This window comes from Homo sapiens, chromosome 18, assembly GCF_000001405.40.
Source record: "Homo sapiens chromosome 18, GRCh38.p14 Primary Assembly".
NCBI classification, from domain to species: Eukaryota; Metazoa; Chordata; class Mammalia; order Primates; family Hominidae; genus Homo; species Homo sapiens.
In genome coordinates this window covers 32,551,621-32,623,709 of record NC_000018.10, presented here as the reverse complement: position 1 = coordinate 32,623,709, position 72,089 = coordinate 32,551,621, and the positions used below count along the sequence as shown (strand labels likewise).

Here is a 72,089-nt window from a genome sequence, read left to right as displayed (position 1 = left end):
ATATGACCTCCAGTTGCAAGTTGAAATAGTTTATTTCACTGTACAGTGGCTCTGAAACTCCATAGTCTTCTGATCCTCCATGGGGTCTTTCTCAACTCTTTTGAGAATTACCCACAGTTAACAGATAGAGAAGGTGAGGCCCAGAGATCTTTAGCCACTTGGCCACAGTTTCACCAATACTTCATGACAATTGGCATCACAATCCAGGTTTTCTGACTCCGAGTAAGGTGTTTATTCACCATACAGTCGCTCACAAACTTGTGCAAGCATCACAGTTCACAGCTTATTAAAACACAGACTGCTGGGCCCCATCCCTCGAGCATCTGATTCAGTGTGGGGTTGGGGTTAGTCTTTTGCATTTTAATAACTTCCCAGGTAAGACTAATGCTGCTGATTCAAGGACCACACTTTGAGAACTCCTGCACTATATCATACTTCTTTCTTGCTTCTTAACCACCCTGCCCCTCCAACCAAACACACTCCTTCCTGTATAATCTGGATCAGCTCCACTTATTTGACCTCTAAGGGCAAGTTGAACCAAATACACTCAAAATACCACTCCATCTTCTTGTGACACTAGGCTCTAGGCCCTGCATTCTCATCATAGGTTTAACAAATGGTCTATCTTCACAGAACTTCAAGGGAACTTTTTCTTTTTTGGAACCTTGGATGTCCGAGAGGATATAATGTAAGTTGAGCCTGGAAAAACTTCTTGGGGCCAGATCATAGAGGGTCTAGATCACATTAAGGAGTAGAGACACCAACTTTTCTCAGTTGTAGCACTAAAAGTTCTTCATCCTGAAAAACTTCTCAGGATTTGGCAAACCGGGATAGTTGTTGATTCTATATAGCATGGAGCTTGATTTATGATTTTAGACAATGAAATCCAGCCATTTTTTCAGCATTCATGAGTTACCATGCTTTGTTCTAGCATTATGTCAGGTCCAGGAAGATGATATACTACCCCAGACCTTCGTGATCAATTGAAAGAGAAAGGTAGGTAGGCAACAAATTATCTTATTAGAGGGTACATAGTTTAATAGAAACTGTCTGCACCATAGTTATGGGAGCAGTATTGTGCTTTAGAAGTAGGAACCCAAAGAATAAAAAGCATGTAATTTTCAAGGACATGTCTTTTATAATAGAGAAGGCTGAGTGTGTTCATGGGCAAGAGGGTGGGAGATAATACAGGCGAATAGTTCTTAGTTGAGGGGAGAGAATGAAACAGAGATAGTAGAATGACATGGAGAGGTTTTGGGTTTGTTTTCCTTATACACCACATACCATTAACTTACCTTTCCTGTTGAAAGTGAGCTTTTTTGAGAATCACCCATGCAGTGGGAGAAACTAAAGGTATAAAAAACAGGAAAAATTAATAGAGATTGTCCCAGAAGAGGCAGGAGGAGGAGTCTGAGGAAATCATCTAATTTTGCTGAATCACAATTCGCCTATTTAGAAAATAGAGATAGCATCACCCCTGTAAACTCCTATTTGTAGCTCCTCTTTCAGTTACCTGTGATTCTTAACCTTTAGAAAAAGCACTTCAAGAAAGCTCTAGGTACACCTTGTCTCCAGAAAAGTGCTTATCAATTCTAAATACTATTTCAGGGGGTAGACCAACACTTTGGAGCCCATCATGGATTTTCCCAGATTAAGACCTTGCATTTTAGAGCAGGAACCAATGAAGCAGAATGTGCCACACGATCTATTAGGGATTGGGAGAAATGCATAATTGATATACACTTATATTTTCATTGTTATATGTGCATTAGTATAAGGTATATGATATTGGTGCTATAGTACATATATATGTGTGTGTGTGTGTGTATATATATATATATATATTTTTTTTTTTTTTTTTTTTTGAGATGGAGTCTCGCTCTGTCACCCAGGCTGGAGTGTGGTGGCATGATCTCAGCTCACTGCAACCTCCGCCTCACAGGTTCATGCCATTCTCCTGCCTCAGCCTCCCGAGTAGCTGGGACTACAGGTGCCCGTCACCACGCCTGGCTAATTTTTTGTATTTTTAGTAGAGACGGGGTTTCACTGTGTTAGCCAGGATGGTCTTGATCTCCTGATCTTGTGATCCACTTGCCTCAGCCTCCTAAAGTGCTGGGATTACAGGCGTGAGCCACCTCACCTGTCCAGTACATGTATATTTTAAGGTAACGATAAACCTATTTGGGGTCCTCCTCAAATTCACTAAAGGGTAATATTAAATTACTATCCACTTAGAAGAAATTTATATTTTAAGTGACTAAGGCTTAAATAATAAAAGAAAGTAATAGAATTTCAGAGTGTCCAGTACATGAGGGGACACTGGCAGTCAGGAAGGATTTGAGGCCTTCCTGGAGGTCTTTGCGGTATCCTGAAACCTCCCCCTCGGCTTCTGCCTGCTTCTTTTCTGCCTAGGCATAGCCCTGAAAGGAAGGAAGAGAATGATTAGTATTATCCTAGCCCACAAAGACAAAGAGAGAAGATTTATTGCTGTTCAACACTTAAGACCTCTATATTCTGCCATCATCCATTCCCCCTTAAACAAATGCTGGTTGTCACCAGACGATTATTATTACTATGCAGCCCAGATCCTCTGATGAATCGAAGCTGATGAAACAGTCCTCTCAAGTAAAGAGACTAAACTATTCCCAGGTGGCCTGATTTATCCCCTGGAAGTTGTGGTTTTCCAAGTGGAACCCTGGTTGCTGAAAAGCATTCCCTCATTGCAGTAGGATGGAAAGTTAACCCTGAAGAGCACTGTATTAGTCCATTCTCATTCTGCTAATAAAGACACACCTGAGACTGGGTAATTTATAAAGAAAAGAGGTTTAATTGACTCACAGTTCTGCATGGCTGGGGAGGCCTCAGGAAACTTACAATCATGGTGGAAGGGGAAGCAAATACGTCCTTCTTCATATGGTAGCAGGAGAGATAAGTGCAGTGTGAAGCAGGGGACAGGGAGGAAGCCCCTAATAAAACCATCAGATATCGTGAGAACTCACTCCCTATCAGGAGAACAGCATGGAGGTAACCACCCCATGATTCAGTTACCTCCCACCAGATTCCTCCCATGACACGTGGGGATTATGGGAACTACAGTTCAAGATGAGATTTGGGTGGGGACATAGCCAAACCATATCAAGCAAGTTTCTCCAGAACGGGAGATGGATATGAGTGTACACGCAGGTGACCAAAGAAGAATGAGATTGTTCCCATGGATATCCCTTACAGCAACATCCTCAACCTTGAATGTTTGTAAGAATTCCCCAGAGAGCATGTGAAAACAGTCTCCCGGACACCATCCCCACAGATTCAGATTCATAAGTCAGGGCAGGGCCTATGAATTTGCATTTCAAGTGAGCCCACAGGGTTGTCTGTGCTGCCAGGGTGGTGACCACCCTTCGAGTGACAGAGCTGTCTGGCAAGCACCCTGGTTAGAGACCCCAGAGAGTGTCACATCAATAGCCTCCCCGGTGGTCTGCCTCCCTCAGTACTCCCTGCTTCTGCCTCTCTAATTTGTTGGCTGCTAGAATGACCTTTCTAACACCATAATGTATCCTTATCTTGTTTAAAATAATGTTGACTGTGGCCCCCAGCTAATTCTACAATAGCTCAACATGACACCATCAATGATGTAGTATCGTAGGCCAAATTTGTTTTGTTTTGATTACACTTTTCAACTGTGCCAGCACAGGCACATACACATCTCCTCTCCAGGAATTCCTTTTTCTCCTGTTAGAGAAAATCTGAAGATGATCAGGGACATGCCAAGTCATATCGGAAGGTCAGTGAGGTGACATTCACCAACCACATGCTTTCTCTTAGATTCACCTTCATTAAGACACCTTTCCACAGCACACATCACAATCTTATTCTCGCCAAAACTAGAATGTCCCAGCTCCATTTGGAAAAATTCCAAAAAGAATTTTTCTTTTCTTACTTGCTTTTAATAAAATCGGAGTGTTTCCTCTTCCAAGGGGTTTTAAAGATATGGAGAAACAGAGTGGCTAGACTCAAACTCCTGGGCTCAAAGTATCCTCCTGCTTCAGCCTCCTGAGTAGCGGGGACTACAGGCATGCACCACCATGCCTGGCTCAAAAGTGTTTCTTAATCACACCCTTAGTCTAGGTCATTCTAAGAAAAAGCCATTTGTTTCTCAGCATTGCTTGGCAGTATACTGTGAGAATTGAGAACACGTGACGATCTTAGTCTTCTTATCATAGCTGACATCTACAAGTTCTCCTGTGTGTTTTTGTTTTAAGTCAGCCGGCACCAATGACCCTGCATTGGTCATCTTGTTAACAGTCCTACTGTACTGAGAGTGGGAGAAACTGAAACAGTCACAATTGAGGAAGACAGAAAACACTTTGGAACTGTCCACCAAGGCCTTTAGAAGAAATTCTGTCTAAAGACCTCTTATTTAGGTAACCACTGAAACAACTGAGAGAAGAAAAAAATAACCAAACATATCACTGGGAAATTAGTTTCTCTTGAAGAAAGCCTAAGATATTTTTGCTAAGATATCCCAAAACAGTGTGGCTGAATCTGCAGCGCCCATATCCCAGAACAAGCCCCACCTCAGAACCTGCCTCCACCATTCTGGCCCTTCTACTTGCAATTTCCAAAACCAAAATGTTCAGGAACTTAATTCTTAAGTTTTCAAGTTTTTATTTCAAACAAAAATTGTGAATAGATTTTCCTTAAAGAATAAATTGATCTGATCAAATAATTTAGAAATGTATGTTTATTGTAGGATTTATCTAAGTCCTTAGCTTATTAGAGTAGAATCTAGATGTGAAACCTGGCATGTATCTACACACACACACTCACACAATCACATATATGAAACTCAATTCACTTGCTACATTAACAGTCTCGCCGGTACTCTCTCATCTTTTAAGAATGGTATGGTTGGCTGCCTTTATGTTTTCATTTAGCATCTCAAAATGGGCACCTCTTATTTGAGAAGGGTTACGGCATGACTCAGCCATTTAGTTAATCTGACTAATTAGCATTCTGTTGCCCATTAACAGAACTAAAAACAACAACTGGAGTTCCAGATATTTCTCAGATTTCTGAACAGACCTTTTCAGTGTCAAGGACGTTTGTTGCTTCCTGACCTTGGTAAATTTTGGCCTAGTTAATACCCCAGAAGAAGCCCTCTTACTACCCTGAACAGAGAAGGCATCATTTTAAATGACCTCCTAAATTGGCAGCCTCCTAAACCATACCGCTTTTCAAAAATACAATTCCAAATTAAAATTCTGTGTCAGGAAGAAAACATTAACCGAATTGCAAGCGTTCTTATGAGCCTCATTTAACTCAGGTGCATGAAGTTGAGAAGGCAAATTTACATAAAGCTTGTTTTGAGTTTCTGGCGGGGGCGGGGGGAGTGGGATCTATATATTTATAACTGTGAAAAGGCTGTAGCTAAAATTTAGATATAAAATTACAAAATTAAAATTCAGCATTTGCTCTAGGGCAGTGGGGAGGAAGAACGAGAAAGCTAGCTAAAATTGAGACAGCATAACAGTATGTGGATTGCGTGCCATGCAAACTTATTAGGTTTCCTTGATTCAAAGAGGGAAACCTAAGTGGCAACTTCACTGAAAGATTCAAAATACTCATGAATCAAACCAATGTTTTTAGTATTCTTAATTTCTCATTTATTTTATGTACACCTCTGCTGTAAAAATGTGAGAAAAATGCACAAATGTTTGTGCAATTTGTCCTGATTGTATGCTGATGATATCGAGAATAAAGACATGATTCTTAATATTAAAGAATCCACCCTCAAGGGGAAAGACCATCAGGAGAACAGTAATGTACCTGAAATGGGCAGACATGACCCGAGCAAAGAGGAGACCCCTCCTATAGGCAAGGGAGTGGGTCAGGGAATGTATTCTGGAAGAAATGACCCAGGAAGTGAACCTTTTTACTTCCTTTTCTAGCTAGGCAAGCACTTCCTTTCTAGGTCTGCAGGTTTCTTCTCATCTAGGTTATTTATTTAGTAGTTACTATAAGTAAATGTGTTAATTGTATTATACATATTTTCTCAATTATTCTTCCCCAACTCATATGAAATAGGTTTTACTATTATCACCTTTGTTATGGGATAAATGGTGTTCCCTGCAAAATTAATATGTTGAAGTCCTAATCCCCTGGACCTTAGAATATGACTATATTTGGAGCTAGGACCTTAAAAGATGTAACTAAGTTAAAATGGAGTCATTAAGATGGGCTTTAATCCAATATGACTGGTGTCCTTATAAGAAGCAGTGATCAGGATATAGAGAACACAGAGGGACAACCAAGTGAGGATGCAGCAAGACAGTGGCCATCAGCAAGCCAAGGACAGGGCCTCTGAAGAAATCAAACCTGACCTTGGACTTTTAGCCTCCAGAACTCTGAGAAAACTTCTATTGTTAAAGCCACTTAGTCTGTGAGATTTTGCTATGAGAGCTCTAGCAAACTAATATACCCTTTTTACAAATAAGGAAACAGAAACTTAGAATAGTTGCTCAAAGTTATATAAAAAGTATCAGAACCAGGATTTGAGACTGGGTATCTCTAATCCAGAGTTTCTGTTAACTTCCAAACACAACTGCATCCTATGAGCCCTCGCCTGTCCAGGTGTGCTCTGAACCCCATCAGGAATAATCCCCTTTGTAGGGCTTCCCACTCCCTTTATGAGCCCTCTTCAGCATACCTAATTGTCATTAAATAAGAACTTGCACCAGCGGTGTATTCATTAGCATGGCAAATTCTCTCTGGGACTTAGGATCAGAGACAGGCTGGGACCTGAAGGAGATCACAATCCCATGGGAGATGAAAAGTAGCAGTTAAATAGCATCCCAAGGAATCAAGTGAATGCTGGATGACTAGTGCAGGTGACAGAGAAAGAGCTATCTACCTCCCCATTGCCATACTCTCCCTTACTACTATATCCGGTCCCCATCCCTAATCTGAAACTGCACTTGCCATGGTCTCCTAGTTTCCAAATCCAATGGACACTAGTTATCTTACGTGACATATTTGTAAGTTAGACACCATTGGCCCTGCCTTTTAAAAAAACAAAACAAACAAACAAAAAAACCCTTGTCCCTTAATATTCTTGGCATGATTCTCTGGTTTTCATTTTTTCTTTCTGATTACCCTTGTTCTGTATCCTTTTATGGTTCCTTCTCTTTATCCCATCTTTCTATATTGGTGAGTCTTGGATTCTGTTCTCAGTCCATCTCTTTTCTCTCTGCATACTCAACCTTGATGATGGCATCCATTCCCATATTGTCAACCCCACCCACCTATGACTCCTATATCTATAGCTCTGGCCCAGACCTTGTTTCTGAGCTCTAAACCCACACATCCAGCTGCCACAAAAAGAAACCAAGCATCTTCTCCCAAAACTTATTCCTTCTCAATTCCGCTTCTTGGTGAATTGCATCCAGTCACTCATGCCAGAAGCATAGGAAGCACAGGTTTAGAAAGTTTAGGATAGGCAGGTATGGGAACCATGCAGGTCTTCATTTACGCCAAAGTTTCATTATTCTTTACTTAATTTCTTTGATCTTCAGTGTCCTCATCTATAAAAATGAAAATGATAATATCCACCTGAAGAAGCTCTTGTAAGGATGCAGTTCAGAAGTCCCCAAACCACTCTGACATTAGACAGTTGGCGAGAACTCACAGAACTCAGAAATGCCGTTATGCTCTCGATTACAGTTTCTTACAGCCAAAGAGTAAAGACTCAAATCACAAAAGGAAGAGGCGCATAGGGCAGAGTCAGTAGAGACCAGGCACAGAGCTTCCAGCTGTCTTCTCCCAGTGGATCACATGGACAGCAGTAACTTCTCCTAGCAATAGTGTGGCACAAATGCATGGAGTATTGGCAACCAGGGAAGCTCATCTGAGCCTTAGTATTCAGAGTTTTTAATAAGGGTCAGTCACATACACATGGCTGACCACCCAGGTGGCTAACTTTTGCCTTTCCAGATGTCAAGCCCAAAGCCCCCACTATAAATCACCTTGTTAGCATAAACTATCTGGCATGGCCCAAGGCTCCAGGTAAACATCAATATTCTCATCAGGCCTCCAGATTGATAAGAACCTCTAGGTTCCTAGGCACTGCTCAAGGGCCAATACCTTTATTGCAAAGAGGATTAATGAGTTCACGCATGTAATGTGTTTAGCACAGTGCCTGACACATAAGCGCTCAATAAATGTTAATTGTCACTAATATTTTCACCTTGTGTTCTTCTTTATTTTCCATGTTCAGTCAGCTACCAAGTCCTAACAACACCATCCTCTTTCTTTTCTATTTTCCTTTATGCCCTTCCTTTATATAGTGGAGGAAATATCATAATGAAATAAGAAAATATGTAAAATGAACAGGAGAATTTGAAAAAAAAAATCCAAATAAAACTTCTCAAAAAAGTGATCTTTGAAATTAAAAACTCAATGAATGTCATAAACATCAGATTAGCCACAGATAAAAGAGCAATAAAAATTCCAACTTTAATTTTATCCTAATTTGTCCACTTTTTTCATAAGAAAACATGCAAAAAGCATTCACTGTTCCATTCTTTGAAACAGTAGGAAATTAGAATCAATAAGGAAGTACATAAAAAATAATGGTGTATTTTCCATGGGATACTATGTGGCCATAAAAAGGAATGAGATCATGTCCTTTGCAGGGACATGGATGAAACTGGAAGCCATTATCCTCAGCAAACTAACACAGGAACAGAAAACCAAACACCACATGTTCTCACTCATAAGAGGGAGTTGATCAATGAGAGCACATGGACACAGAGAGGGGAACAACACACACCAGGGCCTGTTGGGGGGTTGGGGGCAAAGGGAGGGAACTTAGAGGTCAGGTCAATAGGTACAACAAACAACCATGGCACACGTATACCTATGTAACAAATCTGCACATTCTGCACATGTGTCTTGGAACCTAAAGTAAAATAAAAAAATTAAAAATTAAAATAAATTTAAAAATAATGTATTTTTACAACGGAATGAGATTCAGAAGTTAAATGAACTAGATTTAAATGTATAAATTTGTATAAATGCATAATAAATTATAGTAGTAAAAAAGCAAGGTAAAAATGGATAAAGTATTATGCCATTTATGTGAATTTCTAAAATTCAAACTATAACACTCAGTACTTTATACACATTTACATATTTTGAAAATGTATAAACATAGATTAGAAGGATACACACCAGATGTAGAATATTTCTTATCCCAGGAGAGGAGGGGTAGTGAGTGGGGAACTCAAGAAGAGATTATAAGATTTTCTACTGCATTCTATTGTTATATTTTTTTTTAAAAATTTCAGCCTGGGCAACATAACATGACCCCATCTCTACAAAACTTAAAAATTTAGCCAGGTGTTGCGGTGCATATCTGTAGTCCTAGCTACTCAGGAGGCTAAGACAGGAAGATCACTTGAGCCCACCCAGGAGTTCAAGGTTGCAGTTAGCTATGACTGCATCACTGCACTCAGCCTGGGTGACAGAGTAAGACCCTGTCTCTAAAAAACCTAAATAAATAATTTTTAAAAATGTAACGAGCAAATATAGCAAACATGCACCATGGATTACTTTCAGTTCTATAAATGTGTCATGCTCTCTCTTTCTCTTCCTTCCCCCATATCATACCTTTGTATTAGCCAGGGTTCAACCACGAAGAAAACCCAGTAAGAGATACATATAGTAAAGAACTCTTACATAGAACTATCATATGACCCAGCAATTTTATTCTTAGGTATACACCCACAGGAATTGAAAGCAAGGACTTACACAAATATTTATAATTCAGTGTTCGTTGCAGCATTATTCACAATAGCCAAAATGTTCAACCCAAGTGTCCAGCAACTGATGAATGGATAAATGAAATGTGGTATATACATACACTAGAATATTATTCAGCCATAGATACATGCTACAACATTGGCGAACTTTGAAAACTTATGCTAAATGAAATAAGCCAGACACAAAAGAACAAATATTGTATGATTCTACTCATGTGAAATATTTAGAATAGTCAAATTCATAGAGACAGAGAATATATTGGAGGTTACCATGACCTGAAAAGAAAGGAAAAGGGAGAATTATTGCTCAATGGCTACAGAGTTTCTGTTTGGAATGATGAAAAAAATTTGGAAATACATAGTGGTGATGGTTTCACAACATTGTTGATATAATATAAAGCCACTGAATTGTACATTTAAAAATCTCTAAAACAGCAAATTTTGTTGTCTATATATTTACCACAATTTTTAAAAAATTAATAATGTAATATACCAAAAACCGTTGATTTATAGACTTTAAATAGGTAAATTCTATTGTATGTGAATTATATATCCAAAAAAGAGAGAGAGATTTGTTGCAAAGAATTGGCTTATGCGGTTGTGGAAGCTGTCTAGGCAAGTGGAAATCCACGGGACAGGCTGTGAGGAAGGGCAGTCTGGAAGGCTGACATGCAGACTGAAGCTGCAGTCCATAGGAGGAATTTCTTCTTCCACAGGGAAGCTTTTTCTGCTCTTAAGGCCTTGCGACTAATTAGATCAGGGCACTATGGAATCATTTTGAAAAATATAAATTACTTAATGTATGATATGCAAATTATGAGTATCATAATAACCCAGTAGTTTTTATTATCTCCTGACAAAGATGACGATTAATGTATTCTTCAAGTGTCCAGCAGAAATTCTACACTTATCCTTTAACAAAAATAAAGTCTGTGCCAGGCATTGAGCTTAGGTTGAGGATATTAAAATTAATAAGGCACAAAAACTGGCTGAAGGGAGTTCCCAGTCTACTCCTATTTACACAATAATAAAACATGATCCTTCCCCAGTCACAGGATGATGGACTCCACTGATTACCTGGGTCTGCCCTGCCGTCCACTTTGGCTCAGATGTCTGTGTAAACATCCTCTGCTGACTGGCTTCCAAACCTCAGGCAAAAGGCTATACCAGTTGGAAAATTCAACAGTAAAAAATTAAAACACCTCACATTCTTTCCGAAACATTACAGCCATTTCTCTCTGCTATACTTCTTTTCATGAAGAAATTTCTGAAGGCAAAATTTCAAACTTTTAAAGAAGCAAAAGCAAGACATTGTTTGCAATTGAGATGTAAGAAAACAATGGTCCCCATAGCTTAGGGTGTCTCCCTGTTCTCCAGTTTATCTGCTTTTCATCTTCTCCCCTACATTCTTGCTCCTGCTCTTCTTATCTACTCTTCTTCTATATCTTTATTTTCCTTGGCGCCTTCAGCATTTCCTTGATCATCATTTCATCCTGTGGTAGCACTCAGGATTAAAGAGAATGCCATTCAGAGAAATGCAAACCAAAACCACAATGAGGTACCATCTCACACCAGTCAGAATGGCCATTATTACAAACTCAAAAAATGACAGATGGCAGATGTTGTGGAGAAAAGGAAATGCTTACACACTGCTAGTGGGAATATAAATTAGGTCAAGCCACTGTGGAAAGCAGTCTGGAGATTTCTCAAAACACTCAGAAGTACCATTTGACCCAGCAATACAATTACTGGGTATATATCCAAAAGAAAATGAATCACTCTACCACAAAGACATATGCACTTGTATGTTCATCGCAGCACCATCCACAATAGCATACACATGGAATCCACCAATGGTGGGTTGGATAAAGAAAATGTGATATATATATAACATAGAATACTACACAGCCATAAAAAAAAAAGAATGAAAACACGTCCTTTGCAGCAACGTAGTTGCAGCTATCACGAGGTTAGGAGATTGAGACCATCCTGGCCAACATGGTGAAACCCAGTCTCTACTAAAAATACAAAAATTAGCCAGGCGTGGTGGCATGTGCCTATAGTACCAGCTACTCAGGAGGCTGAGATAGGAGAATCACTGGAACCCAGGAGGCAGAGTCTTAGGTGAGCCGAGATCACGCCACTGCACTCCGGCCTTGGCGACAAAGTGAGACTCCGTCTCAAAAAAAAAAAAGGAAGCCATTATCCTAAGCAAATTAATGTAGGAACAGAAGCCAAATATTGCACTTCTCACTTTTAAATGGGAGCTAAACTTTAGGTGCATATGGAATAAAGATGGGAACAACAGACACTGAAGACTACTAGAGCAAGGAGAGAGGGAGCGGGGCAAGGGTTGAAAAACTACCAATTGGGTATTATGCTCACAGCCTGGGGAATGGGATCATTCATACTGCAAACCTCAATGTCAGGCAATAAACCCTTGTAACAAGCTGTACATGTATCCCCTAAATGTAAATAAAAGTTGAAAAAAATGAAAATAAATAATTTTTTTAAATGAACAGAATTCCACGAATCACTTTCTAACCTGTTGGGTAGAAAGACGCAAAAAAGAGCAAAGCAAAGAAAAACTCTGTTCAAGGTGAAATGGTAAGTAATTGGAACTTCTAAAATTGTTTTCTTTAAGTTTGTCTAACGGTATAATTTATTAAAAGATGCCCAATAATTATTTCATGTTGATGATAATAATGAACTACAAATGACCTTGTACTTTTAGGAAACTTTACTTCATGAAAAGAAACCACTGCTATAATGTTGCAATATATTCCTTTCTTAAGGCTTAGCAGTTTCGCCTCCCTGCATTTTCACTGCCTTTAATTATTGAATGTCTTTGGAAAAATAAAATCAATATTTTGCAAACTGAAACAACAATCTCCACCCTTATTGAACATCAGACAGCTGCAATCATGCATGTAAACTTAATTGTGAAAAAATGAATCAGAATTCTATGAAAATTAATTTAATTATGCTCTCAGTGTTTTCCTATTGATAGAATGTGCATATAACTCCTTTAGGACAATAACATGGGTTATGAAATCGAACTCATATGAGCAAAGGGGTTTTTGTTGTTGTCATTGTTGTTATTGAAATTATTTAATTTCTCGTTTCTCTCAGGAACCATTTCATTCAAGTGAGCAGTTCCATTGCCATTTTAAAGGAGAAACTGAGGCAAATATAATGATTAAACCAGGAGATTCCTGAGCAACATTACAACATATTCCTGTTTCATTTGCCTTCTATGCATCAAAATATCAGTGCAATGTTGTATGCTATTAGGCAATACAGAATCCCAGCACTGTATTATTTCCTGACATTTTAGTTGAGCAAATACCCAAAGGACCTTCCCAGGTGGATGTAACTTGGCTCTGGGCAATTAGTGTCCAAAGCCACATTAATGTTGTCTTCCTGAATCTGCAACTTGACAGTCTGATAAACAATAGCACTGAGAGAGGTGTGAACTTCCACTATTTATCTCAATGGGTTGTTAACTTTGAAACCTAATTATGATCACTTAAATGCCAACACTCTTAATCATTTCACTGCTGATCACTGTACCAGAAACGTCCAGCCACAGTAATGTGCTTCTTCCTGGGGCTGCTGGACTCAATGGCCATGTCCTGATGTGTTTTTCAGAATATCCTCTTGTTAGTAATGTCAACCTCAGACTGGCTAAATGGGTATATTCAGCACTTGAGTTCTTGGTTAAGCAAAGCACCTATGATTGTGCTTTAAACAAAGAAAAGGAATGAATATCTGTTGCTTCATTTTGTTTATTTCTTTTTAAATACTGGGCTTGATGACTTTTCTTCATGAGAATCTCTTAAGTCCTTACAGAAATCGAAATCTTTCAGAATACCAGAGTCATCACTGGGAATAATGTAAAATAAGAGCAGAGAGGATGATTTTCCAAAAGTCACTGGCATGAATTTACAGTATAATTGAACTTGAGAAATTTCCAATATCATACACTTCAACTATCTAAAGCGGGAAATATTTTATACAGTCTGACCAAAACCATGCAGCCTCTCTCTTAATATTTTCTGGTTTAGCACATGGACACAGGAAGGGGAACATCACACACTGGGGACTGCTGTGGGGTTGGGGGAGGGGGGAGGGATAGCATTAGGAGATATACCTAATGCTAAATGACGAGTTAATGGGTGCAGCACACCAACATGGCACATGTATACATATGTAACAAACCTGCACGTTGTGCACGTGTACCCTAAAACTTAAAGTATAATAATAATAAAATTTAAAAAAAGAAAAAATATATATATTTTTTCTGATTTAGGTAACTCACTGCCCCACACAGAAACCCATCCCATTGTTTGCTTCTTGCTTCTTAGAAGGTTCTTTCTTGTATTCAATGTAATTCTCTGTTGTATACTGTTTATCCTTTGGCCCGAATTCTCGTATCACACAGAAAATATTTATCCTTTCATCATCTTCAAATATTTTTAGCAGTTCTTCCAGATCTTCCATCCTAAATACTAGCACGTCATTGATAACAGCCTCTTATTGAACACTTATGTGCCAGGCTCTTTGCATGTAACTCATTTAATTATCAAAACTTCAAGAAATAGATAAATTACCATTTTGCAGATTAAGAGATTAAGACTCAGCAAGATTAAGCAAAAGGGGTTGGTAAGTGAAAAGGTGGGGCTTGAACTCCCAGCTGGCTCTCTTGCGTCCTCGCCACGCTGCCTTCCAGCCACGGTTTCTCCAACACACCTTCTCATTGCAATAGGGCCCCCTCTTTTGAATCTCTTTCCTAGATTAACAGCATCCTCTAATGAATACATATCATTATCCTTATTTTACAGTTAAAGAACTGAGGATCTTCTAATTCCTGTATCACTGTTTCAGTACTTATTGACATTTCAGGATCAAATTGCTTGATCTTTCCTATTTGCATATGATATTAAAACAAGCCAGAGTCCACCAACATGGGATTCACATGCAGCCATGTTCCCCACAAGACTCAACATTGACATGACTGATGATGGCATTCTTCCCCACTGAGCTCAGATACAGTCAAAATTTTTCTCAATCAGGGCTCCAAGCAGCCATTGTATGCCTATCAGTCAACTGAAAGCATAAACCCTGTTAGGCTCTTCAACAATGGCCACTAATTGGTTTCTAGAAATAATATACTAAATTGAATATGACAAATTTCAAATGTGACAAATATGGGTACATTGGGATGAAGAACCTGACAAAGATATTATAATGAGAAAAATGTACAACAGCAGCCAGGTTAAAGGCCATCATTAAATAAACAGCAACCATTTACCAAAAACACAAGTCCAAATGGGGTCTTGGCCTTAAAGGGTATACAGTTAGTTTGTTGATGTACAACACTCAGAAATTCAATAAACAAAGACTAAGAGCAAAATAAAACTGGTTCCTTCCCACTCCACAAAGAATTTACATTGTCACTTATTTGCAGTGCAGAGGAGGCATGCATAATATAAATTTATTTTGTCCAGAAAAATCACCCAAAAGGTAATAGGTATTGCTTCACACATGGAGAAAGAAAAGATGATGGAAGGAAGAAAAATGAAATGAAGGGCTCAAACTGTCTTTGAGTTCAGTATATGTTATAGCAGGATTTCACTTTGACTTAAGTAAAATAGGCATACAATAAAAAACAAAAATCAAAAGAAAGTGGAAGGAAGGTCCCCTGGAAAACAAAAGTTCATGCCTTCCCTGAGGCAAATATGGAAAAAAAGACTGAATATTTTCTTTCTAATGAGCTTCCCACTCTGAGGCAAGAGGCAACATACTGTCACACAGGAAAGGACCAGGGCAGTTGTTCTCTAACTGTGCTCCTAAAAATGCAAATTCTCAGGCTTACCCCGGACCAAATGACTCAGACACTCTGGGAGAGTGCGGTGTGAGACTAAAACAGCAAGCTTCCAGGGATTCTGATGTTCTCTGAAGTCTGAGAACTATTGGTCTATGGGAAGCCTACAGTGAAGAAGCCAGGATCGGCCCAGCCGCAGCCAATGTTGTCTTCATTTAAAACCAGCCACCAACTAGTTCTCTGCCCTTATTACCATTAATTTAATTGCAAAATTAAAAAGAAGGAAAATCCATATACTCATATTTAAAATCTGTGCTCCAATGCGCCACTGACCAAACCCTGCCTGGGAGCTCACATATCTGGGCTATTTTTTCACACAGGGTCCTGAGTAAAAGGACTGAGTTTTTTCACACAAACCCTGCGCCTGAGCTGCTAAGCAGAAAATTTTGGAAGAGATTAGATATGTGCATGAAATTTTAAGTAGTTTGAATAAAACCTTTGGGTTCAACCTTTCAAGTGTATGTCTTTTGCATACAACTTAGGAAAACATTCCTAAAATCTACTGAAAATTTTGAAAACTCACAATCTTTTGCCTCATATTCTGAAAATGCACAGTATTCAGAATCATTTTATTAAAATAAAATTATTATTCTTTGTACACTCTAATGTTCACTTTTTCTGAGCCAACTCTACAACTATAGTTCCTCCTGTAAACGTGTAAGATTTTCTCAAACAAGTGTTATTTATTAAAGAACAGCCCTTTTCCTGAATTCCTGTTTCTCTTGGCACTAGATAGGTTCTGTTGTTGATAGATGCGTGCCAAGCTCTAAAATAAAAATCCAAGTTGAGTGATTTTTCTCTATGTTTATTTTATCCATCCAAATGGGTCCACATCCCTTAAGGGAACCAAGCAAGTCAACTCAGCAAGGTCCTCGTCTATTTTGCAAACTTAGGTTGGAAGCTCTGTTTGAAGATATTCTCAACCAGAATTAAGCTTCTTGGCTACCTCCAGAAAGTGATATTCTCACTTACACATTGTATTTGTTATTTAAGAGAGGTGGAGAAGAGCAGCAGCTGATACCAGGGATATACTACATGACAGCAGTTCATCAAAGATATTTGGATCATCGGACAGCAACTAGCTCTCTCAAAATATCAGGTTACTTTTCAGTTTTGGTGCTTTACTAGTAGTTGAAAGAATCATACACTCCATATGGAGGCAGTTAAAAATGATGAAAGGTCTGGGAGGAAGAGGCTGATTAAGATGGCCAAATAGAACCCTCCAGCAATCATCCTCCCCACAGTAACACAAATTGAACAACTACCCACTCACAAAAAAAGCACCTTCATAACAGCCAAAAATCAGGTAAGCAATCACAGTACCTGGTTTTAACATCTTATCAAGGAAGGAGGCACTGAAGAAGGTAGGTAGAAAAGACAGTCTTGAACTGCTGACACCACCCCTCCCCATCCCCCTAGCAGCAACTCCATGACACAGAGAGAGAATCTATGTGCTTGGGGGATGGAAAGCACAGTTGTTTGTGAGATTTTGGACTGGAACTCAGTGCTGTCCTGTAACAGCAGAAAGCAACACAGGGCAGAAATTGACTGGCACCTACAGAGGGAGCCTTTAGACTTGCCCTAGCCAGTGGTCGGAATCTGAGTTCTGGGAAGTCCCACCACAAAGGGCTAAAGCCCTCTGGTGTCCTAAATAAACTTGAAAGGCAATCTAGGCCACAAGGACTGCAATTCCTGGGCAAATCCTCATGCTGTGCTGGGCTCAGAGCCAGTGGACTTGGGGGGCATGTGACTTAGTGAGACACCAGCAGGGATGCCCAAAGTGTGTCACCTTTCCCCCAGCCCTAGGCAACATAGCTTGCAGCCTCAGGAGAGACTCGTTCCTTCTGCTTGAGGAGAAGAGAGAGGCTATTAAAGAGGGCTTGGCCTTGCAATTCGGCTATGGTTACCAGCTCAGCCACAGTATAAGAAGGCAATAGGCAGAGTCTGGAGACCCCAATTCCAGGCCCTATCTCCAAGAAGAAATTTTTAAACACACCTGGTTCATAAGGGAACCCACTGCCTTGAAGGGAAGGACCTAGTCCCAGCAGAATTCATCAGCTGCTGGCTAAAGAGTCCTTGTTAAGTTTTTTTCAGTTTAAAATAATGTGCTACTCATAGGTGGGAATTGAACAATGAGATCACATGGACACAGGAAGGGGAATATCACACTCTGGGGACTCTGGTGGGGTCGGGGGAGGGGGGAGGGATAGCATTGGGAGATATACCTAATGCTAGATGACACATTAGTGGGTGCAGCGCACCAGCATGGCACATGTATACATATGTAACTAACCTGCACAATGTGCACATGTACCCTAAAACTTAGAGTATAATAAAAAAAAAAGGAAAAAAAAAATAATAATAAAATAAAATAATGTGCTATAAGGTCTTATTTGCAAGCTTCATGGTAGCCTCAATTAAACAAACCTGCAACCAAGAAATAAAAAATAAAAAGCAGGAAATTAAAACATTCCACCAGAGAAAATCACCTTCACAAAAGAAAAGAAGATAGGAAGAGAAGACAACAAAACAACTAGGAAACAACAAAATGGCAGGAGTAAGTTCTTACTTATCCACAATAATATTGAATGTAAATGGACTAAACTCTCCAGTGAAAAGACACAGAGTGGCTGAATGGATTAAAAAAAAAAACAAGAGCCAGTGATCTGTTGCCTACCAGAAACAGACTTCACCTATAAAGACACATATAGACTGAAAATTAAGGGAGGAATAAAAGGTATTCCATGCAAATGGAAACCAAAATAAAAGCAGGAGTAGCTCTTTTTTGTCTGATACTTATATCAGGCAAGATAGATTTCAAGACAAAAATTATAAAAAGTGACAAAGAAGGTCACTATATAATGGTAAAGGGGTCAATTCAGCAAGAGAATATAACAACTTTAAATATATATGCACCCAACTGGAACACCTAGATATATAAAGCAAATAGTATTAGAGCTAAAGAGAGAGATAGATCCCAATACAATAATAGCTGGACACTTCAACACCCCACTTTCAGCATTCATCAGATTATCCAGACAGAAAATCAAAAAGGAAACATAAGACTTCATTTGCACTATAGATCAAATGTACCTAAGAGATATTTATGGAACATTCCATCCAATGGCTGCAGAATACACTTTGTTGTCCTCAGCACATGGATCATTCTCAAGGATAGACCATGTGTAAGACCAAAAAGCAAGTCTTTAAAAATTCAAAAAAAATTGAAATTATATCAAGTATCTTCTTTGATCACATTGGAATAAAACTAGAAACCAACAACAAACACATGGAAACTATACAAACACATGGAAATTAATACATTACTGAATGATCAGTGAGTGAGTCAATGAAGAAATTAAAAAAGAAATTAAAAATTTTTTGAAACAAATTAAAATGCAAACACAACATCCCAAAACCTATGGGATATAGTAAAAGCAGTACTAAGAGGAAAGTTTGTAGCAATAAGCAACTATACTTAAAAAGTAGAAAAACTTCAAATAAACAACCTAATGATGCATCTTAAAGAAGTAGAAAAGCAAGAGCAAACCAAACCAAACCCAAAATTAGTAGAAGAAAACAAGTAATAAAGATTGGAGCAGAAATAAATGAAATTGAAATGAAAAAAATACAAAAGGTCAATGATATAAAATGTTCCCTTTTTGAAAAAAAATCAACAAAGTCAACAAACATTTAGCCAGACTAAGAAAAAAGAGAAGACCCAAATAAACAAAATAAACATTTTATTAAGAAAAAATAGCCAAATAAATAAACATTTTACTAAGAAAAATGAGAAAAGACCCAAATAAATAAAATCAGTTATGAAAAAGGAGATATTACAACTGATACTGCAGAAATTCACAGGATCATTAGAGGCTACAATAAACAACTTTATACCAATAAACTGAAAAACCTAGAAGCAATGGATAAATTCCTAGATATATACAAACTACCAAGATTGAACCATGAAGAAATCCAAAACTTGAACAGACCAATAACAAGTAACGAGATTAAATAATAACAAATAATAAGTAACGAGATCAAAGCCCAGCAAAGAAAGTCCCAGGACCCAATGGCTTCAATGATGAATTTTACCAGGCATTTAAAGAAGAACTAATACTGATCCTACCCAAGCTATCCTAAAAAATAAAGGAGGAGGTAATACTTCCAAACTCATTTTATGAGGCCAGTATTACCCTGATACCAAAACCAAAGACGCATTAAAAAAAAAAAAAGAAAACTACGGGCCAATATCCCTGATGAACATGAATGCAGAAAATCCTCAACAAAATACTAGCAAACTGAATTCAACAATGTATTAAAAAGATCATTCATCATGATGAAGTGGGATTTATCCCAGAGATGCAAGCATGCATGGTTCAACACACACAAAACAATTAATGTGATACATTGTATCAACAGAATGAAGGACAAAAACCATATGATCATTTCAATTGATGCTGAAAAAGCATTTGATAAAATTCAATATCCTTTCATGATAAAAACCCTAAAAATAAAACTGGGTATAGAAGAAACATACCTCAACAAAATAAAAGCCCTATATGGACAAACCCACAGCTAGTATCTTACAGAATGGGGAAAAAGTGAAAGCCTTTCCTCTAAGATCTGGAACACAACAAGGACCTTTCACTACTGTTATTTAACATAGTACTGGAAGTCCTAGCTGAAGCAATCACACAAGAGAAAGAAATAGCTGGGCACGGTGGCTCACACCTGCAATCCTAGCACTTTGGGAGGCCCAGGAGGGCAGATCACCTGAGGTCGGGAGTTTGAGACCAGCCTGGCCAACATGGAGAAACCCCATCTCTACTAAAAATACAAAATTAGCCAGGCATGATGGTGCATGCCTATAATCCCAGCTACTCCAGAGACTGAGGCAGGAGAATCTCTGGAACCCAGGAGGCAGAAGTTGTGGTGAGCTGAGATCGCACCATTGCGCTCCAGCCTGGGCAACAAGAGCGAAACTCTGTTTCATAAGTAAGTAAGTAAATAAATAAATAAATAAATAAATAAATGGCATCCAAATTGGAAAGGAAAAAGTCAAATTATCCTTGTTTGCAGATGATATGATCTTACATTCGGAAAAACCTAAAGATTTCACCAAAAAACTATTAGGACAGATAAACAAATTCAGTAAAGTTGCAGAATACAAAATCAACAGACAAAAATCAGCAGCATTTCTATACACCAACGTGAATAATATGAAAAAGAAATCAAAATGTAATCCCACTTACAGTAGCTACAAATGAAATAAAATGTCTAGGAATTAACCAAGGAAGTGAAAGATCCCTATAATGAAAACTATAAAACACTGATGAAAGAAATTGAAGAGGACACAAAAAATGGAAAGATATTCCATATTCATGAATTTTAAGAACCAATATTGTTAAAATGTCCATACTTCCCACAGCATTCTACAGACTCAATGCAATCTCCATCAAAATACAATGACATTGTGCACAGATATAGAAAAAAAATCCTAAAAATTCATTTGGAACCACAAAAGACCCAGAATAGCCAAAGCTATCCTGAGCATGAAGAACAAAACTGAAGAAATCACATTACCTGACTTCAAATTATACTACACAGTTATAGTAACCAAAACAGCATGCTACTGACATCAAAACAGACACATAGACCAATGAAACAGGAAACAGAATCCAAAAATAAAACCTTACATCAACAGTGAACTCCTTTTTGACAAAGGTGCCAAGAACTTACACTGGGGAAAGGACAGTCTGTTTAATAAATGATGCTGGGAAAACTGGATATCCAAATGCAAAAGAATGAAACTAGGCTGGGCACGGTGGCTCACGCCTGTAATCCCAGCACTTTGGGAGGCCGAGGCAGGCAGATCATCTGAGATCACAAGCTGGAGACTAGCTTGACTAACAGTTTGTCCAACAAACCCCATCTCTACTAAAAATACAAAATTAACTGGGCATGGTGGCTCATGTCTGCAATCCCAGCTACTCTGGACGCTGAGGCAGGAGAATTGCTTGAACCCAGGAGGCAGAGGTTACAGTCAGCCGAGATCGCACCCTTGCACTCCAACCTGGGCAACAAGAGTTAAAAAAAAAGAAAGAAAGAAAGAAAGAAAGAAAGAGAGAGAGAGAGAGAGAGAGAGAGAGAAAGGAAAGAAAGAAAGAAAAAGAAAGAAACTAGACCCCTATCTCCTCTCACCATATACAAGAATCAAATCAAAATAGATTAAAGACTTAAATCTAAGACCTCAAACTATGAAACTACTACAAAAAAAAAAAAAAAAAAAAAAAAAAAAAACTTTGGAAAAACTCTCCAGGATGTTGGTCTGGGCAAAGATTTCTTGAGTAATACTCTATAAGCACAGGCAACCAAGGCAAACGTGGACACATGGGATCACATCAAGTTAAAAAATTTCTGCACAACAAAGGAAAGAATCACCAAAGTGAAGGGACAGCGCACAGAATGACAGGAAATATTTGAAAACTACCCATCCGACAAGGTATTAATAACCAGGATATATAAGGAGCTCAAAAAACTCTATAGGAAAAAATCTAACAATTCAATTTTAAAATAGGCAAAAGATGTGAATGGACATTTCTCACAAGAAGACATACAAATAGCAAACAGGTATATGATAAAGTGCATGACATCATTGATTACCAGAGAAATATAAATCAAAACTACAATGAGATACCATCTCACCTCAGTTAAAATAGCTTTTATCCAAAAGATAGGCAACAGCAAATGCTGGCAGAGATGTGGAGAAATGCGAACTCTAGCACACAGTTGATGGCAATATAAGATAGTGTAGCCACTATGAAAAATGGTATGGAGGTTCCTCAAAAAAACTAAAAATAGAACTACCATATGATTCAGCAATTCCACTGCTAGGTATATACCCAAAAGAAAGAAAATAGTATACTGAAAAGATATCTGCACTCTTATGTTTATTGCAGCACTATTCACAATAGCTAGTATTTGGAAGCAACCTAAGTGTCCAACAACAGATGAATGGATAAAGAAAATTTGGTATATATAAACAATGTAGTCCTATTCAGCCATGAAAAAAGAATGAGATCTTGTCATTTGCAACAACCTGGATAGAACTGGAGGACATCATGTTAAGTGAAATAAGGCAGGCACAGAAAGACAAATTTTGCATGTTCTCACTCATTTGTGGGTGATAAAAATGAAAAAAATTTAATTCATGGCGATATAGAGTATAATGATAGTTACTAGATGCTGGGGAGGGTAGTGGAGCCAAGGGAAAGGTAATGGTTAATGCATACAAAAATATAGTTAAATAGAATGAATAAGATCTGGTATTTGATAGCACTATAGTGTGACTACAGTCAATAATAATTTATTGCACTTTTTTTTTTTTTGAGACGGAGTCTTGCTCTGTTGCCCAGGCTGGAGTTCAATGGTGCGATCTTGGCTCACTGCAACCTCTGCCTCCCGGGTTCAAGCAATTCTTCTGCCTCAGCCTCCTGAGTAGCTGGGACTATAGGTGTGTGCCACCATGCCCGGCTAATTTTTTGTATCTTTAGTAAGAGAAGGGGTTTCACCGTGTTAGCCAGGATGGTCTCGATCTCCTGACCTCATGATCTGCCCTCCTAGGCCTCCCAACGTTCTGGAATTACAGGCGTGAGCCACCATGCCCATCCTATTGCATATTTTAAGATGACTAATTAGAATGTTTGTAACACACAGAAAAAAATGATAAATGCTTGAAGTAAAGGATGCTGCATTTAGCCTGATAGGATTATTACACATTGTATGCATATATAAAATATCTCCTGTACCCCATAAATAAATGCATCTGCTATCTACCCATAAAATAAATAAAATAACTATGAAGGGTCTGAAATTTTTTTTTAATGTGTTAAAAATGTTGAACACATTATCATGCTGCTTTCTTTTTTGTTTTTTTAATTATTATTTTAATAGTTTTTGGGAAACAGGTGGTGTTTGCTTACATGGATAAGTTCTTTGGGTGTGATTTCTGAGATTTTGGTGCACCCATCACCCGAGCCATGTACACTGCACCCAATGTGTAGTATTTTATTCCCAACCTCCCTCTCACCCTTCCCCTCAAGTCCCCAGAGTCCATTATGTCATTCTTATGCTTTTGCATCCTCATATCTTAGTTCCCACTTATAAGTGAAAACATGTTTGGTTTTCCATTCCTGAGTTACTTCACACAGAATAATGGTCTCCAACTCCATCCAGGTTGCTGCAAATGCCATTATTTCATTCCTTTTTATGGCTGAGTAGTATTCCATGGTGTATTTATACACATACACCATATATATATATATCCACATATATATAATCCACATATATATGGTGTATATGTATAAATACATATATTTATAAATACATACATTTATCCACATATATATATGTGGATAAAGATATATATATCACATTTTCTTTATCCACTAATTGATTGATGGGCATTTGGGCTGTTTCTATATTTTTGCAATTGCAAATTGTACCGCTATAAACATGCATGTGCAACTGTCTTTTTCACATAATGACTTCTTTCCCTCTGGGTAGATACCCAGTAGAGGGATTGCTAGAATAAATGGTAGATCTACTTTTAGTTCTTTAAGGAATCTGTGTACTGTTTTCTGTAGTGGTTGTACAGTTTACATTCCCACCAGCAGTGTAAAAGTATTCCCTATTCACCAAATTTCTTGGAGACTTTGTTCATTTTTGTTTATTCTTTTTTCTTTATCTTTTTCAGACTGGGTTAATTCAAAAGACTTATCTTAGAGCTCTGAAGTTCTTTCTTCTATTTGCACAATTCTATTGTTTAAACTTTCCAGTGTATTTTGCATTTTTCTCAGTGTGTCTTTCATTCCCAGAAGTTGTGATTGTCTTTTCCTTATGATATCTATTTCTCTGGAGACTTTTTCATCCTTATCCTGTATTTTTAAAAATTTCTTTAAGTTGGTTTTTACCTTTCTCTAGTACCTCCTTGAGTAACTTAATAATCAACCTTCTGAATTCTTTATCTGGCAATTCAGAGATTTCTTATTGGTTTGGATCCATTGCTGGAGAGCTAATGTGATCTTTCAGGGAGTGTTATAGAACCTCATTTTGTCATATTACCAGAATTACTTTTCTAATTCCTTCTTATTTGGGTAGACTCTTTCAATGGAAAGATCTGGAACTCAAGCGCTGCTGTTTAGATTCTTTTGTCCCATCAGCTGATCCCTCAGTGTGATGCTCTCCCCTTTCCTGTAGGGATGGGGCTTCCTGAGAACCAGACTGCAGCAATTGTTATTGCCCTTGTGGGTCTAGCCACCAAGCAAGGCTACTGGGCCCCAGGCTGGTGCTGGGGAAAGTCTGCACAGAGTCCTGTGATGTGATCCATCTTCAAATCTCCCAGCCATGGATACCAGCACCTGCTCTGGTGGAGGTGGCAGGGGAGTTAACTGGACTCTGTGGGAGTCCTTGTTTGTAGTTTTGTTTAGTGTGCTGGTTTTCTCAAATGCTGGTTATGCTAGCAGTGAAGCTGTCATGTGGACAGACTCAGGACCTCTGGTTAGCCAGGGTGTAGTAGGTAATGGAATTAGCTGGTTTTTTTCTCTATTTTTGGAGCAGAGTTGTTCTGTTATGAGTTGCTGTAACGGCTTGAATTGGTTGGCCTCCCGTCAGGAGGTGGTGCTTTCAAGAAAGCACCAGCTGTAGTAGTAAGAGGGGAATATAATCTTGCCCTACATTGGCCAGGATGAACACTTGAGTTTTTCAGGCAATGGGTGGGGCCATAGAGCTCCCAAGAGTCTTTTGTCTTTGGCTACCATGGCAGGTAGAGAAAAACCATCAGGCGGGGGCAGAGTTGGGGAGGTCTGAGTTAAGACTATCCCTGGGTGGGGTTTGCTGTGGCCACTGTGGGGATAGGAGTGTAGTTCTTAGGCCAATGTTCCCAGGGGGATTATGCCTGCCTCTGCTGCATCATACAGGCTGCCAGGGAAGGGGGAGAGAGCTGGCAGTGACAAGTCTCACCCAGCTTCCATCCAGCCAGCAAGGCCAGTCTCATTCTCACTGTGCGCCCCACCACCACCCCCACCACCAACTGCAGAATTTATACCAAGGCAGCCAGTGAACAGAGCTCAGATCTTGCCCCAGGCTGTAAGCCTCCCCACTGAGAAAGCAAGCGGGGCTCTCAGGCCTCACCCCTCCCTGCCTGCCTGTTGTGACTTCTGCACTCATATCTATACTTTCCCTTCATTCCCTACCCTCATCCCAGATTCTGTTCAGGAAAATTTGTGCTCAGTCAAAATTATTACAAAGTTCAGCAAGGAGCATCCTTCACCCTATGGCCCTTCCCCAGTTTCACTGGCTCCCTTCCCTTCCCCAAGGACCTCTGTGAGATAAGGCCAGTAATGGCTTCCCTGGGCTCAAGCTGGGGACTCGGAGTGCCTACAGGGCTTTTCCCACTTCTTCTACTTTTATATTTCACTTGGCTCCCTAAACCCATTTCAGCCTAGGTAAGGTTGAATCATTCCCATGATTCAGATTTTCTGGTTCTCCCATGGAGATGTGTGTTCGGAGGCTGACATTTCCCCCTCTCACACTTTGATAATTCACAGTTTTTCATCTATCTTATGGCATTTGCAGCAGCAAGTGCTTCTTTCAAAGGGTCTGTGAATTCTTTCCGTTTTCCTGGTATGTTCCTGAGGTGGTTCTTGGAGCGAGAGTTCACAATGTGAGTCTCCAGACACTGTTTTGCCTGTCCAAGTGGGAGCTACACATTAGTCCTGTCTCCCATCTGCTATTTTCTTCTCTATTTGAGATTTTAATCTAATTGAAAGCTAACAAGTTAGCCTCCCACAGTTTCATAGAAAAAGACATGATACTCAGATCAGAGACAAAGGATTTTATTACTCACAACAATAGTAGTATCCAGAAGATCAGCATTCATACCAGTTACTCTAGCCTCAATTCTCACAAAGTGATGCAATGAGGGCCAGGTAATGCCTGCACACATGCAGTGGCTTACTTTATAGGAGAGGAATCATGAGCTTAGGGTACCTGCATCTTTTATAATGAACAGTAAGCCTGCCTAACTAGAGAAAAGGCACTGAAGGAGACCATCTTCCTGGGTTCAAATCACAGCTCTCAGTATGCCTCTGAGGGAAATTCAAACTTGGATTTCAGCCAGATATCTCCTTTGGACAAGATGCAGAAATGTGGTCTGGAAGAAAACATAGCTTGGTAGACTTGTAGGAGGTTGAAAAACCAAGTAAAGAACTTCAATTAATTGGAGGCAATAAGGTTTACTAGAACAGCGTGATTTAGAGAGATGTAGAATCAAAATCTAAGTTCAGCACTTGCTAGCTGTGTAACTCTGATTAAAGATTAAATGTGATAATGTATGCGGAGAGTTATATGTAGTATCAGAAACATGGTAGATGTTCCATAAAATCTGTTTTCCTTCCATTTCCCCCATTAATTAATCCATGCCAACCCACAGGAAATTTTGCAGGGCTTAAAGAGCTTTGTCTCTGTCCTCCTCACATTTTCAATTATTTGGATAAAGGTGACAATGGTATAATTATAATATTTGCAAATGGCACAAAGCTGGGAGAAATAGGCAATGTATTGAATAGCTAAAACTCTATTCCTAGAGCACTGAACAGCCTGGAAACTTGGCCTCATTCAAAATCACAAGATGACATTTAATAGAGATATATATAAAGCCCTCTACTTGGTTCCAGGTTCCAAAAATTTAGCTCCATAAATTACGTGACAGAGAAACTCAGACTTGTAATATTTTCAAGTTAACAAGAGCTGAATATGATTCAGTGTTTTCACAAAAAGTAGACTGTGAATGTCTTTCAATTCCAGGCTCTGGGGCTGACAGTCCAATCTGTTTTCCATATTCCGACTTTGCTTAAATCCTAGAGTTTGCGGGCAGAGGAACTGTATCCAATACTACTGGATTACTGCCTGTTTTATTACACTTTCCTGAATGGCATTTGGCATGCAGTCCCCTTGCATTCAGCTGGGGGAACTTAAAACAGAAGGCCTTTCAAAGGGACTCCATAGGCATCTACCAGAGTCACGCTGGAGAGATGCAAGCACCTTCCTTCCCCTCCAAGGCTGAATGCTTCCACCACCTCTCCTGCTGGGGCTGCTCTAAAGCTATCCTTATGTTCTCAAATTATTAAACAATTTCATTAAAGAAATTAAATTACACTTAAATTATTGATATTTAAAAGGACTTCATGTTAATAATATCAGATAGGAGAAAGAGAAAAGGACATACTTAAAAACCAATTATCTTGACTAAATTCAATCTTGCAATTTGCCTGCAATTCATAAAATGATTCCAGCTGTGTTTCTTTTGGTTTTTGCTGCTAGGAGTGCTTTAGTGAATAGTCCCCAAACCTATACTGTGTCTTTCTTGATTCCCCTTAGGAATCTTTTAGTAAAATCACCAGTTTTTCTTCCCTAATACCTCAATATAATCACATGATAAATTCAAAAGACTATGGTACTATTGTTGGAAATAAAGGGCAATGGGCCGAATCTCCCCTCTGAGTTTAGGAAGTGCTGACTTTAGATTCCAGATCATCGAGGGGAGAGGAGCTGCTTTGCATCCCTTCCACCACCATAAATTCTTTCTTCCTGTGATGCTCTACCTGATCCCCTCATCTTGCCTGCTGAATTGCTGAGCTCGCTTGCTCTGAAACTGCAGGCCTGGCTATGCCCTGGAATCTAAAGACAACCTTATATTCACCCTAAGAATTGGGAGCATGCTGTGGCAATGCTGGAGTGCTTCGGCATCAGCACAGCTTAACTTCTAGTCCTTCCAGCAGCTTGTGTCCAAGCAACTGGGCTTTAATCCCAACATGCCCTTGTTCCCAAGCTCCACTACAGAGTCGCCATTTCATTTCCCTATGCCTGAATCCCTTTTCCACAGAGTGAATGTCCCTCTCCTCAGTTACACTGAGTCCTTTCATTCGATAGATAATCCCTCACCCTTTCCCCAAAGTTCTGCCCTTGAACTCATGAGGGTGATGAGGAGTGCGCGGAGAATGCTATTATCTGCTTGCTGATACAAACTAAGTTCTATTAACATCACCCAATGAATCCATTCTTTGTTGTTTCTTAAGGTAACCAGTGACTTCCTAATCACCAAATTCAATAGACAATCCTCATTTTAATCCATCTCGTTTTTAAGTAGCTAACACCATTGACCACTCCTCTGTCATGATCCTTTCCCCTACCAAAGACAATTTAGTGTCTTTTCAGCCTTCAAACATATACTCCACTTTGCAGTTATGGTAACACCATCCCTCTAGGCACGCACTAAAAATCTGAGTCTTCCAAGAACTCCTTCCACCCATTTGGTTCGTGTATCTTTCATAAATCCTGTTGATTCTCCCTCCTAAGAACCTTCCCCCTCTCATGATCATCTCTGCCACTGCTTTAGCTCAGTTCCGATGATCTCTGAGACATTTGTAAGAGCCTCCAACCAGTCTCTTCCCCCTCCATGCCATCCTCCATCCCATTGTCAAGGACAGCTTTCTTAACCAAAGATCATGCCAGGAGAAGATCCAAGTTTTGAGAAGGCTGAATATTATCCAGTTGGAGGAGCCCTCTGTAAAGTAAATGATTTTTATATCTTACTTTTTCAAATTTTAGAAAGATATATGGCCACAGGGATACATTGCTTGGGATCTTCCCAGGTTCTTGGAAGGGTCCATGCAAGTGACAGGCCCTAAAGCTTTATTGTGGTGAGTTTCATGGTAATTGCATGTCTAGCAAATGCCAATCCCATGATGAAAAGTTTCAGTGGCTCCCTGCCAGCTGGAGGATGGTATTCAAAGTCTTTTATGAACACCTATCTTGTTATCATTACAGTCACATATCTTTTCACTTTCACTACACACGTTACACTCTAAACTCTTAGAATTAGTTACCATTCTCCAAATACAAGATGCTTTTTTCATCCCTTCATCCTCTTTTACAAGCTGTTCCTGTATCTACAACACTTTTCCTTCTTTTCAACTTGGCCAAATTCTCTGAACCTTTCAAGGAAGATGCAACTTTTACCTCATTTACCTAATTTGTGAAGACTTCCCAGTATGTTTTAGTCATGTACTTTCCTTGGATTCATAAAATTTTGTGTTTAACTCAATTCTACACAACCCATTGTATTGTAATTGTTCAGATTTTGCTTCCATTGCTGGGTTGTAAGGAAGAGGCTATGTTTTATTCATCTTGTATTTATACTGCCTAATATAATGGCTGTCCCACAAAAGGCACTCAATTAATGTTTAATGAATAAGTAAATCAATGATTCTAAGCTTGAGGTCTCTTGCTTCAAAACTTGTGGACACAGCTGGGTGCAGTGGCTCACGCCTGTAATCCCAGAACTTTGGGAGGCCGAGGCGGGCGGATCACGATGTCAGGAGATCGAGACCATCCTGGCTAACATGGTGAAACCCCATCTCTACTAAAAATACAAAAAATTAGCCAGGTGTGCTGGTGGGTGCCTGTAGTCCCAGCTACTTGGGAGGCTGAGGCAGGAGAATGGCGTGAACCCAGGTGGCGGAGGTTGCAGTGAGCCGAGATGGCGCCTCTGCAGTCCAGCCTGGGTGACAGAGTGAGACTCCGTCTCAAAAAAAAAAAAAAAACTTGTGTACATCATGCCCTGTCTAGCTTACTTATGCTCCCTTTATGAACTACCCTGACAGAGCCCAACTTTCAGAAGCATTGTCTGCTGCCCCTACCTGCTGCCTGTCATCACACTCCTTGAATAACTTTATCCACCTGGCTGGATTCCTTGTTATCAACTATTGAGTCCATCTTTCTATTCCCCAAGCACATGCTTCAGCCCAATGGAGATATCTTTTTATGTGTGTGCCACAGACATTGTACTGGGCACTAGTTTCTTCTTTATACCCATTCATTATCTTAAGCAAATAACGTTGCAACGTAAGAGTGAGGTGGTATAACTTGAACAGTACATTATTATAACTACCACAAGTTATTGGAATGTAACTGTAATTGTAATAGGGACAAGTGTAATAGGAGAAAATAACTACACCCTGCCTGGAACATACATATCTTTCACTTTAGGAAAGTCTTCTAGTAAAAAAAAAGATGGAGGAGAATCACCTCTGCTTTTTGTTCATTGGCTTTCCTATAAAGCATGCCATTTTAATGGCCTCTTCTTCCATGTTGGTCAGGGAAATTGAGCTATACGATATATTGAGATTGGGTCTCTCAAAACTTGCTCCACAGAACCAGCCATATTTATGTGCAAACATTTCTAAGAAACAACTATCCTTTGAATTGCATAATGGTAATGAACATAGTAAAGAGTAGAGAACATCCATTCTAGAGCCATCAATCTGACCTGTCTGGGGCTCTCAGAGTGTTTGCTGCCTTCAGGCCTTTGGAATCACAGTACTACCTCTTATGAGCTGTGTTAAGACATGTCCAATTTTTTGGACAAGTTATTTAACCTCTCTAAGCCTGTTTGCTCAGCAGAAAAGTAAACAAGGTTAAATGAGATTTTGAACATAATACATTTAATGCAAGAGTTTAATAAATGTTATTACTCTTAACCCATCTGCTCTTGGCTAAATGTGCACACACACACATATACATACAATCACACACACATTACTGCTTTATGGGTAACTTAAATGCCTGCTAAATAAATACGTTTTACTGACTGCCGTTGAACAAACTTGCACAACTTAAATGTGGTGCTGTGGATTTTAGCTCCAAAATATATCTGAAGTCAACTATACTAACGTAGGAAAAGATTAAAATATGAAATAAATAGAAGTTTGTATTATCAATATAAAACAGCTACTAGTTCCCTGAATCTAATTGTTAAACTACTGTATATATTTATGAATATCTACTCAAAGTAAATTGACAGCATTGCTTTTGGGCTGTACAAGTATAATTATGTTACATAAATAGCAAGGTCCTGTAATTGACCAAGTGATGTTCAAGATAGAGTGACATCCCTGATTTTTACTGTCTTACCAAGTTCTTTGTTTATGTCTCTAAATTCAATTAAAGATGCAATTATGGATGTTTTAATACATTTCCTTGCTCTGACCAGGGTTTTTAAAGCAACTATGATAAATTAGTATATTCCTGTTAATTGACACACACTTTGCATCCAACTGGTAAATTCTGGCTCTTTTGCTTTGAAAATTGAGGCAAAGCAAGCCCATGCAAAACTACACAATTTTCATCCCTACTTTTCTAGCCACTCCAACTGTGAGCAGTATTATGTTTTCCCACAAGATCTGCTACTTAGAGAGGCTTGTATGAAGCAGTTTTGCCTGAAGAGTCTCCAGGGTAGGCCAGCCAGCCATGAAAAGAGTTTTGAGATAGGCCTAGAGTTCATGATGAGAGAAAATTTCACTGTTCAGAAATAGATACTCCCAAAGATGCAAGTCAAACACAAACAAAATCCAATCTACGGTAGGCTAAAAACTATTTCAAAGAATATGCCTGAACACTTTGGAGGGAAAAAACAACTAGCATCTTTTAAAAAAAAATGAAACTCAAACAATATAAGACTCATTAGCTTTAAAATGAAAGCTTTTATCAGCAAAAGCTACCCCATAGTTTAGATGGCCCTGCCTTTTGCCTAAAATGTATCTCATGGTGTTAGCTGTGTTAAAATTTTCATACAACACAGGACAGGATAAACACATATAGCTGAGTTCAAATGCCAAATGTTTGGATTTGATCCTTCTGTTTCGTTTGTTTTGTTTTTGCTTTTAGTCCCTGAGTGATAATGTTCAATCGAACTTTAATTGTCAAATATTTATTAAGAGTCACTTTTTCTATAAACTGATATGGAATGATTTTTCAGGTTACATTTTTAAATTCAAAAAGCAAGATGAAAAAGAGTTATAGTAGGCTACTTTTTATGTAGTGAAAAAGAAAAACATAAGGATATATAAAATTATTGGTTTTGCCAAAAAGAAAGAATTGTAAACCAGAAACTAATAAATTTGGTGACCCGTAATGGGGTGGGGGCAAGAGACGTTAGGGAAAATAACCTCAGAGAAAAAAGAATCAATTCAAGTAACTTTTGAACATAAATATTCTGACCATTGATTTTTGTGAGATATGATCTAAGGATTGTAAAGTAACCATGTGCTTTAGTTAGTGGACCTATTGTTAGAGTAATATGGGTATTACAACTTTCAAATTACTGTATGCATATTGTGGGATTAAACAAATAAGGAAATCCGTTAATGGTATCAGGAATATAGATTTTCACTGTAACGGAAAAAAAGATACAAATATAAAGCAAAAGATAGTAAAAAGAAGTTATCTTGATATGCTAAATTTGAATTGGAATATCAGGACACTTCTTACCTATTTCTGTTGAAATGGCAAAGAATAGTGTTTCACAGAGTATGTTCCATGGTCTTTGCATCAGAATTGATTTCAGTTATTTTAAATTTATTGAGATTTGTTTTATAGCCCATTTTTTTCTCTATCATTTGTTCTTTCTTGTTTCTTGATGGTCCAAGATTTCTTTTCTCATTTCCTTCTGCTTAGAGAATTTCCTTTAAGCAGTACTTTGAGTAGATCTGTTGGTGACAAATTCTCTTAAGTTCTCTTCATCTCAGAATGTCTTCTTTTTCCTTCATTCTTGAAAGATAGTTTTACTGGCTTTAGAATTCTGGGTTAACAGTTCTTTTCTTTCAGCACTTAAAAATGTTGTGCAAAAAAAAAAACGTTGTGCCACTTCCTCCTGGCCTCCATGGTTTCAGAAAAGAAACTCAGTGTCATTCAAATTGTTTCTTCCCTATAGGTAAGGTATCTTTTGTCTCCTGCTGCTATCATGTATTTTTCATTGTCTTTAGTTTTCAGAAGTGTGACTGTGATATGTCTTGGTATGGATTTCTTTGGGTTTATCCTGTCTTGGTTTTGCTTGGCTTCTTCAGTGTCTTGGTTTATGCCTTTTTCCAAATTTAGGGAAATTTTTAGCCATTATTTCTTTTGAGTACTTTTTCGGTCCCACCCTCTTTCTGAGACTCCTTCAGAGATTCTGATGCATGAATATTATATCTTTTGTTATACTCCCTCAGGTCCCAGAGGCTTTTTTGTTGTTGTTGTTCAGTCTATTATCCTCAGTTGTTCAGATTGGAAATTTTCTGCTATTCTTACTTCCAGTTCACTGATTCTTTTTTCCTTTGTCCCATCCATCCTGATGTTGAGCCCATCCACTGAGTTTTTTATTTCAATTATTCCATTTTTTTAGCAAAATTTCCAGTTGGTTCTTATTTATATTTTCTATCTCTTTGCTAAGAGTTTCTATTTCTTTACTGAGACTTTATTTTTTCATTGGTTTCATGTGTGTTTGTAATTACATGTTGGATCATTTTCATGACAGCTACTTTAAGGTCTGTTGTATAATTCTAACATCTCTGTCATGCCAATACTGGCACCTAATGATTTTTTAAAATTAGGTTTACGATCTTCTTGGTTCTCGGCAGGATGAGTGATTTTCAATTGAAACCTTGACATGTTGGGTGTTAGGTTCTGATAATCTGGATCTTCTTTAAACTTCTATTTTATCTGACATTAGTCTGGCAGAGGAAGGCAGAGAGCACCACTTTGTACTACCAAATGGAGTAGAAGTCCAGTTTGCCCACTTTCCCTTTGGTAATCCCTGAGAGGTGGAGGCTCTTCATTACTGGTAGGTGAGGGTGGGAATTCAGACTCCCCTACAGGCTTCCACTGATACCTCCCTGCCTGGGAGGGGTAGGAGTGACCCATTACTTCTTTCCAGGTAGCCTCCACTGACATCATGGTAGGAGCGCAGAGGTGGTTTTGTCACTGCTGGGCAGTGGTGAAAGTCCTAGCTCCCTACCAGGCTCTCCACATTGTCTCCACTGACACTATAGTAGGGAGAGGGCTCATTACTGTCCAACAAGGATGAAGTTTCTGGCTTACAACTCAACTTGCTCTGATATCCCCCCAGTAGAGATACTGGGGCTCCATGTTACAGCCTTGTGTGGTTGGAAGTATAGATTTCCCACCCCGCCTTTCCTAGCCTTGGTGGAGTGGTGCCAGTTTTTCCTTTGGTGTTTGGCTGGAATCATGTAGCTACTGTCTAAAAGACTTTTGTTAGGCGACCCTTTTCTTCAACCTTTGGCTAGAGGAAGCAGTCCTTTGTTTTGTTCCTGTTGTGCCCACTGGTGTTTCTTTCTTTCTTTTTTTTTTTTGACCGTCTCACTCTGTCTACCCAGGCTGGGTAGACTAATGGTAGACTAGTAAAAGGATTCTGAGAGCCATGGTAGAAAACCGTAGAACTAGAATACTCCCCAGGCTCACTCCCAACCCCAGCAGTCTGTATTTCTAGGACTCTCAGTGACACCAGGAGCTATGGGGTACTCAAAAGCACATGTCACTGTGCAGCGTGGTGGCTCACACCTGTAATCCCAGCACTCTGGGAGGCGGAGTTGTATGGATTGCTTGAGCTCAGGAATTCAAGACCAGTCTGGGCAACATGACGAAACCTGTCTCTACAAAAATTAGCTGGGCATGGTGGTACACACCTGTAGTCCCAGCTACTTGGGAGGCAGAGGTGGGAGGGAGGATCTCTTGAGCCTCTCAGGTGAGGCTGCAGTGAGCCGAGATCGTATCACTGCATTCCAACCTGGATGACAGAGCAAGACTGTCTCAAAACAAAACATAACAAAACAAAAAAAAAACCTGCCATTGGCTAAAAGCAGTTATATGGTTGCTTCAAGCTATGAAAACTCTACTAAAATGATAATAACCATTATTGGGTGTAAACTAGAATTGAGACATTGCATATTGTCTCATTATAGTTATCAACCCTCTTAGGTAACTTTCATTGTTTCCATTTGCCAATTTTAAGGGGTTCCCGCTGGCCAAACTTGGGACAATTTGAAAAATAAAAAGCATATTGGCAATAATGAATTACAACTGATTGAATAAAGAAAAATCCACTACTAATACTAAAGAAAGAGAGAAGAAAGCTATTATTTATAGAAAAATGCCTACTAAGAAATGTAAAAGGAATGGTTCAATTAGAGAAATTACCATTTTGCAACCACCAACATAATAATTGACTCTGGTAAGAATTATTAATAACTATTAAAATTAGTGAGTAAATAGTTTTTGAGAAATTATGTATACCCATCTCAAAGTATTACCCCCTAAATCACTTACTAATTAAAAAAAGACAAAGGCGCTTTTACAAAGAAGAGATTTGGCAGCCACACCTTAGCCAAGTGGTCAAAGTTAGCATCATTAATAAAGAAAAAATGACATTATATGCCACCTAATGTTACTTCGATTCAATAAGAAGTATACAACCTCACCTATGCACTACTTTGACAAAAAAACAAACTGAAATTTAATCATGAAAATTAAATTTCAAGGACTCAAACAGACATTTGCAAACCACTGTTTATAGCAACATTATTCACAATAGCCAAAAGATGGAAACCACCATACACTAGAATAACATTCAGCGTTTTTTTTTTTTTTCTTTTTCTTTTTTTTGTTTTTTCGAGGCAGAGTTTCACTCTTGTTGCTTAGGCTGGAGTGCAATGGCGCAATCTTGGCTCACTGCAACCTCCGCCTCCTGGGTTCAAGTGATTTTCCTGCCTCAGCCTCCCCAGTAGCTCGGATTACAGGCATGTGCCATCACGCCCAGCTAATTTTTTTTGTATTTAGTAGAGACGAGGTTTCACCATGTTAGTCAGGCTGGTCGCGAACTCCTGACCTCAGGTGATCCACCCACCTCAGCCTCTCAAAGTGCTGGGATTACAGGCGTGTGCCACCGTGCCCGGCCACAGCTTTTAATAAGAATAAAGTTCTGACACACACTTCAACATGTATGAACATTGAAGAAATCAGTGTCATCAATGAACAGCATTAGATCAACATTGAAGACATCAATGTGAAATAAGCCAGACACAAAGGACAAATATTGTATGGTTCCACTTACATAAGGTCCCTAGAAGTAAAAATCATAGGGACAGAAAGTAGAATGGTGATTACCAGGGAATGGGAGAGGACGAACTGGGGAGTTATTGTTTAATGGTTGCAGAGTTTTAATTTGATGAGAAAAAATTTCTGGAGATAGATAGCAGTGATGGTTGCACAACAATGTAAACGTACTTAATGCTACTGAACTGTAAACTTAAAAATGGTTAAAATTGGGCTGGGCGCAGTGGTTCACGCCTGTAGTCCCAGCACTTTGGGAGGCCGAGGCAGGTGGATCACAAGGTCAGGAGATCGAGACTATCCTGGCTAACACGGTGAAACCCCGTCTCTACTAAAAATACAAAAAATTAGCCAGGCGTGGTAGCGGGTGCCTGTAGTCCCAGCTACTGGGGAGGCTGAGGCAGGAGAATGGCGTGAACCCAGGAGGCAGAGTTTGCAGCGAGCCGAGATTGCGCCACCGCACTCTAGCCTGGGTGACAGAGCGAGACTCCATCTCAAGATAGATAGATAGATAGATAGATAGATAGATAGATAGATAGATAGATAGATAGATAGATAGATATAGATAGATAGAGATAGATAGATAGACAGATAGATAGATAGATAGATAGATAGATAGATAGATAGATAGACAGACAGATAGATAGACAGACAGATAGATAAATAAATAACAAAAAACCACCAACCTCACAGACTCTGCATGGCTGCTGGCTCTCTGCCCAGAGATATGAGTGGAAAAAGAATGGAAGAAATCAGAAACTCAGCCCAGCCCCATGAGTGGATGTGGGACAATTCCCCACTGCTCCAGGATCTATTAAATCCCAGCAAAAGCAAATGGGAATGAGTCCTGCAGGAGCATGCCCACGATCCAATGCAAGAAGAGAAGCCAGACTGGGATAGAAATGAAGGAATTTGTTGCTACTTTATTTGGCTCTGCTTTAAAAAAAAAAAAAAAAGTAAACTCTTGGTGAATGTTCTTAGAATTTCCCTTGCCTATTTGCAGGAACTGGAGGGTGGGAGGGAGATATTTCAAGGTGGTGTGGCCTCTCCTCCCTAACCTAGCATCTGGAAATACATTTTAAACCTAAGCATCAAATGTTTCTGTGTGGCCTTAATTAAGTGCCCGATTATTAAATAACTAGTATTACTTGGGGGAAGGAGTATCATTTTCTTTTTTATTTGGAAGGAAAGGGGCACAGATTGTTTCCTATTAATGTAGCACTCTGGATATTTCAAACCTTCACCAAAATGCATCCTCTCTTCCTGCTTTGGTTATGCATTTCTGAAAGTGACTTCCTCCCAGAGAACTTTCTGTCTTTAATGTTCTGATGATTTACTGAAGAACTTATTCTTCCAGTTCAGTGACCTTTCCTTATCTCTTAGCATTTTCCTCTTCACTATTCTATAATCTACTAAGTGCTGCTTGTGGCTTCCAACATCTGACAGCTTGCAAGAATAAAGGACATTTATGCACACATTCCAAGTAAAAGAGCACTGCTTTTTTTTTTAATGCTAGATATTGCCCTGATTGAAATTCCATTTTGGGTATGAGAAAATGGAGATTGATTTTATAGAATGATCAATAGTGATGGTAACTATATTTGGCTTTTTCTACTCTTTCTGCAATCATTGCTCATCTCATAGTTTGTGGCCTTCTCTCAGGACCTAGATACTTTTCGCAAGGCCACTTAAATCAGGCCCCTTCTACTAGAACACGTGCAGTGATAGGGGCTCACTGGCAAGCCTGTTGTTCTCTTGGTGGATGATTATAATTAGTATAGGAAAACACTTTTTTTGAAGTGATGTGAAAACGGCTCTCCTAGGATTTCCAACAGTCAGTCCTAACTCTTCCCTCCATAGGTAGTCAGTCAATCCTTATGATTTGCAAATTCACCTACTCACTAACATTTATTTGTAACCCTACAATCAGGACTTGCAGCACTTTTGCGGTCATTTGTGCACATGTGCAGAGTGGCAAAAAGACAGAGTCCCAAACATGCACAATCCCAGCTGAGGTCAAACAAGGCAACATTCTGCCTTCTTGTTTCTGCTCACATATACAAGCATCCTTTTCATGGTCTATTTAGTGCCCCTTTTGTTTTTTGGGTTTTTTTTTTTGTTTTGTTTTGTTTTGTTTTGTTTGCAATGTAGTGCTTTTTTTCAGTGATTTTGTTATTTAAAATGGCCCCTAAGCATGCTGCTGAAGTATTGTCTAGTATTTCTAAGCACAAGAAAGCTGTGATGTTCTTTACAAGGAAAATATGTGTGTTTAAATAAGCTTCATTTAGGAATGGGTTGTAGTACTGTTGGCTATGAATTTAACATTAGTGAACCAACAATATATATTTTAAAAGGTGTCTAACAAAAACACACATGAAACAAGGTTACATGTTGATTGGTTGACAAAGGTGTTGTGACCAGAGGCTCTTGGGAACCTAACCCTGAATTTCTCCTAAAAGGAATGGTTAATTATTTACCAAATCATTGTTGACAGTGAATTTATAATTCTACCTTCAATAATGGAAATCGACTGTACTTCTTTATGCTGGCATATAGTTCACTTGTTATTCAAGAAAACAAACAGCTTAATGTGGGTTTCACTTCTTTAGAGATGGAATAGATGAGGAAAACAGTAGACACTAGTGAGGAGGAATGGGGAAAGCTGTGGATAGAGATAACGTTTGAATTTTTCTAAGTTCTTGTTAGAAATACACTGGGTGTCTCTCAGTACATGTTAAGAGTCTGAGAATAATTACACTAAGAGTATTTCAGTCATAATCATCATAACAAGCACTTCACTCGTGGTGTACTTCACATTTCATGAAGTGTTTTCACAGGCATTATTTCACTTGCTTTGTGCTTACAACCACACTGTGAGATAAGGCAGGGTGTTATCCTTGTTCCTAAATGAGGAACTGCAGGACTTACAGAGGAAGCAAATTGATCGAGTGTTCCAGCTTGTCAATAGCATAACTGTAGTTACTTGCTATTATACCACGGTTTTCCAAGCAAGCTGTGGTTCTCCTGTCTCTTTCTGCTCCTCCCCTTTATTAGTGCATCATTATTGACCCTCAATTTCATAATCCATCAAGCTAGATTATTACTAAGGACCAAGCCCTCAAAAGAAAAGATACGTGTCTTGGCTGTACATACGGTAACTTAGAAACATACCATTGTTAAAGAATCATTTATTAAGGGCAGGCTGTATGCCCTACTCTAGACAGTGGGAACAGGAAAGTAGAAGAAGTTTTGTTTGTCTGGGAAGGCAAAATAGACATAAGTAAAACTGAGTAAATGAGGGCTGTGTAGTTAAACCATTACCACTTAAATCATTTCACGGTTGGGGCATGCTGGTAGTGCAATCTGGAGACAGTAGTGATTTGTTTGTTGGCAAAGGAAAATTCAGCTTGCAGTTTGGAATATATCTGCACATCCAATATATAGTACAGCCATACCCCCCATTTAGTGCTGAATATACATTCTAGAAAATGGAGAGGTTAAGGGAATCAGCAGAGACCTTGTGGAGAAGCAGTTTCAACATCATTTGTATTGCCTATAATCACAGCCTACAATCACTATTCAACCGGGGGATTATTGGCTGATGTTTATATACCTCCGTATTCTACAGAGTTGTTCTAATGGTGTACCTAGGTAGGCCATGTTTTAATAATTGAGAAATATTAAAAATATCTATTCTATTCAGAATTAAATGCTAGTTTAAAGGATAGGTGAACGGAAAAGCTCTACTCATCCACACTCCTGGTCTCACCTGGGCAGATGGGGATGGAGACAGCCAATCCTTTTGAACAGAAAATATTTCCTGCTGCGGCTGCCGCTATAGCTATTATTATTATGAGCAATCTACTTCCTTCACAATGGAAAAACGTATTGACTTATTCACCTGATCAAAACCGTTTTGAATGTCTAAAAGCCATTAGGAAATAATTGGGAAGCAGGGCGGGGGGATGCCCCATTGCATTTCTAGCACTTTCCTAACTGCCACCAACAGACTTTGGGTTTGTATTTTACATAAGAAGGAAATTCTAGGTCTGCCCCTCAGTGAGGGGGAAAAAGAGGAGGAGGGAGGTGAGTAGCAGGTCACTCATTTTTGCCTTTCTGACAGAAAGTGACATTTATCCTTACCACTCTGCCAGATTCCTGAAACTCTCATGTCTTTACAAAATATTTTTCTATTTAGTTGAATCAGGCAGCACAACTACAATATGTCTTCTCTCTGTGACTGCCTTTCACAGCCTTTGCCTTCACGAGACTTAGATGAGGTTTGGGTGATTCATGGCACTTAAACTTCTCCAGAGCACTTTTTCAATTGGAAAATTCTCCTAAACTGAATGCATCATCAGCACGGTTGTCCATGCATAAAAGAACTACAAGCAAAACAATGAGCACCATTTTTTAAAACCTACGCTTAAGCCAAGAAAAACAGTTATATCACAAAATGTTAAAAGACCTTATTTTTCAGTTTCCAGGAATCTTTCATGGAGAACATGGCCTATCTTAGTCTTAGAGCCCCTTATTCTAGGCTTTCTAAATTACAAATAAAAGAAATAGTTTATATTCAGTTTAGCTTGTTTTCAAGTTATTAACATGATATATAGCAACATAAGTAATGCCACCTGCTATATTTATGTAGAAGTGATTATTCCTCACCCTCATTAATTCTTTTCTGCATTCTCTGTGGAAATGCTTAGAAGTTTTTTACGTTTTAGGTGGTTTTCTCATTATTTTTATTTTTTATGTATTAAAGAAGCAGTCCTTTAATATATTTTAGTGTAGAAGATAGTCTTTTGCGAAAACATAAGTTATACTGATAAGCCCCGAATCTTACCTGGAACTTCAAATTTAAAATATTTGCCTGTATTTTTGATTCACGAATCAGCATTTTATAATGGAAAGGGTGTCTTAGTAAGAGTTGAGAGACACCGGCTCTAGTTCTGCTCATTATTGACTCAGTTTCCCCAGAGGTAAAATGGGTATCATATCCCAATGTCAGAGATATTTATTCTTTCATTTAACAAGTAATTACGAAGTATAACTATACATCAGGGAAAGCAGTGGAAGGCACTGGTTAAGAAACTTACTACACAAGATTGAATCTCAGCTCCCCCACTGATGAGCTATAAACATCATTTCTCCATCTACAAAATGGTAACCACGTCCTAGGTTTATTGTGAGTATTAAACAAGTAAAACATATGCATCTGTGCCTGGCACACATAGTAAACACTCAACATGTGTTAGGTACTATCAATATTGTTTTAACTGTTTTCTAAAGATTTTTCTAAAGGGAAATACATAGCCCCCATCCTCAGGAGGCTTACAGTCCAGTGTGAGGTTGATAATCAGAAGAACCAATGACGTAATTCCTACCATAGAAAACAGTGTAAGAATGTAGTGGCACACACCTGTGGTCTCAGCTCCTCAGGAGGCTGGGGTGGAAGGATTGCTTGGGCCCAGGAGGTTGAGGCTGCAGTGAGCTGTGATCAGACCACTGAACTGTAGCCTGGGTGACAGAGCGAGACCTTGCCTTAAAAAAAAAAAAAAAAAAGATTAAAAAAACTAAAAAATAAAGCTATGTAGGAATGACTTGAGTAGACGTGAACTTCACTTGCCAGGTTCTGTTGAAAAAAACTGAAGCTACTTTGCTCTTCAAAAGTTACATTTAAATCCACAGGGTTAAACATGTGCTGTTGCATTATGACTTCTTGCAAAAATGAACATTTTTCACACCAATAAAAATGTTAGAAATTTTTATAATAGGACTTGAAATCAGAAGATGTGATGTATCAGTTAGAACTCTTATTATATGGAAAAGAAATTCAAATCAAATTCACTTAAGCAAAACAAGAATTCATTGCCTCATGTAGATGAGAAATCAGAGTTCAGCTTGCTTAACAAGGTCAGTATCTCCCTCTCCCTCTTTCTTTATTCAATGTGTGCTTCCTTCTCAGGCACGGTCTCCCCAGGGTGGGACCGGAAACCTCCAGGCTCATGCCCTCCCCTTTGAGTAGCCTTGGCATGAATAGAACTCCTCTGCCCATGGGCTCCAATCAGAGTCTCCATGTGACTCTGATTGACCTAACTTGGGTCACAAGTCCATTCCTGAACCAGCAGGGGGATGAACTACTCTGCCAGATTTTGGTCACATACCCACCTTTGGAGCTAGGGGTGTGGTTATTTCCATCAGAACCACATGAAGTAAAAATGAGGAGTGGGCAGTTCCCACAAGGGAAAAGGGATGGTGTGATCTCTAATCAGGAAGAGAGTTCAAGACCCAGATATAACATTAATAGCTGCGTAAGCTTGGGGAAAACTTCAGAACCTTCCTGAATTTCAGTTCCAACATTTGGAGAGGATGGGTATGGAACTAAATTACCTCTATTACCATTCTACCTTTTGAATTTTCTAACTCTATTACCCTTCTTTTCTAGGAAAATGACTAGTATAGGGCATGTTGAAAGACATATGATTCTTAGAAATAAATTATTCTACAGGAGGAAGATTTTATAAATTTCCTCAAATGGAGTTGTGATACAGAAGAATAAAGATGAAATGAAGTCAGATCTAGGTCTTGGGACACAACTTCCTCGTGGGGTGGAGGCGTGGAAAGGGTCATTACAGTCAGAGGAAATGGGTGCAATGTCCTGAGACAAGAAAGAGCATGAAAGCCAGACATAGTGGTATGTACCTGTAGTTCCAGCTACCTGGGAGGCTGAGGAAGGAGGATCCCTTGAGCCTAGGAGTTCAAGACCACCCTGGGGAACATACCAAGACCCCCATCTCTACAAAAACATGAAAGAAAGATGAAAGGAAAGAACATGAAATTTTTGGTAGGCTGTAAGTATGCTGGAGGGTGTGTGGAGTGCGGAGACAAAAAACTGGTGGAGCTATGTCATGATGATACTTTATGCCCCTTCCTCCTGTGACCACTTGAGAGTGTCTCCTGGTAGACACTGAGGGTTCTAAGGGAAAACTTTAAAGGATGAAATGGAGAGAGGTAAGACTTACAGATCTGAGAAATGTTGAGGAGATGGACAAGACAGTACTTGCTCATTCAGTGAATAATTCTGACCTGTTTAAATCAGATCAATGAAACTTTTAATTCACAAATTATATGCATAAAAGAGAAGACAATCTCATTCAGGGATGTTTGTAAAAAGGTGCATTTTTTACTCATATTCTCAGCAGTTAATTTTTTAAAAAATAGTTCATAAATTTATTTATGTTTCCAAAGTGCTAATATTAAAACCAATATTCATCATCACTTATGATTATCAGGGGAACCAGCCCCCAATATTTCAACATAGGTTCTTTCTATTTTCCTTAAGTGTCGGCCAGTCTGAGAAATAAAGAGAAAGGGTACAAAGAGAGAAATTTTACAGCTGGGCCTCTGGGGGTGACATCACATATCGGCAGATTCCATGATGCCCCCTGAGCTGCAAAACCAGCAAGTTTTTATTAAGGATTTCAAAAGGGGAGTGGGGTATGAACAGGGAGTAAGTCACAAAGATCCCATGCTTCAAAGATCACAAGGGCAGAAGGGCAGAGCAAGATCACAAGGCCAGGGCAAAATTAGAATACTGATGAGGTTCCATGTCCCGCTGGGCACGTATTGTCTTGATAAACATCTTAACAGGCAACAGGGTTCGAGAGCAGACAACCAGTCTGACTAGAATTTGCCAGGCTGGAATTTCCTAATCCTAGCAAGCCTGAGGGCACTTCAGGAGACCAGGGCGTATTTCATCCCTCATCTTCAACCACATAAGACAGACACTCCCAGAGTGGCTGTCCATAGACCCATCCCTGGAAATGTATTCCTTCCCCAGGGTTATTCCTTGCTGAGAAAAGGATTCAGTGATATTTCTCCTATTTGCTTTCTGCAAGAAGAGAAATATGACGCTGTTCTGCCCGGCCCCGCAGGCAGTCAGACCTTATGGTTATCTCCCTTGTTCCCTGAAAATCGCTGTTATCTTATTCTTTTTCAGGATGCCCAGATTTCATATCATTCAAACACACATGTTTTACAAACAATTTGTACAGACAACGCAATAATCACCGGGTCCTAAGGCGACATACATCCTCAGTTTACGAAGATGATGGGATTAAGAGATTAAAGTAAAGACAGGCATAGGAAATTATAAGAGTATTAATTGGGGAAGTGATAAATGTCCATGAAATCTTCACAATTTATGTTCAGAGACTGCAGTAAAGACAGGCGTAAGAAATTATAAAAGTATTAATTTGGGGAACTAATAAATGTCCATGAAATCTTCACAATTTATGTTCTTCTGCCGTGGCTTCAGCTGGTCCCTCCGTTTGGAGTCCCTGACTTCTCGCAAAATATGACGTTGAACATTTCCTATACAATCTTCTCTTCCTATGGCTGGCTTCATCTCAAAAGCTTTCAGTAGGTGCCTTATGACTCAAAGCCATAATAACACTTTGGTGACTGTCATTCCTAATTAAATCTAAATGGCTATTTTCTACTCCTTATCCACGTTTCGGTGTAGATACTACTTCTTCCAGGAAGCCTTTCTTGATCTCCCAACACCCCCATCCAAGTTAAGAGACTTTTCCAAGTATTCCCAGAGCCTCTGCCCTTCCACCGTCATAGAACTCACCTCACTGCATGATAATTACCTATCAGTCATCTGTTTCAACCATCAGAATGTTGGCCTCTGAGGACCACAACTATGTTTAGCATGTTTACTATTATCCGCTTAATGTTTGATTCAACATCTGTCACATATTGAGCACTCAATACTCCTTGAATAATCAAATCAACGCATGAATAAACAAGTAGGAATTGAGAGAGTCGCTGTCGATCAATCACCATTCCACAATTTATAAACATACAGTGAGTGCCAACTATGTTCCAGGAATAATGACAATGTTGACTTTGTATTTTAAAGGACAATAATTATAACCACTTTTTTCCTCTTACCAAAATGAAGTGGTATTGTATTGCTTAATCATTCAGAAGGTTGCTTTTTAACTAGTTAGTACATAGCAGTCAGTTTCAGCCTTCCCAAGATGGTCATCTTTGGAATGCCAAAAATGAAATGCTTAGAAAGACCATAGATCAAAATAAGCTGTAGCAGCCCCATGCAGAAAAGGCTACCCCTAGAGACCTGATAAAGGAGAGCCACAAATCAAGTGAGCTCTTTTTATTTACTCCTACAAAATTTATCACCATTAAAGCTTTTTGTTTGTTTAACACCCTTTATTGCCAGCATCTGTCATTAACGCAGTTCTTATCTGTTACATCTATTGTAAAGATCACTTAACCAGCAATTGAAACTTTGTATCAATATAACTGGAGACAAGGTATATAAAGTATAATAGTATAAAATGATCAGTGCCTAACACGAGGCAGGAGCTGGGAGACTTGAGTGTAGATGGGATTCAACAACTGAGTTTTACCATCCAGTAGAGGAGTATGGTTGTGAGGGGAAGAAAACAGAGCACCTGCTAACTAGAAAGTGGGAGGATATTTAGGATTGCAAGGATATTCTAAATGAGTTGATATTTTAGTATATCTGGGTCTGCAAGGAATGTGTCAATTAAGAGGGAACAATTGAAAATACAGAAAAGAGGGAGGAAGAAGGCCAGAGAATAGTCCAGGGGGCTCCAGAAAGACAGGAGAGAGGACATACCTAGAAAACATCTACCTGGGGAAAGTCAATGGAATCAGAGGAAGCTGACCAAGGAGCACTTCCTGGCAATGCTTAGAGTCTAGTCCTCCAGGGTACTACTTCTGATCCAAGCTTCATAGAACCCTGGGACCAAGGGATTCGTACAAGGGGTCCAGGAATTCAGAAGTGAGCTAAGCATTATAAGCTGACAAAATAAACACTTATTCCCAGCTGGACTATTTATTTAAAGTACATAGATGCTGTTGTGAATACTTCCATACAAACGCACTTAAAAGTGTAGTGAATCCATTCTAAGGCAGACATAAGGTGCTTCTCTTTTTTTAACTTTAAAAGGCATCCTTAATACTCTGAAAGAGTGGGAGTTTGGGTCTAGATAATGTGGAATCATTCATGATTCCCGAAATAGGGAATAACATGATCACTGCAGAGTTTTTTGAAAGATCCATGTGTCAGCAGTGGATCAGGTGAATTGAAATAGGGCAGAGAATCGAGGCAGGAAAGAGTCATACAAGCCAATCCAAAAAGCTCTGAACAACTCTCCGGAAGCATCTCACACCACCTATATACATCCTGTCTCTTCCTGACATTTCCTCTCGGCTTCCAAAAGAAAACAATGCTCCCAAGGATCCAATGTCGTTTAAAATAGCAAACCTGGTTTTTGTTTTGAATGCCCTCTTTTTCTGAAGATAGAATCAGCTCCAGCATCTGGACAAAACAATGGGATCTGTGGTTCAATCCGGCCACAGCTGTGCAGTCCTTTCTAAAGAGTGTGTCTGTCTTAACTTGATAGAATTCTGCTGGGAGAGCAGCAACAGCGGGCTCTGACTACTGCACTTGCAGCCCCCTAGTGGGGCCTCAGCGGTTCCAAGTTGTAATAAGATTAGCTGAGAACAAATGCAGATAAAATAGTAAAACCATAGTAGGTGAATATAAGAATGTCTTGAGATGTAATGAAGTATTTTCTATAAAAGTCCTATCATGGAAAAAAAATACAACAAACAATAACAGCAACAAAAGCTAAAGCTGATACAATGAGACTGAGTTTAAGAGAAACTGAACATGGAGACAGGAGGAATGCTGATAGAAAAATAAAGATTAAAAGAGCAACATCGTTTGCAAAATGGCTATATGTCGAAATGTAACTGACAAAACTGCCGTCCTAATGAGGGAGTAAGGGTCTTTTCCTTTTTTATTTTTATTATTATCTTTTTTTTTTTTTTTTTTTTTTGAGACGGAGTTTCACTCTTGTCGCCCAGGCTGGAGTGCAATGGCATGATCTCGGCTCATTGCAACCTCTGCCTCCCAGGTTCAAGCGATTCTCCTGCCTCAACCTCCCAAGTAGCTGGTATTACAGGCGCCTGCCACCACACCCAGCTAATTTTTGCATTTTTTGTAGAGACGGGGTTTCACCATGTTGGCCAGGATGGTCTCTATCTCCTGACCTTGTGATCTGCCCTGCTCAGCCTCCCAAAAGTGCTGGGACTACAGGCGTGAGCCACTGCGCCTGGCCAGGGTCTTTTCACAAAGGGCTGGCAGCACAGCCTGCAAGGCTGAGGATCACAGCCACAGCTTCACTGGGTCTCCACAGTCCACAGGGTTTTCTTCTGGTGGTGTCACCCTACTAGATTGACTGCTTGCTTAATTTGGAAACTTGGGGTTGGTTAGGGGAGGAAGAATCGTTGTTTTGTTTTGTTGTTTTTCTCTAGAATTTTACTATCTTTTCAAACACAACAGTAAAAACTAACTGGAATGGTGATGCTTAGACCTGTTGTGTCCTCTGTGCTAATTACTACCTTCCATACAGTCCTGTTGTGTCAAAATGCAAAGCACACTGGTAGCTGTTGGTGACTCACTGATAGTCACCAAGCTTGTGGACCCTCCAAGGAGCACAAACTGCTTGAAAGCCAGGGCTGTAGGTTGGCAAGTCACACCTAAGACTGTGGGACTAGTAAAGAAAGGCCATTAATCTCTTCATCCCTCTCATCACCCCACATCCTCCCACTGCACTCACCCTCCCTCCACTGCAAACTTAGGCTTCAGTTCAGGATCCTACTTTGTCCAAAGAGAGAGAAATCTATCCTACTCGAATATCCCATGCTCCCTTGTTGATTCACACCAATAAATAATTCTCACAGTCTGGAAAGTCTTCCTTATCTTCAGCCAAAACCTAGGGAGACTGTCACCCTATTTCTTCTTTTCTGTCCTCAGGGAAGATATATTAAAGCCATTCATTATCTTTTGTGTAAGAGCCCTTTGTGTCAAAGAAAAATTAGATTTGCTCCTGATCTTAGAGAAACCTCACATTTTACAGCTGGAAGTGATATTAGAAATCATCTCAAGCAATTACCCTCTCATTTTCATCCCACCCTCCACAACTTAAAATATGAAGGAACTGAAGCCCAAAGAGGTTAGGTGACTTGGCTAAGGACACACAGTGAGTTGATCAGGTTTTTCCAGGGCACTACATATTTTTTCTCTGGTTCCTTTAACATTTCCTCATGTATTTTTCAACTACAAAAAACGCTGAACTTCTCTTGAAAGTAACAACCTGTACCCAGGTGATCACAAGCCCTAATGCACAAAGAGGCTCCCAAATGTGAGAGGAGGAAGCTAACATAATAGGAGTGGTGTATTAGTCTGTTCTCACGCTGCTGATAAAGACATACCCGAGACTGGGTAATTTATAAAGGAAACAGATTTAATGGATTCACAGCTCCACATGACTGGGGAGGCCTCACAATCATGGCAGAAGATGAAGGAACAGCAAAGGGATGTCTTACATGGCTGCAGGCAAGAGGGCATGTGCAGGGGAACTCCCCTTTATAAAACCATCGGATCTCATGAGACTTACTCACTATCATGAGAACAGCTTGGGAAAAACCCACCCCCATGATTCAATTACCTCCCACCAGGTCCCTCCCTCAACTCATGAGGATTATTACAATTCAAGGTAAGATTTGGATGAGAACACAGAACCAAACCAAATCAAGTGGCAATACTGTAGCAAACTAAATTTCCTATGTCTAGTATAAAGGTGGCAACCCTGCAGGATGGTTATTATCATCACTATTATTCATATCAAAAACTATGACTCCAAGTGGCTAAGCAGCTTGTCCATGGGCCCCAGCAGGTGGACAGCACAGGCAGCCTCTGAACTCAGCTCTGCCTCCAAAGTCTTAACAACATGGGAGATATTGGTTGTGATTAAGAACATTCATTGTTATTAAAAACATAGGGCATACTGAAAGTGCTTTTTTAAATTAACAGAACATTTGTTCCTAAAGTATTACATGCTTTGTTTGTAAGTTTCTGCATTGAATCTTCAAGACTTTATGTAGAAGTTAATCTGAGTGTTGTCTCTTTTAGCCTGTAAGATGCTGGAGAACAGAAATCATATTTTTTAGAAGAGTGGCATAGGCAAATATGAAATAACAAATACTACATTTTACTGGTCTGAAGTTGACAATGCTGAGTATAAAAGGAACATTTTCTCCAGTGTCAATATGCCCTGCCTGTTCTTATCACTGAACTAATTTTGCTTTTTAAACCAACTGGCTACATGGCTGTCCCAGATCCAGTCTCCATTCTGCCATTACTGCCCATTACAACTACATGCACTATTACATGACATATTTTGTGTAGCCCATCGCCTTCCCATCGTTTTTCAAAGGTTGTTTTTATTTCCCCTGCATAATCACACTACCTTTCACTGTTCATGCTTCCAGTCTCTCCTCCCAATTCACAGGGTCACTGTAGACTCTGATCTTACTCCCCAAGGATCTAGAAACCTGATGACTCTGTTCTGCCAAGCTTCGGAAAATATCTCTCATTAACTGATGTACTGTAGTCAAGGCTCTTCTTGTTACATGGAACATAAATTCTCTCATGCCAGATCAAGAAAGCAAGAGGGGTCTGTTCAGAGAATGTGAGACAATCTCATGCTTTCTAAGGGCAACAAGTAAAATGGACTATTATTTCCAATGTATTATGCCCACTCATTGGTTGATGGGCATTTAGGTTGGTTCCATGTTTCTGCAATTGTGAATTGTGCCACTACAAACATGCATGTACATGTGTCTTTTTCACATAATGACTTCTCTTCCTCTGGATAGATACCCAGTAGTGGGATTGCTAAATCGAATGGTAGTTCTACTTTTCATTCTTTAAAGAATCTCCATACTGTTTTCCCTAGAGGTTGTACTAATTTACATTCCCACCAACAGTGTAAAAGTGTTCTTTCACCATATTCACTCCAATATCTTTTAAATTTTTTTAATTATGGCCATTCTCACAGGAGTAACGTGGTGTCTCATTGTGGTTTTAATTTGCATTTCCCTAATGATTAGTGATGTTGGGCATTTTTTCATATGTTTGTCAGCCATTTATACGTCTTCTTTTGAGAATTGTCTGTTTGTGTCCTTTACTCACTTTTTGATGTGATTACTTGTATTTTTCTTGCTGATTTGTTTGAGTTCCTTGTAGATTCTGGTTATTAGTCCTTAGTCAGATGTATAGTTTGCAAATGTTTTCTCCCACTCTATGGGTTGTCTGTTTACCCTGCTGATTATTTCTTTTGCTGTGCAGAAGCTTTTTAGTTTAATTAGATCCCATTTATTTATTTTTGTTTTTGCTGCATTTGCTTTTGGGTTCTTGGTCATAAATTCTTTGCCGAAGTCAATGTCTAGAAGAGTTTTTCCGATGTTATCTTCCAGACCTTTTATGGATTCAGGTCTTAGATTTAAGTCTTTGATCCATCTTGAGTTGATTTTTGTATAAAGTGAGACATGAGGATCTAGTTTCATTCTTCTACTTTGCAGCTTGCCAATTAACGCAGCACCATTTGTTGAGTAGGGTGTCCTTTCCCCACTTTATGTTTTTGTATGCTCTGCTAAAGATCAGTTGACTATAAAGATTTGGCTTTATTTCTGGATTCTCTATTCTGTTCCATTGTTCTAATATGACTATTTTTATACCAGTACTATGCTGTTTGGGTAACTATATCCATGTAGCATAGTTTGAAGTCAGGTAATGCGTTGCCTTCAGAATTGCTCTTTTTGCTTAGTATTGCTTTAAGCCCTCACTCCTGATTAAAATTTTTAGTGTGATACAAATAGAAGCAACTTACTAAAATTGACAAAGGATGTAATACAGAAATATATGACAAACATCTTACTTAAAAGTAAAATATTATAAACATTTACATTAAAATTATAAACTGAACAGTGGTGCCTGCTAACAATACTTCTTATTCCACATTATTTTCTGTACCTCTATATCCTAATATTTATTCATGAGAAGACAATAATATGTTTGCGGAGGTGATATAATTGTATATCTAAAAATGCCCAAAATAAGTAACTGAAAAACTATGAGGACTAATAAATATACTCTAATGATGCACTAGATTTAAACATAAATTCAGTGCTTTCCTATCTAAAAGCAATACTCAGAAAGAGTAAAAAAAAATGCATTGACAATTGCATACCAACAAACAGCATACCTAGAAATAATCTTTAAAAGCAAGCAAGAAATACAGACAGGAAATAATATTCTGCTGAAGGACATTTTTAAGAGGAACTGAGTAAATAGAATACATTACCATCATCTTGAGTGAGAAAACTCAATATTCTAATTGCTCTTAAATAATTCATAAAGTCAATGTAATTCCAATAAAAATCTCATTGAGAATGTATTTGTGTATCTGTCAAAATTATAAAGTTTATCTAGAAAAGAAAACGTATAAGAAGAGCCAAAATATTTTGAGAAGAGAATAGTTTAGTCAAATTTGATCTATTAGTTATCAAAGCATAATATTAAAAAAACACTATAAAGTTATAGTAATTAGAACAGTGTGATATTAACACTGGTATAGAAAGATGAATTAGCCAAAATAGAAATACATACGCAGAGCCACGTACATATGAAAATTTAGTACACCATTATGATGGTACTTCATAATAATAGGAAAGGATATAATATTCAATAAGTGGTATTTTTAGTGGCGGCAGGGATCTGAGTTACACCGAGTTACCACAAGCGTATTCGTATGGGTCTGTAGCAACTTCAGTCCTTGCCTCCTCAGAAGAACTTGACTGAAGGACATAAAGCAGAAAAAGAGACCAAGGCAAGTTTCAGAGCAGGAGTGGGAGTTTATTAAAAAGGCTTTAGAACAGCAAAGAAAGTAAAGAACCCTTGGAAGAGATTCAAGTGAGCCCCTGAAGGTCAAGGAGAAAAGAGAGACAAAAGAAGCACCTTTAAATTTGATCCTGGGACTTTATAGGCTCACCTCTTTCCCATGATTCTTCCCTTAGGGTGGGTTTTCTGCATGCGGTGCCTCCTTACTCTTGGGAACTGAGCACATGCAGTATGCTTAGGATTTGTATGCATGCCCATCTGAGGCTTTCTTCCTTTTTCGGGCGGAGTGATCCGGGAAGATCATACTTCGCCATTTTTGTCTCTTAATGTGCATGCCCAAGAAGCTGCTTCTCTCTGGGGCCTGCATTCAATTAACATTTTAATGTTAACAGGTGTGGACCATCAGAAAATGGCCTCTCCCTGGGGCCAGCTGCCAATTTATCACTTTTAAAGATGCAATGCAATAACTGCCGAACCATCATCCAACATTTCTAGTGGGTGGTGGGAAGAGCCCTCTCCTGCCCCGCTCATGCCTATCTACCTGTAACAGTATTGAAACAACTAGCTACTCATTGGGGAAAAAATTAAGTTTAATCTGTATATTATGCAAGTCATAAAAATATTCCAAAAATGTTAAAAATCTAAAAGTTTTTAAATTAAAACATCTGTGTAGTAAAGAATACCACATCTGTGTAGTAAATTTACCCAAAGAGAGGTATGACCTTTGTGCCAGCTCTTGGGAAGTAACCTCTAAACCCTTAAAATACCTCCAGTGATTGGAGGGTCTTTGTTATTCATAATGGGTTCCTCAGACCACACCTGATAGTCAGATGACTCATAATGGGCCCCTAGATAGTTTGTGCTAAAGAGTTAACTCAAGATGAGGACTGGCCACACCAGAAAGACCAAGGCCATGATTAAAGGGTTGGGGCTTTGAGCCACATGGTATCAGACTGATCTCCCCAACAGAAGGGGCTGGAAATTGAGTTAACCACATGGCCAACAATTCAATTATGCTATGCAATGAAACTTCAATAAAAATTTTAGATATCAAAGCTTGGGTGAACTTTCCTGGTTAGCAACACTCTGAATATTGTCACACACCAGAGCTGGAAGCAGTAACATGATGAAGGAATCCACAGGGAGAAGATAACTGGAAGCTATGCATTTTTTTAATCTGGTTCTGAGTTGTATTTTTTTGCTATGTTAAAATTATAATCATAAGTATAGCACTTTGGGGCATTCTATGAGTCTTTCTAGTGAATTATTAAACCTGAGGGTAGCCATACGAACCTTTGAATATGTAGCTAGTTGGTCAGAAGTAAGGGTGGCCCCAGAGACCCCCAAACTTGCAACTGGCATCTGAAATAAGAGCAGTCTTGTGCAGGGCTGTGCCCTTAACATTGATTTTCATAAACGTTTTATTGTTATGGTTTGAATATGTCCCCCAAATTAATGTGTTAGAAACATAATTGTTTCACGTGTCCGTGTGAAGAGATCACCAAACAGGCTTTGGTGTGAGCAACAAAGCTGTTTATTTCACCTGGGTGCAGGCGGGCGGAGTCCGAAAAAGGAGTCAGCAAGGGTGATGGGATTATCATTAGTTCTTATAGATTTTGGGATAGGCGGTGGAGTTAAGAGCAATGTTTTGGGGGCAGCGGTGGATCTCACAAAGTACATTCTCAAGAGTGGGGAGAATTACAAAGAAACTTCTTAAGGGTGGGGGAGATTAGAAATAACATTGATCAGTTAGGGTGGGGCAGAAACAAATCACAATAGTGAAATGTCATCAGTTAAGCTATTTTCACTTCTGTGGATCTTCAGTTGCTTCAGGCCATCTGGATGTATACGTGCAGGTCACTGGGGATATGACGGCTTAGCTTGGGCTCAGAGGCCTGACAATAATTACCATTGTAACAGTACTAAGAGATGGGGCTTTTAGGAAGTAATCAGGCCATGAGGGCTCTGCCATCATGAATGAATTAATTCCATTATCACAAGAGTGGGTTAGTCATCATAGGAGTTTGACCCCCAATTTGTCCTTCTGTCTCCCGCACTGACTTCTGCTTTCTACCACAGATGACCCTTGCCAGATGCTGGCACCATGCTCTTCGACTTCCCAGCCTCCAGAACCATGAGCCAAATAAAATTCTGTCCTTTATAAATCACCCAGTCTGTGTATTCTGTTATAGCAGCAGAAAATGGACTAAGACAACATCCAAAATAAAATAGAGGAGAATATTTCAATAATATTAGCATATGAGAGGCCTTCCTAACACAACTCAAAATATAGAAACTATAAAGAAAAAGATGGACAAATCTGATGATATAAATATGTAAACTTTCTGTACAAAAAAAGGATACCATAAAACAAAATTATAAGAGACAGATGAGATATATTTGAAACCCATAATAGACAATGAAATGTTATTTATTAAAGGAATTTCCTTAAATCATAGGAAAATGACAACTCAAATTTTCAAATGGGTGAAGTCTATGAACAGGCAATTCATAGAACTACAAATATCAAAAAAAAAATCGCCAAAAAAGAGACCTCTTCAATCATAATCCAAAAATGCAAATTAAACAGTGAAATATTATTTTTTAGTCTTTAGAATGGCAAAAAGTAAACATCTAGTATTCACAAAGACTTGAGCAAAGCAAGAACCTCCTGAACTGGTCAGTGGAAGATACTTTGTTTCAATATTTTTGCTCTTGAAATTTGGCAATATCTGACAAAATTTAAATATGGATGCTTCTGAATTTGAAGAATCTATGCCATAAAATCATTCACATTGTAGTGTCCCCCTTCCCTCTCAGCTTTCTTTTTGTGTCCTGACCAGAAATCACAAGAGTGTCTTGACCACTCTGTGACCCAGCCAGCTGCAGGATTTTTTTACTCAAACTGGGGCCTTGAACATTTCCAGGCACTGATAAAGGTATCTATGTCGTTGCCCAAAATACTGAAAGAAACTGGTCCTGGCCTTGTACCAAATTCCTTAAACTCTCACACAAACTTCATACCCTGACCCTCTTGCTGTAGACGTACCTAGATAGAACACCCCTTTTCTCTTGATGTCCCTCACAAACATTGCTGCAGTACTCTATAAGTAGGTTCCCCTAATAAGCACTTTGGACTAATTACCCTGGTATTTAGTCCTTCTTTGAAATCCCAACCAGCCTCATATCTGGTTTGGGGCATTCTCTTGTGGGAATTCTCTTGCCATCATTTTTGGGGCAATTCAAACTGCATGTTTGGTGGATGAAAACACACATATGCACCAAAATGTACATGCAAGTATGTTTCTGCTGCAGTTTTAGTTCCAGCAAAAACTAGAAACAACTTATATGCACAAACCAGACACTGTTTAAAAAAAAGGGGGGGGGGCTCCATTCACATCCACTCATGAAGAAAGCTCTCTAAGATATATTTTGTGTCACAATACAATATGTTTAAATATATTATACTTTTATGAGTCATATACTACACATGTGACATAATTAGGAAAAGTTGTATTTAAAAAAAAAAAAAAACCTGCAACAGTTCACCACATTTTGGCTTTCTCAATCACCCTTATGGCCTCATCCTAGTTGGAAAGGTTGAAAACCTAAAAATCACTAGGATTCTGGATACGAATAAGGCTTAGCATATTAGAGAAACTCAACACAAGATTTGGGAGGTGGATGTCAGGCAGAGGCAATTTCCCTGTTCATCTTGGCTGTCTATTTTGCTTTTTCTTTTTTGAATTTTTATTTTTCTGAGACAGGGTCTTGCTCTGACACCCAGGCTGGAGTGCAGTGGCGCCATCCTCCTGGGCTCAAACAATCCACTCATCTCAGCCTCACAAATAGCTGGGACTACAGGCACATGCCACCATGCCCAGCTAATTTTTTTTTTTTTTTTTTTGAGAGACAAGGTCTCCCTAGGTTGCCCAGGCTGGTCTCAAACTGCTGAACTTATGCAATCCTTCCTCCCCAGCCTTCCATAGGGCTGGAATTACAGGCGTGAGCAACTATGCCCAGCCTTGGCTGTTTATTTTGGCAAGCAAGGTTATAGAAACAGCTTTTCTTCAGAAATATTCTAGCTTCCTGGTGCTGACATGCAGTTGTGGTGACAGCTCGTATAGTAGTGGATTCTTGATTCTGGCTTTCTAATCCATGACTTACAGCCATAGGTGTCCACCTTCCAGCTTTCTGGATGTCAGGAGGCTGTTTCAGTAGTGAGCACGGCAGCAGCAGCAACTTTTTGAACTTGGGACCGCATCTACAGTGATGAGTTGTTGAACTCATGCTAGCTCCCCTAGTGAGTCAGTTCTAGATCATTCTAGAATCCCAGCCTATACCTTATTCCCATATCCCTTTCAATGATTTTGTAAGCACATAAAGCTCTGTTATGGTTTGAATGCTTGTCTCCTCTAAAACTCATGTTGAAATTTAATTGCTATTGTGATGACATTGGGAGGTGGGATGTTGAGGAGGTGTTTACATAATGAGGACTCTGTGCTCACAAACGGACCAATGCTATTACCATGGGAGTGGATTTGCCTCCTTTTACTCTTTCTCGGGCACCATGTGATGTCTTCTACCATGTACAGTGCAACAAGAAGGCTCTCACCAGATGCTGGACCTTGATATTGGACTTTCCAGCCTCCAGAACTATGAGCCATCATTTTTCTGCTCATCATAAAGTACCCAGTTTCAGGTATTCTGTTACAGCAGCACAAAATGGACTAAGATAGTCCCTGTCTTAAATCTCTCTATGTTTAGAATGCCTAGAGAGTTTTTCATTTTCTTCACTGAATCTTTACTAGGTGAGAATAGGGAAATTGGCACAGAGACCCAAATCATTTCACACTGGGAAATTCTCAGGTGTTTCAGCCATATTTCATTTTGAGATGCAATGCTTTAGGAAGTGAGTGTCTGCCTCAAGTTTCCGAAATATATCTGTAATACAATTTGATTGGCTTCCTAAATGCCTCAAGACTTGGGGTATCACCTAGAGTCTTGGCAACAAAGATGTCCCTACTGGGTAGCAGGGCCTCTAGTTAGCTACGCTAGAGCTCACTGAGTTTATAGGTTTGGGAGGAGTTATGTCAACACAGAATTACTTGAATTACTTATTTGACAAGATTACAATAAACTGCCATCTAAAGAATAATTTTTCCAGTTTTAATATAACTTAGGGTTTCCTGGCTTTATAGACAATCACGGAATACATTATGGTCAAATTTCCCCAGTTCACATATAAGTTAACAACTAAGTATACAACATTATGCCTTTAAAAGAACTCAGAAATCCTAACTTGCATTCTAGTGCTTTTTTTTTCACCCTGACACCATATAATAGACATATGTTGCCTTTATTTTCCCAGCATCCTTTTCCCCTTATTTTGGTAACAACATCTCAGTGTTCCTCAGGAAGCCATGCCTCCCCCACCCTCAGTGCAGAGTGAGCAGGCCAGCCACCGAGCCCATACTCGCAAACCCAATGATAGGCTTCAAATGGGTACATAACCATTTTGGTCCAATTAGACTCCCTTTCAATATTGTAATTGGAAAGCCTGGGAAAGAGAAGCTTTCTTTTCAATGGGGGGTAACTACCCTGGAGCTGCTGCGGGGGAGATTCCACCCAGGAATGAAGCCACACAGACCTGAGAGACAACGATCCTGGAGGCATATTGAGGACCAGGACCTCTTCATGCTTTTCAGCCTCATGAAGCAGTAAACTTCCTTTTCTGCTTAGGCCAGTTTGAATTGGATTTCTTTCACTTGTGGCCAAAAATCCTGACAACAATTGCCCTGAAAATTATAAAATGTCTTACTTAAAAAAAAAAAAAAAAATTCTTCTTGGCCTGGCACAGTGGCTCATGCCCGCAATCCCAGCACTGTGGGGGGCCAAGGCAGGAGGATCACTTGAAGTCAGGAGTTTGAAACCAGCCTGGCCAATATAGTGAAACCTTGCATCTATTAAAAATGCAAAAATTAGCCCAGCATGGTGGCATACACCTGTAGTCCCAGCTACGCGAGAGGCTTAGGCAGGAGAATTGGTTGAACCCAGGAGGCGAAGGTTGCAGTGATTTGAGATTGCACCACTGCACTCCAGCCTGGGTGAAAGAGTGAGACTCTGTCTCAAAAAAGAAAAATAAAATTCTACTTGACCGCCTACTATTTGGTATTTATAATTCAAAAAGAAATGAGGCAGCCAGTTCTTACTCTTCCTTCAGAGATTCAGTCTTACAGAGGAGACACATAGGTTCTGTTGTTGTTGTTGTTGTTTGTTTTTTATTTTTGTTTTTTTGAGACAGAATCTTGTTCTATTGCCTAGACTGGAGTGCAGTGGCGCAATCTCGGCTCACTACAACCTCCGCCTTTCGGGTTCAAGCGATTCTCCTGCCTCAGCCTCCTGAGTAGCTGGGATTACAGGTGCGCGCCACCAAGCCCAGCTAATTTGTTTTCTATATTTTCGTAGAGACAGGGGTTTCACCATGTTGGTCAGGCTAATCTCAAACATCCGCCCACCTCAGCCTCCCAAAGTATTGGGATTACAGGTGTGAGCCACCGAGCCCGGCTGGTTTTGTTTTTTAATGTAATACAATGAGGGAAGTCCCACAGGTCAAAAGAGCTCTTGATGCAGAAATGGGACAAACTAAATCAGCTTGGAGGTTGGTCAAGGTCTTCACAAAGAAGGTGACATTTACATGGGCCCTAGAGAGAAAGCATAGGGTTTCCCCCAAATAAGGAAGAAAATGAAATCAAGGCACTTCAAGTGGAGGATTTTCAGGTCAAGAATGGCAACTCGTTCTGCGGAACTGAAGTACACAGGACACTAGAATGAAAACCAGAAGTGGAGTTGAAAAGGCAGATGGTGTAGCGCACCAGCATGGCACATGTATACATATGTAACTAACCTGCACAATGTGCACATGTACCCTAAAACTTAAAGTATAATAAAAAAAAAAAAAAAAAGAAAGAAAAGGCAGATGGGAGCCAGCATGCAAATTTCGTTACTGTGACCAGATAAGGAAATTAGATTTTCATCCTGGAGACACTGTGTTGAGACTTGCAGAGATTTTTAAAGGATAGTGTTATGATTGGATTTGCACTTTAGAAAGATAATTCTAGCTGTACTGTGGAGAGCAGATCACAATGTGGGACCACTAGGAGCATGTGGCCACTGTATTTAGGAGTCTATGTCTACAGTAGTTTTCTGCGTGAGGAAGAATATTAATAGATGCTTCATCAAGATGCAAAGGAACCTGAGATCTATTTAGCAAGACTCTGAGAGACTTAAAGAGTAATTACACATAATGAACCAGAAGGGCAAGGGCAGTGGGGAGTTAAGATTTCTATCGTGAGAGGCTGGGCACAAGAGAGGAACAGCTTTGAAAAGGAAAGTAATGAATGGCTTGGGACATAATAAATTGGAGATGTTAGACATACATCAAGGCTAGAAGACAAAGATCAGTAACAAAAAAGATAGGGTAATTACAATCACAGATGCAATAAATAACTACTGAGATAACATACAGGCCTCGGTTAAAAATCTTAATTCCAGACCAGGCACAGTAGCTCATGCCTATAATCCCAGCAATTTGGGAGAACAAGGTGGGAGGATCCCTTGAGGCCCAGAACTCAAGAACAGCCTGGGCAACATAGCAAGACTTCATCTCTACAAAGAAATTTTAAAAATTAGCCAGGCAGGTTAACACGCACCTGGAGTCCAAACTATTCAGGAGGCTTAGGTGCGAGGATTGCTTGAGCCCAGGAGTTCGAAGTTACAGCGAGCTATAATGGTAGCACTGCACTTAAGCCTGAGTGAAAAAGTGAGACCCTGTCTCTAAACCTTAAAATCTTAATTCCACCACGTTTTAACTGTTCAATCTGCTTGAGATTTTTCTCATGTGTATAATGGGAATAATATCACTTCTCAGAGTGGCTGAATGAACAATATGAGACCACACATGGAGAATAGCTATACATTTCATGACACAAGAAGTAAACCCTAAATAAATGTCAGTATCTTTCCTTCCTCCTACTGGTTCTTGCTCCCTGAAATTTTATAGCTAACCTATGTGGCCACAGGAGTGAGGTAATGACCAAGCATTACTTGGATACATCTACTCTGCTGTATTTGAGAGAAAAGTACAGCGTAGTGGTTAAGAGCAAGACCTATAGTTCAGACATTTAATCACAAAGACTAGGGCAACCTCGCCTGTTCTTTACAGTTACATAAATATGCCATACCTTTAACACAACTGCATAAATTCAATATATTCTGAAGGAATAAAAGGTAGTTACAATCACATATTCCCATATGTGGGTTTAAAGAGGAATGCTGACTTTACCAGTAAACCACCTTTTCTTCTGGTCCATCAACTGGAGTTTTTGTATTCCTGTCAATGAGCCTTTAGCTCTTGTAATTGGTAAATTTAATAAGTATTTTATTGACTAGGAACAGGAAGTTGATTCTTAAGGGAAGAAATATTAAAGATTGATTTTGCAACTTTCCATTATGTTACATGATGGTTGGTTTCATATTAAGAAACAAGTTGCAGATTTTTTTTCAGAATAATAATCAATGTCAGTGTATGATGTTTATGGGCATTTCTTGAGAACATGGAAAATTTTATCTGAAATTAGTGAGCTCTCTTGGTGCTTCTTATTTTTCACTTTTTCCTGACCAGTTACTAAAATTGCTTGAAATGTCATAGAAAGACAAAGAATTCAGGCATGCAATGAATATTGACTTGTGTATTTTTCACTAACATTTGCTGACCTCTTAGGTCAATATGTTTTGAAGTTTACTTAACAAGTCAATATGATTTATTTCAGTTCAGATTTAGATTGTTTTAAAGTGTCAGAATTGTTTCTTGTTTACTAACACAAAACCACTGCCAGAGTATAATAACATATATGTTAAAAACTAGTTCTTTTGAGAATTAGAAGTGTCCTGCAAGATTATGGGTTTTTTTTCAAAATAATATAAGCAAATTTAAAATGACCCTTTGTCTTTCTCTCTTTCATTTCATGTGCCCTTATTTCCTTTAAAGAGCTCTAATGTCTAGAAAGCTGTACAAACAATTAAGCTAAATCATTTTGTAAGCGGTTCTATGAAATGCAAGAGTGATTTTTTTCTTAAAGTCCAAATGTGTAACTCAGCTTACATGAGCATATAAGCATATTTTGCTTAAATTACATTTCCATCTGACAATATTAATTTCATCAAGGAAGCTTAGTATAAAATTAATTATAGCTATCATTTACGTTATTTCATCTTCCCCTTCCATTGAAGCTTCAATGAGAATTCATCAACTGAAGGGCATGATTCACATTTTAACAACAATAATAAAGAAAATAACCAAAACTACATTTTCCCCCCCTACTAGAATTCCGTGACTAAAGACCTATCTCTTAATGTCATCCGAAATGTAATAATATATTTTGAGGTTCAGAGGAAATGCTTCCAATGGATATAATGAGAGCACTTCTAGTCATATTCTCCTGCTGACATAGAACATTTCAGTTTCATTGACTTTGGTGAATAACCTCCTGTGATTTTTTAAGAAACAAGTTTCAAGAAAGCATCTGTGCAAGTATTCAAATGCCATACTGTTAAGCATGAAGACAAGGACACCAGCTTTTATTCACTCACCAATTCCAGAACATCGAGATTTACATAGAAAATAACCTCAGCTGGGCACAGTGGCTCATGTCTATAATCATAATGCTTTGGAGGCTGAGGCAGGAGGATCACTTGAGGCCAGGAGTTTGAGACCAACCTGGAAAATAAAGCAAGACCCTGTCTCTACAAAAAATTTACCAGGCAAGGCGGTACACACCTGTGGTTCCAGCTACTCAGGAAGCTGCGTATTGCTTGAGCTTAGGAGGTAGAGGCTACAGTGAGACATGATTGCGCCACTGCACTCCAGCCTGGGCAACAGAACAAAACCTGGAGGAAGGAAGGAAGGAAGGAAGGAAGGAAGGGAGGAAGGAAGGGAGGGAGGCAGGGAAGGAGGGAGGGAGGGAGGGAGGGAGGGAGGCAGGGAGGCAGGCAGGCAGGCAGGCAGGCCAGGCGGGAGGGCGGGCCCATACTTTAGAACTTCTCCCCAGCCCAATTTCCCATAAAAGTTCACTGTTGGCAATGGAGTAAATGCTTCTAGGAATTGGCAGTAAGGCATGATTCGGGTTGCAGGGAGCAACATCAAAGCAAACAATAACAATACACACCTCAGGCTGGGCCAGTGGTTCATGCCTGTAATCCCAGCATTTTGAGAGGCCAAGGCAGTTCACTTGAGGCCAGGAGTTCGCAACCAGCCAGAGTAACATAGTGAGACTCTGTCTCCCTCAAAAATTAAAAAATTAGCTGGGCATGATGGCACATGCCTGTAGTCCCAGCTACACAGGAGGCTGAGGCAGGAGGATCACTTGAGCCCAGAAGGTCAAGGCTGCAGTGAGCTATGATTGTGCTACTGTACTCCAGCCTGGGCAACAGAGTGAGACTCTGCTTCCAAAAAAAACATATACACATTTCAGATATCCAACAAAGTGAGAAGATCCCTGAAAAAGACAAAGACTTTCTGAGGTGTACAGAGATATGGATAATTATTTTAAAAGTCAATTTTCATATCTTCAACTTTATTTGTACATCTTCCTAGAACTGACCTGCCTGAGAACCTGGGGGAGGATTAGCCTGTTTCTCTTTCATTCCTTCCCCTCCACAGCTGTTCCGTACTGTAGGGTTTCCACTTCAGGAATAAAAGACTCACCTGTCACACACTGTGAATTGAATTATGGTGTAAAAACTTCCAGGATGACACAGAATGGGACATTCCAAACACTGGTATAGGTGAAGCCTCCCTCAGTCATCATGTTCATTCTACTGGAGAATGGGGAGGCAGAAGTGAAGACTATTTCTTTTAACCTTACCTTTTCCACCCCTAATTATAGTCAAAGAATGAAGCACTTCTGAGAGAGGAGCCTGGGAAGGCAAAGCAACAAATGTGGGTAGAAATGGAAAGAGTGTCACTCTTATTCCATCCAGGTGACAACACCCAGCAAGATTCCAGGCCTTTTCTATGTATCTCACAATAGGAGATGTTTGTAAAAAACAAAACAGAGTGTGCTGAGAAACACCAATTTGCTGCAAAGCCAGTCTTTCTGCATTTTCACCGTTTTCAGTAATAACGGTTTAGCGTGAAGATCTATAGATGAGATACTTATTGCATCCTATTGTCTACCTTTTAGGCCCACCTTTGCATGCCAGCCAACCAACTGCATTCCGGGGTAACCTCATTATCACTCATCTTCTACCCCAGTGCCTTTCTGCTGCTGCCATGTGGGATGCCACATTTGATGTTTGCATAAACCTGGAAGTGGGGTAGAATTAATATCTCATGAGGTGACCCTTGACCAACAGTAACAAGACCCAAAGTCTAAATACTCCTCTAATACATCCCTCGGGTGGGCAATTTTGAGGCATATCTGACACGGTTCCTCAAAGGGTCCCTAAGAGAACTGAGCTGCAGTTGCCCACAGCGGTGACCCAACTCAATAACATTCCCCTTTGATTAGCTTTTCCTTCTTCTTTCTTTCAACCCTTCCTATCTCCCACTCCCATTCCTTGGGAATCACTTCTCAAAATAAGCCATCTGCATGCAACACCTTGTTTCAGGCTCTGCTGTTTGGGGGAACCCAGGCCAAGGTGTCTTCGTTACATATTTTGCATGATTTCAGAAGAAAGGGTCAAAATTTCCGTTATCACTTCTGTAGAAGGACAGTATAACTTTGAGTATAAAGAATATATGGTAATAGCTAAGTTAACGTGTTTTTTTAAATATTATTCACATAGGTAGAAGAAACATTTTATTAACCTTTGCCAAAGCATTATTAGATGCTATAGGCTGGGCGCGGTGGCTCATGCTTGTAATTCTGGCACTTTGGGAGGCTGAGGCAGGTGGATCACCTGAACTCAGGAGTTTGAGACCAGCCTGGCCAACATGGCAAGATCCCATCTCTACCAAAAATACAAAAATTAGCTGGGCGTGGTGGCACGTGCCTGTAATCCCAGCTACTCAGGAGGCTGAGGCAGGAGAATTGCTCGAACCCGGGAGGCAGAGGTTGCAGTGAGGCGAGATAGCACCACTGCACTCCAGCCTGGGCAACAAGAGTGAAACTCTGTCTCAAAAAAAAAATTTATTAGATGCTATAAACAGATATTCGTTTTTCATTCAGGCACAAGTCTCCCATTTGTCTGCATTTGTCAATTACTTCCATGCTTATATAATCCAGACTTTAGAGTTTAAGATTAAAATAAAAGGATTGTTATAGGTGTCTATCATAAGTCATGTACTGAGAGCAATATTTAATCCATCTTTTAATTTAGTGCATCTTTTAACTTAAAACATCTTTTATAAGCCCTATAATTAATAATGGTCTATAGTTTTTATGTCAATTTTTACAAAAATATAAACCTATAGTCTTAAAACAGAATATCCTCCTTTATGCAGTTGTCAGACAAAATGTTTCCATATCATATTCTAGTATATAACAAATTAAATCCTAGAAAACCAGCTTCATTGAATTAGAATTAGTTTCTCTTTTGAGGATTCAAATCTCTTCTAATTCTGTCAAATATATAATTGTAAAAATTTATTTTCCATTAAAACTTAATATTAGAATTTATATATAATAATTCTCAGGTGTCATGACTTTTAAAGACTTTTGAGATAACTTCCTAGATTAATTGAAATTTGGCATTAATATATAGATCTCTGCTCAGAAAAAAAATGGGTACATTCCTAAAGTACAAAGCATCCAATTTATGGAGTTATTTTTACCCCAGTTTTATGTCATTTTAGCACCATAAACAAGGGTCTCTAAGTTAAAGACTAATGGGAATAATAGCTAATAAGTTGTATTAAAGTCTTTTTAATACATTTCCTAGATATTGAGAAATTAAATGATTTGCAAAATCAGAGGGTTTCCAATGCTTGCATTTTACAAAATTATATGAGGTCATTATGAGGTCATCAGCTGCCAAATAATTAAAAATACTTTTGATTATGAATTACTATATTGTTCTGGCATACAACTTAGAGGGACTTCAAATAACTGAATGATAGTCCTATCTCAAAACTTCTTCCATTCCACCAACTTTTGCCAGCAAGTTTTCTCAGCACCCACCCCTAGGTTAAGAAAGAAAGGGAAAAAGAGAGTGAGGAAGAAGGATGGAGGAGGTGGGGAGGGAGAGAGGGAGGAGAAAACTGAAGGTGAATTCTGTCCCATTATAGTGATAAGCAATATTCATCTGTAGATTGACAAACTGATGGGGGAAAATGCCATCTTTATCCATTTCAATAGGAGATGCATTTTCAATAAGCTTTACACTTTATATTTTATAATTATGAATTTTGCAATACATTTATATGCTTTTGATGAAGTTTACACAAGTAATTTTGTAGACAATTCAGCACATTAAAAACTGTTAGCAGTTACAGACTCATCAAGGGTAGTAACAGCTCTTTAATTTAAATGTGCAGGCATACTTTTATTGTCATAGCAGTGTGCTTCTAGGAAGCAATTTTAGCAATCCAGGCTTGAGATGATTAGGTCACAGACTGATGTGACTTTAGATGTAGAAAGGAAGGAACAAATCTCAGATATTTTTTAAAAGATCCTAAAGGCACAATGACTTACAGGATATGGGAGATGAAATTAAAGAAGGTATCAAAGAAGACTCAGGAATTTTGACTCTGGGTGCTGGGAGAACTGTGATTTCAGTGACCTGATAATGATTAAGCCACTGCTTTTAGGAAGCTAAGGCTTGTGAGGGTAAGTCAAAACTAGTGTTCAACATGGTCTTAAAAATGCAGAAGATAGGATAGCAGGGGGCTGGTAGTCAGAGCATGGGTGAGCTTCATATCTCCCGGCATCTTTGTTTTGTTTTTCTTTTTTAATATTTCAGCAATCTTGGACCAAATTAGGCAAGCTTAGACCTTGCAGCTAGGCTCCATCTATATATAATGGTCATCTCTATTTAGATTATTAGTGACCTCTAACATCATTTTAATTTGAAAAAGTCATTATGATTTTATTCTTATTTTTCACAACACTCATTGACTAAAAGCTTAAGCACCAACCGTGCCCACTTTTCTCAGGAATCCTGCGGCTTCACGGTTCTAAAGAGAAAGTACCAATTTTGCTAAATCTTCCCAGCTATTCTGTATAAAGCCATTCCCCAAGAGTTAAAATGCTAAATCACAAGCACTTCCCTGCTTTCAGACGTGACTCATTCTTCAACTCCAGACCTGAGGGGTTGATGTTTTTTACAAAATGTAATGCTTTTCAAAATGCATTTTTTAGAGCTGTGCACCTCTCTCTGTGTAATTACATGCCACGTGACTCAAGTTTGAGATGCATTTTTTTCTTCTCCCCAGTGACGTCTGCTTATAACCAACTTCTCAACCTTGTCTTATTGTTAAACATTTTATTTTAAGTGACACCAACAGCATTTTAATTTTACTTGAAAAGATGTCAAAATTAAAACAATAAGATGGGCTGGTTCACTTTAGCTGCTGTAGTACCATGTTGTGTATAAGTCCATTCTCACACTGCGTAATTCATGAAAAAAAGAGGTCTAATTGACTCACAATTCTGCAGGCTGTACAGAAAGCACGGCTGAGAGGCCTCAGGAAATTTACATTCATGGTGTAAGGCGAAGGGGAAGCAAGCACCTTCTTCAGAGAGCGGCAGGAGAAAGAAAGCGTGAAGGGGAAAGTGCCGCACACTTTTAAACCATGAGATCTCGTGAGAACTCACTCACTATCACGAGCAGAGCAAGGGGGAAATCCACCCCCATGATCCAATCACCTCCCACCAGGCCCCTCCTCCAACACATGGGCATTACAAGTCAACATGAGATGTGGGTGGGGACACAGAGCCGAACCGTATCATTGTTGTTTTAAGAAAACTACATTTCATGGCTCATGTAATGGTCCATAGTTTCATCTGCTTTTAATAGTCTTTCCCGCCGGGCGCGGTGGCTCACGCCTGTAATCCCAGCACTTTGGGAGGCCGAGGCGGGCGGATCACGAGGTCAGGAGATGGAGACCATCCTGGCTAACGCAGTGAAACCCCGTCTCTACTAAAAATACAAAAAATTAGCCGGGCGCAGTGGCGGGCGCCTGTAGTCCCAGCTACTCGGGAGGCTGAGGCAGGAGAATGGCGTGAACCCGGGAGGCGGAGCTTGCAGTGAGCCGAGATAGCGCCACTGCACTCCAGCCTGGGCGACAGAGCGAGACCCCCGTCTCAAAAAAAAAAAAAAAAAAAAAAAAGTCTTTTCCTCATTGCAAGTTCTATTTCATAAATTTGTCTACTTGACAATAGGTTAAGATTCCTGCCATCATTTGTTTACCTACTTTATTGTATAAATCATTAAATGTTGACCAACGAAATTATGCTTACTTCTGCCTCTACTAAACTTCAAATATTATGATTCTTGAAGCATATGGCAAAGATTATTTTGCTTTTTTGTAATTTCAAATGGCTCCCCCCAAAAATAATTTTTCCGTTCTTTGTTAACAGTGCCTCAAATGGCTTTTTTTTCCTGCTTCTCTTTCCCATTCCCTGTAATCATGCTTTGTCTTCCTCACTCTACTTCATTTAGCTAACTGCAACTCCACCTATATTTCTTCTAACATCTGGTGTAACTTCATTCTTCTCCCATTACCACATATATTTTTCCTTTTCACTTATCTCCTTCAAGGAGGGAGAAAGAGGTAGGATGGGTAAGGGAGGGAGAGAGAGAGAGAGAGAGGGCAGGCACCTACAATGAACATTGACAGTTCTGCACTCCTCTTCATGCTTGGACCGCTCGAAGGCCCATTCAGCTGTGTGTCCTTCAAATAAATTGTGCCTTATTTAGCCAAAGGCATTTACTGATGACATCCATCCATACACATATTTCTCTCTTCATTATTGTTACGGGAGTGAGTTATGCCTTCCTGTTCATTCGACTAGAACTAATAGAAAGGTGATATTAAAAATTATTATTTTTACCCTAAGCAAGTCAATCTTTCATGAGGTCTAGAGTAGGCTAAACTCCTACATATAAAGAATAAAGCCATGTGTGCCTTTGCTAATACTGCAGAATGGCTTCTTGGGTTTTCAGTATTGCTTTAGGAATGTGGAAGCAGTGAAGTCGCAATATCTGAAACTCTATCATTTATATAGATAGCTGATTTCAAGATTGTTTTTAAAAACCTTGACTTTGAAAGTCACTTCTATGGAGCTTATGGAAAATGATCGTTTAAATTTAGTTTTTAACAAAGAAAAAATCTTTGGCTCTATACTACATTTCTAATATCATTAAAAATTTCATTAGGAATTTTAAATTTGCTTTTTAACATATCATTCTAACATGTCATTTTAATGGTGACATTTTTTAGAGCATTAAATTTATTCTCTATTTCTGGGACTCTTTTTTATACTAAGAATCATACAATCTTAAACACTCTTGGTAACTCATTCTATTTCTTTCTCATTGGAGATCAAGAGAATTAATTTGTCTAGAAGCCAAAGACATTTCGTAGAGTTGATGAATTTTCAAGGATACATGTGCAAAGGCCAATCCTGTGAAATTATGAAATATTCACACTTCATCTTGAAATATGCAAACTTTGTGCTTTGGCCTGTTGGTTTTGAACATTTCTCCCAACTTTAAAATGATCCTTTTTTCATCTGCCAAGCATCCACTAACTTCATGCTCACTCTGTTATAACTGCCTTTTGGAAGAAAATTTGAGACTAATTCTCAATGGACTGTAATTATTGTTTTCCAGGTGGAGATGTGAGGCCAGGAGCTGCTCCAGCTGAATTGAATATAAGTCTTTAAGCTAAAAGATTCAATCTTCTACATAGGAATTTCAGAGTACTATTGGAACAAGATGTGTCAATGTGAAGATCTCCAGCTGTTAATGTTCACTAGGCTCTCATGCCAGCCTGTATTTTCTGGGCCCTTAGCCTGTGATACAGGCTAGGCCCTCCTACATGGGGTCCTGCCACTTCTCAGGAAGAGGACTTACCCGGCATACTTTGTGCCTTTAGATAAAACCGCTACCATTCTATCACTTTGGAGATTTCAAATTACAAAGAAACTATTCATGAGGCTTTCTCCTTTTTGTGTATTCTTTCACTGGAAAAGTAGGCCCTGGCCTTAGTGAAGATAAACCTAATGTGGGAGGTGGGGAGGTGAGAGCCAAGTTACAATATAATAAGATAAAGGTTTTATAGAGAGGACAGTGGTATCCTCTAAAAACAGAAAAGGAGCACTAATCCAGGATTAGGAGGTCAAGGAGGGCTTTCTGTCAGAGGAAGCTCAGCTGAGCCCCAAAAGACCAATCGGGATTAGCCAGGCAAGGAGGATCACAAATATAGTGAGAAGAGTAAGGTTGCAAAGGCTCTGAAGTGAAAGTGACTATGTTTCACTTGGACAGCCACTTCCAAAATACAGAGAGTGAATGGGGCAGGAAAAGGGAGAGAAGGGAGCTGGACAGGAAATCAAGGCTCAGGTCCTGGATGACTTAGTAAGTCGCTTTAAGGAATTTAAACTTAACCCTAAGACAACAGGAAACAATTGTAGGGTTTTCAACAGAAAAACGTCATGCAAGTTTATATTCTAGAAAGTCCCTTCTGGCAGCAGTGTGAAGACTGGGTTAAAGACGGGCAAAACTAGAGTCAGGAAGACCAGTTAGAAGGCGGCTGCAGCAATAACTCAAGCCAGCAATGCTGAAGGCCTGAGCCAAGATAAGAAAGGCTGAAGTGAACAGCAAATAGCCACAAGCATTCCTAGATAATAGGAGCCATAGGACTTGGTAATTGAGTGGACAAGGTGGTGATCAGGAAGAGAAACCGGCGTTCCTAGATAGTAGGAGCCATATGACTTGGTAATTGAGTGGACAAGGTGGTGGTCAGGAAGTGAAACAAGCATTCCTAGACAGTAGGAGCCACAGGACTTGGTAATCGAGCAGATGAGGTGGTGGTCAGGAAGAGAAGTGCCAGCGATGACAAAGGAATGAAGGGGGTATCACACCTGGATAAGGGCTTTCAGAGGGGCAATAATGAGTTCACTTTGTGTCATGCTATGTTTGAGATTCCTGAAGAAAGCCTGCTGCAATGCACTACCTAACCCCAGGGGGATGCCAGTCACATAGACTACCATGAGAATGACCCCCCATGGAAGGACAGGGACCAAACTATGTAAATGTATATGGTGGCTCTGCTGGGGCTCAGGAGAGAGATTCTTGTTGGAGATGAGGACTTAAGGGTCATCAGCATGTAGATAGTATTTGAAGCTCAAGAGTAAATGAATTCCTCCTACTTCTCAAAGAGAGAATGTAGAGTAGGAGGGTCAAGAACCTAAAGAAACTATTATATTTACTAAACAGATGAAAAAAGAGAAACTCACAGACAAAAGTAAGAAAGAAGAATCGGTAGGAAGAGAGAAGGCAAAGAAAAGGAGTCACCAACACCAAGGGAAGAGGTACTTGCAGTTTAGGTAAATTGCCACCAGGTGGAGTGTGGTCTCTGAGTAAGAGTCTTCTCAAAAGCAGCTGCGAGGGTGTTGGGCTGGCCAACAGATTCGCACACCTGTAGGTCTTGTGGTTCGTATCTCTTAACAGACCCATAAAAAATGGAGGAACAAGAGTTTCATGTAATAATGTAGAGAAGAAGAGCATTGATAGAGGAACAAAACTAGGTTCTAGTCTCACCTTTGCTACTCTCTAGCAAGAAAATCTTAGGTAAATCTCTTTCTCTCCCTGTCCTCAGTTTCTGCATATTCAATATAAAAAGGTTGGATTAGGTGTTTTAAAGCCCTTCCAACTATAATATTATGATGAGAAAATAACAGGCCGGGCGCAGTGGCTCACGCCTGTAATCCCAGCACTTTGGGAGGCCGAGGTGGGTGGATCACCTGAGGTCAGGAGTTCGAGACCAGCTTGACCAACATGGTGGAACCCCGTCTCTACTAAAAAATACAAAAATCAGCCAGGCGTGGTGGCGGTACCTGTAATCCAAGCTACTGGGGAGGCTGAGGCAGGAGAATCGCTTGAACCTGGGAGGCAGACGTTGCAATGAGCCGAGATCACACCATTGCACTCTAGCCTGGACAACAGAGCAAGACTCCACCTCAAAAAAAAAAAAAAACAAAGAAAGAAAAGAACAATAACAAACACATATACAGCACATATCTGGGTCTGATACTGTGTCAGGAGCTAGAGATGAAAATAAAAAAAAAAAGAATAGAACAAAGTCACTTCCTGCCATTGCAGGTCTAATACTCTAGCGGGTTAGATACACTTGTAAGCTCAGAGTCACAGCAGTGTGGCAAGTGATGTAATGGTTGTACACACTACTATGGAAGCACAGAAAAGAAGCTAACTGCTCTCAAGTCTTCATGGAGTAGGTGACCCTTGAATGAACTTTAATCATGGGTAGAAGGCTTCAAGAGATCATGGTGAAAGGAATCTTATCCAGAAGATATAGACTGTGCAAAGGCCTGGAGGTATATGACAG

General features: G+C 39.3%; 1 annotated feature.

Moving 5' to 3' along the window:
- Positions 44,064–44,584: an enhancer, noted in NCBI's record as "OCT4-NANOG hESC enhancer chr18:30159089-30159609 (GRCh37/hg19 assembly coordinates)". NCBI's record gives its function as "activates a minimal SCP1, AML or CMV promoter by ChIP-STARR-seq in primed H9 embryonic stem cells {active_cell/tissue: H9 hESC(primed)}" and the evidence as "EXISTENCE:reporter gene assay evidence [ECO:0000049][PMID:30033119]".